A 72,089-nucleotide genomic window follows, 5' to 3' on the forward strand; every position below is an offset into this window, starting at 1 on the left:
TTAACATTGAATTTTGTGCTAAGTCCTGCTATTGGACGTGAATAGACAACTTTCCAACTCAGAGGCAAGAGTATTACTAACTGAGGCACAGCAGATGCAAAACTTATGAATAGAATTATCACAAGCAATACTATATTAGTTTTTGCTGATCTGAATTTACAAGTTATAGAATCTGAATTAATAAGTTACTATTGGATCCATTTAACCTCAGGTATAAAAGTATTGAGGAATCAGTAATGGTGTTGCATTAAGTCCACTAACTGCTCTACTGAGTCCTGTTGCAGTTGGCACTGAGCTGACTCTTCTCCCAAGGTAAGCAAAGCTTTTGACATGGGGATTGTAGTAAGCAGATGTGTGGTTTGATTCAATGTTGATTGAAATGTCATCACAGCACTGTGACTATAAAATCTGTAAAAGAAAAATGACAAGACGTTGACTATTACACAATTAAAGTTTGGAAAGGCAACTGTTAAAATCAGAGTGGTGCTGGAAAAGCACAGCAGGTCAGGCAGCATCGGAGGAGCAGGAAAATTGATGTTTCAGGCAAAAGCCCTTCATCAGGAATAGAGGCAGGAAGCCTCCAGGGTGGAGAGATAAATGGGGTGGGGGGGGGGGGAGCAAGGGAGAAGGTAGCAAAGAGTACAATAGGTGAATGAGGATGGGGGTGGAGGTGATAGGTCAGAGGGGAGGGTGGGGGAAGGTAGCAAAGAGTACAATGTGTGAATGGGGGTGGGGATGGAGGCGATAGGTCAGAGGGGAGGGTGGAGCAGATAGATGGGAAGGGAGGTTGGCAGGTAGGACAGGTCATGAAGATGGTGCTGAGCTGGAAGGTTGGAACTTGGGTAAGGTGGGGGGAGGGAAAATGAGGAAAGTGGTGAAGCTACATTGATGCCCTGGGGTTGAAGTGTTCTGAGGCGGAAGATGAGGCGTTCTTCCCCCAGGCGCCGGGTGGTGAGGGATCGACGGTGGACGAGGCCCAGGACCTGCATGTCCTCAGCAGAGTGGAAGGGGGAGTTGAAATGTTGGGCCACAGGGCGGTGGGGTTGATTGGTACGTGTGTCCTGGAGATGTTCCCTGAAGTGCTCTGCAAGGAGGCGTCCAGTCTCCCCAATGTAGACGAGACCGCACATTGGGAGCAGTGGATACGATAAATGGCATTGGTGGATGTGCAACTGTTGAGTCACTCACTAACTACTTGATATGGAAATGTTCAGGATGTGACTCTGCACAACAGATTCCCAGAGCTTTTTCATAAAGCCGCAGACAACTCAACAATACCTTGCTCTGAGATATTTCATGTGTATCATTTTAGAAGATTTATCCATATAGAGCAATGAGATTCAAAGTGCAGGGAGGCAATATTCACAATTAAAGAATTTCAGAATATTTACAAGTCTCCAGAGCTGTCCCGTTTGCCAAACAAAGTCACAAATGCTGCCTAGGAGATCAAAAAAGAAATCAGGAAGAAAAGGTTTGTATTTATATTGCATTGTTCATGCCCTTAGGATTCCTGATGAAATTTGCAGCCAATAAAACACACCTGATCTGTTGTCACTGTCATAATGTAAGAAAAGTGATGGCCAATTGTATTCATCAATCTCTTGCAAACAGCAGACAGCTAACCAGAACATCTGCTCCACATATGTCAATTGAAAGATAATTATTCACCAAAACAAAAAGCAGGAATTTCCCTCTCTTCTTTGAATAATGTCATTAGGTGTTTTATATCTACCTGAGAGCAAAGATGAGGTCCTAGCTTAACATTTCACTCAGAAAACTGCACTTCTAACAGTGCGGCATTCCACAGTATTGCACTAACACACCACTGTGGTTTAATTGCTATCATTCCTGGAGTGCACTTGAAGACTTTCTAACTTTGTGGCAAAAGTACCTCAGTTCAGCTAAGGTTGTCATCTAACAAAGGAGTACTTTTTAAAATATTATTGGATAATCACTCCAGTAATTTTGCTTCTGTTGTATCCAATGCCAATCTAGACAGGAAACTCTTGTATTTCAGAAGTATTTAACAATAAGCATCATTCTATCTTTCCATATAATTTTTATTATGGCTTTGGTGGAGCATGAGTGCCTAAAAAGTAGGACAGATATCTAACAATGACGAGTCAAAATACAGAAGAGAGATAGAGGGCTCGGTAATGTGGTGCAGTGAAAACAACTTCTCTCTCAATGTTCGCAAAACTAAAGAATTGATCATTGACTTCAGAAAGAAAGGAGGAGACTACTCGCCCATTTACATCAACAGAACTGAGGTTGAGAGGGCTGAGACCGTCAAGTTCCTCAGAATGATGATAACCAACAACCTGTCCCGGATTTCCCATGTGGATGCGATGGTCAAGAAGGCACAACAACGCCCCTTCTTCCTCAGGAAATTTGGCATGTCCATAAGAACCTTCACCAACTTTTACCAATGCACATTGAAAGCATACTGTCTGGGTGCGTAACAGCCTGGTATGACAACTGCCGTGGCCAGGACCATAAGCATTAGTCTCAAATAATGCTAATCTTGCTAACGCTGATCTTGCCCAGTGCATGCCCTGTCCAATGTAACCTGTATGCCTCTAAGTTTTTTTAACAACCTTTGACCTGTACATCCTTGTTTACTATGATCTGCCTGTACTGCTCACAACCAAAGCTTTTCTCCGTACTTAGGTACACTTGACAATAAATCAATCAAAATTGGTCTTGGATGATATAATTATATGTTCATTTCTTTATTGTCTTTTGTTATGTCTTCAGCCAGTGCACTGTCTTTATTTGAACTGATCTAAGATGGCAGCTTGCAGTGAGTGCCTCATAATAAAAGTCACATGATATAGCAAGCCAAGAAGGACATTTGTACATGATTGCATTTCAATCCAGACATCCCCTTTTCATGGCGAACAAAGAAATATCTTTGTGTGCACTATTATTTATAACAATGAGTAACCCAGGATATGCAGAATGCAAACAACAGTTCTTTTGCATGAACAACTGTTGTTATTCAACTTAGTCCCACTCTTGATGGTTTCTTTACTTACACAGCACCAGGATATTTACTGTGATTGGGATTTGTAATGGTATACATGCTAGATGTCAACTTTATCTCCAACATCTGCTGGTTGCAATAAGGTGCTCGCTGGTTCTGTTCCCAAATCTTCTCTGCTGAATGCTGATTTATACTACTGCCTTAGACACTTGTTTCTTTTAGCTTCTCTCTCACTCTGTTTGTTTGCCTGTTTAGCAGCATAGCCTGTGAAACACTATAAATCTTGACTGACACGTTTTATTATTGCAAGCTTTTGAATTAATTCTGTGGCGATGTGTAGTTTTAGTTTTGTATTTAACATTATTTGCCATAACATTAGACTTTCAGATTCATTTGTCCTCTTGGGGTGAGCTGCATTCCATCACAGAGCCCGATCTTTACCTTTGACTGTTTCGTTTTGGATCGGCATCTGGTATAAACTTTATAAAGGTCTATAAAGCTCACAGGAAACAGCACTGTCTGTCTGGTGTTCCATGTTCATTGCTTTCATTCTGCTGTCTTCATTGCAAACGTTATGAGCCATTGTTCTACTTTAGATTTTACATTGTCATCCTGCTGTAAGTGCAGGTTGAACCATTGGAATGTCCATTTGACATATTTCTGGTTCGATGCTTGATTTGTCAGAATTGTCTTCTGAAATTCCTCTGGCAATTGACTCCATAGGCTTTCTAGGCTGAATGTTTCCTTCCTAGCTAATCACTTGTATGCAAAATAAGCTATTTCTGCAGCCATAACATTGTATGTCTCATTTTGTCCTATTATCCTTGTGCACTTTGTACTGCACACAAAACAAAAGTTTTCACTGTACCTAGGTACTTGAGACAATAATGAAACAAATCGAATCAATTCAAAAAGGTGTTAAGCTTCTTATAGCTAAAACATGGTTTTCTCCACCCTGTGTGTGTTTTCTTTTGTTTAATCTAATGACTTCTGCAATTTTTACAAATTGTCTTTTGGCCTTGATCCAAATGCTGGCCTTTCTTCAGATACTTGTGCTTTTTTTCCACATTGTTGCACTTGAAAGTCTCAGCTGCTTTTCACACAAAATGGATAGATCTGAACTCCTTCTCCATATTATGGACAAACTCATCTGTCCTCCCATGCATGTGATGCAGCTGTTAATTTACAAACTCAGAGCTTTTCCTTCGCAGTTGTGTTGTCATAGTAGGATCACTTATGTGTAAAATATTTATCTTTGACAAGATCGTTCTTTCAGATATTCAAATTCACAGAATTCTGTGAGCTGCGTTTAAGCATAATGTTTTTTTCACATTATGCTTAAAACTGAACATGTACTATGTTATGTTCATTATGTACATATGCTATGTTCAAATAAGGTTCAAAACCTGCCTTCAAAGAACTTGCTTCTGTTCCTTTGAGAGATTCAGTTTGGAATACAGTTTATGACAATCTCTGTTCAATAGTGATAAAAATGTAACTACGCACAGCTGCTCTGGCTTGTTAATTATATCAACTGCATTTTGTTGTGTGATCTTTGAGTGGAAATCCTTATTGGCTTTCATTTCAAATGAGGAGATAAATGAGAGAGGAAAGTTTTTCACCTAGTAATACACCTTTCCACTGTTTCTTTGTTTATTTTACCTTTCAATTGGCTTTTAGCTACTTTCAGCTCCTGTGAACATCTCTGTGTTCTTATTTTATTAACCATGAATCTATGTATTTGAGGATTATACTGTAACTGTGCTATGATCTATGAGAACATAGATAAGATGGCTGCCAACAGTGAGTGCCTCATGGCAGAGGTTCCAAGTCAATGGCAAGCTAAGAAGGACATTTTTTTAATTAAAGCATTCTAATCCAAACAACAATGGAAATGAAATAGGGCAGATGTGAAATTTCACTGCCAATTTACTATTGCCGGCTTCATGTATCACTGGATATCAATTTTATCATACTTACAGTGTACAGTCTATTTGCCTTTCTTCTTTCTCTTTTCCCTTTTTTTTCTCCAGGGCAGGATCTCTTGACTTTCGTTAGACAGTGAAGACTCAATAATAAATGTGCATTTTTTTAAAAACTCCCTTTAAGTAACATTTAATGGAAATCAGGACTGAAAACAACAAATGCTGGAGGTCACAGTGGGTCAGACAGCATCCATGGAGACAGAGCAAGCTAACGTTTTGAAGCTAGATGGCCCTGCATCACAGCTGAAGTGAAGTGTGAAGGGGACAGCGTTTATACTATAGTTTGGGGGTGGGTTGTGATTAGTGGGTATAATGTGCTGATGGATAAAAGATGTTGATAGTTCAGATTAAGTGATTGGAATGTGAGAATGGCAGAACAATGGTGTATCTCCTGCCAGACTCTAAAGGGGCATGCAGACCAACTGGGATGGGGGAGTGGAGTGTGGACATGATAACAAGCTAAACAAAAGAGAAGAAATAGGAGTGGATTCACAATATGAAGGTGTTGAATTCAATATTAAGTCCAGAAGGCTGTAAAGTGCCCAGTCTGAAGATGAGATGTTGTTTCTCCAGTTCGCACTATGATTCACTGGAACACTGCAGTCTGCCGAGGACAGACATGTAGGCATGTGAGCAGGATGCTGTGTTAAAATTATCGGCTACAGGAATGCCAGGGATCTGTTCACACACAGACCGGAAGTGCTCCGCAAAGCAGTAACCCAGTCTGCGTTTGTTTTCTCCAATGTAGAGTAGGCCACATTGTGTGCAGCGGATACAATACACAAGATTGGAGGAGATACAGGTGAAATCCTGCTTCACCTGGAAAGACTGTTTAGGCCATTGGATGGTGAGCAGGGAAGAGGTGAAGGGCCTGGTGCTGCACCTTCTGTGGTTACAAGGGAAGGTGCCGTGGAGAGGGTGAGTGGTGTTGGTGGTTGTGGAATGACTTGGGGTGGCACAGTGGCTCAGTGGTCAGCACTGCTGTCTCACAGCACCAGGGACCCAGGTTTGACTCCCACCTCGGGCGACTGTCTGTGTGGAGTTTGCACATTCTCTCTGTGTCTGCGTGGATTTCCTCCGGGCGCTCTGGTTTCCTCCCACAATCCAAAGATGTGCAGGTTAGGTGAATTGGCCATGTTAAATTGCCAATTGTGTTAGGGTGCATTAGTCAGGGGTAAATATAGGGTGGGGGAATGGGTCTGAATAGGTTACTCTTCGGAGGGGTGCTGTGGACGTTTTGGGCAGAAGGCTCTGTTTCCATACTGTAGGGCATCTAATCTGAAGGGATGATCCCTGTGAGATGCAGACAGGGGGAGTGCGGGGAAGATGTGTTTTGGTGGTGGTGTTCTGCTGGAGTTGTCTGAAATGGCAGCGAATGATCCTTTGAATAGGGAAGCTGGTGGGATGAAAAGTGAGGACAAGGGGAACCCAATTACACTGTTATGAGTGATGGGAAGGGGCTAGGGTGGAAGTGATAGGTCAGGTGTAGTTGGGGGCCCTGTCAACCAAAGTGGGTGGGATACCACGGTCATGGAAGAAGCAAGCCGTGTCAGCAGCGCTGTTTAGGAAGGTGGTATCAGCTAAAGAGATGCTTCATAAGCAAAGGAACTGGGAGAATGGGATCATGTCGTTGTAGGACATGGAGTGTGACAAACTGTAGTGAAGGTAGCTATGGGAGTGGATAGCAGTCGATAGTTTGTTCCTTGAAATGGAGACAGAAAGTTCAAGGAAAAGAAGGGAAGTGCCAAAAATGGGCGATGCGTAAGTTATTGAGAGGTGGAAATTGGAGGCAAAATGAACGAAGCATGAAGTGGCACCAATGCAGTTGTCAATGTACTGAAGAAAGAGTTGTGGGATTGGAACAATGTTCTGCATTAAGATAAACCTATAGATGCTGTTACCTCTACAATGCTCAAATACGTAATTCCAACACAAACCTTTTGATAGATGTATGATTTGAACAAAGCGCATCTTGCGACACAAATCTTAACTCCTAAGATACATATGGAATTAATTAGAAAAACACATTTTCTCATATGGAGCAATACATTTTGATGTTAACTCATAGAATGTCTGAATTAAGTAGTAGATAAACACTGATACTTGGTCAAATTTAATCTATTAGCATTGGATCCGGAAGTGGAACTTGTTTTGATAACAATGATGTTTTATTTAAACTTCAATTATTAAAATAAACTTGCTTTAAAAGGTGTGGTTTCACAATATTAATAAAGTAATTCAATATGTGGAGCAACACACATTATAAATCTCCATAGCCAGTTGGAATATTGTCATTTCTCTCAAGAGATAGGACTTAGAGTTTGACTTAAATTGCTAATTGTCTATTGTCCCTGCAAAGGTTGCCTCTAAGGATCTTGCATGAAATGAATTTGGACAGCCTCAACAGTTAATAATGAGCATTTGTCTAGTGTACCGAAAAGCTGAAAATTTGACATTAGATTAGTACTCATTCAGAGGTCACACAAAATATTGAAGAAGGAATTGGAGCTTCTAAGACAATGCAGCTGGGAGCTTCTCTTTTTACTCAGGCTCCAAATATGTTGCTGAGGCAAAATACACAGAGCATTACCATGTATCTAACCTTGCTATATTTAATCAGCAACATTGTCAATGCTCATTACTCTCAAAACATAGCAAAGATAAACACCAGCTAGAAGTCTCAAGGTGTGCAGATGCTGAGTCAAGGGGATACATGAATAATCCCTTTGGGATTAGCTCCAACTCATAGTTGGATATTGTATCAAGATTTATTTCATAATTGAGAGTATTGGGAACACTGAATGGCTTGACCCAGCGCAGAAAAGTTGAAATTGGTTACGTTCTTAAATATTAATAATTAACCCTGACAAGCATCCACCATGTTTCAAAACAATACCTCATGTTAAAAGCAAATTCAAAACGATGCTGTGAACAAAATGGGCAACGATCACCAGTATTTACACTAATGTATCAGTGTTTTCATAGATTGCACTATTGGCAAAATATTATAATGCATGGGTGTGTTTTGCGCCATTGTGCATCTTCTCTAAAATGTCGGAGTCTGTTGTTCATTTAATACGTGATGTTCAGCTCAATTTCTATAAACTAATTGTGTTTGTACCTGTTTTCTTACACAGGCAGATCACAGCATTCTATATTTATTTATCACAGATATTGTCAGGCAAGTGATAGTTAATCAGAAGGAACAAAATCAAAGGCTTACACTTACTTAGTATGTCCAAAGACAACTTATAACTGGGGAAGTGTTTTTGTTGTCTAATCATGTAGGAAACATGATCGCCCATTTGCACACATCATGATCCCATGAACAGTCATGTGATAACCACAAAGATATTCTTTTTCAGTGATATTAGAATATTGGTCAAGAAACAAATATTGGTCCAGATCTTGAGAATTCCTCTGCTTTCTTTGAACCAGTTTGCAAGATCTTTACATCCATCTGAGAGAGTAAGTTGGATTAATAATAATTCCCCTGGCATGAAACTACAGCCACCGTCTTTCAATTCAAAGGCAAAAAGACCATCACAAAGCCATGACTCAATCTGAGTCTGCATTATTTTATAATTAATTTGTATTCTCATTTTAAAGAACATGCGAAAATGGTTTTAAATACAATTTCAGATTCTGTGCCTTCTGAGTGTTGGATTTAACTGATATGAGATTATAAACAAACAATAACAACTTCATTTAAATGCTACATATTCCAACTAACAAAGAAGTCATAGGATGCTTTATCCTGAGAGCGATGACACGAAGGATGAAGATTTTACATGTTTAATTACTATTACTTCAACACTGATAGTTAATGGAAAGAAAAGTTGAGAAATTTGGTTTTAAGGAGGATTTTGAATAAGAGAGATCAAAGGCAACAGGGATTAGAGAGAGCATAAAAGCAAAGGAGACCAGAATTCAAACAGCAGAGAACAAAAACAGAACATGCTGAAAATGTTGGCAATGCTGAGTGGCATGGTGTCACAGTGGTTGCACTGCTGCCTCACAGTGCTTGAGACCTGGGTTCGATTCCAGTCTTGGGTGACTGTCTGTGTGGAGTTTGCACGTTTTCTCTATGTCTGCCTGAGTTTCTGTCTGATGGTCCAGTTTCCTCTCACAGTCCAAACATGTGCAGGTTAGATGGATTGGCCCACAGTATCCAGGAATATGCAGGCTAGGTGAGATAGCCATGTTAAGTACAGGGTTATGGAGATGAGTTGGGTCGAGGTGGAATGTTCATTAGAGGGTCAGTGCAGCCTGGTGGCCAATTGGCCTCTTTCTGCACTGTACGGATTCTATATTATGTATTCAGATGCTTGATTGGTACAACATCCAGAAACATTCAAGCAACTCACCATCCACTCTTGGAGATATATCACCATTCCTTCAGTGCCACTAGGTTAAAATCCTGAAACTCACTCTCTCATTGTTGATGTACCTACACCAAATGGAATGCAATGGTTCAAGAAGGTGGTTAACTACATTCTCAAGGATAGCTAGTGATGGCCAAGAAATGCCAATGTTGCTCATGTCCTATGATTGTATAAAATAAACATATTCAGACAGAGACCAATCAAACCATTGAACACAACAGCTTTTCCCCTTTAAATAAAAACATTATTTTCAATTAATCATATCAAACAAGAAATATATGCATCAAGTCATTTTTTAGAGCTCAACTTGTCTGTTTTCCCCATTTTCTGAAATAGTCTTTGAGATATGCTTGTGATGTCATTGTAAAAATAAAAACATGATTATAAATGCCACCGCAAACCCACTATATCTTATTAGGGCATCAGATAGAAATGACACTGAATTATCCCCAGAAGTTAAAAAAGTAATTACCTTTTTTTTGTTCTAGAATAAAAACAACATACAATGGATGCTGAAAATCTACGGTGAAAGTCGAAAATGCTGAAATTACTCAACAAGACCGACAGTACCTATGTTGTGAGAGTTAGAGGCTTGAGGGGTGACCTTAGAGAAGTTTCTAAAATCATGAGGGACATGGATATGATAAATAACCAAGGTCTTTTTCCGAGGGTGAGGGAGTCCAAAATTAGACGATGCAGGTTTAAGGTGAGAGGGGAAAGATTTAAAAAGAACCTGAGGGGTAACTTTTTCACGAAGAGGGTGGTGCATGAACGGAAAGAGCTGCCAGAGGAAGTGGTGGAAGCTGGTACAATTACAACATTTAAAAGGCATCAAGATGAGTATGCAAATAAGAAGGTTTAGTGGGATATGTGCCAAATACTGGCAAATGGGACCAGGTAAGATTGGGATGTCTGGTCAGCACGGACAAGTTGGACCGAAGGGTCTGTTTCCATGCTGTATGACTCTATGAATCTATAAATTTGATGTAAAATATATTTCTCTCTACACAGATGTTGCTTGATTTACTGAGTGTTTCAAGCATTTTATTGTTTTAATACTCGCCTCTGTGTTCATTTTTAGTCATGATGTGGAGGTACTGGTGTTGGACTGGAGTGGACAATGTCAGAAGTTGTGCCACTCCAGGTCATAGTCCAACAGGTTCATTTGAAATCACAAGCTTTCAGAGTGCTTCCCTTTGTCGGGTGAAATCACCTGATGAAGGGGCAGCACGTCAAAAGCTTGTGATTTCAAATAAACCTTTTGGACAATAACCTGGCATCATGTGACTTCTGATATTTTCTTGTTGAAAAGCGTGGCACTGGAAAAGCACAGCAGGTCAGGTAGCATCCGAGGAGCAGGAGAATTAATGTTTCAGACATAAGCCTTTCATCAGGAATGTGTTTTCAGGCTTATGTCTGAAACGTTGATTCTCTTCCTCCTCAGATGCTGCCTGACCTGCTGTGCCTCTCCAGAGCCACACTTTTCCACTCTGATCTCCAGCATCTGCAATCCACACATTCTCCTTTATTTAGTGTCAACCTTATTTGTTCACCTGTTGAGCTTTGAATATTACCAAATACCTACAGATGAAAAATTGTGGATTAATTGTTTTAGACACTAAAATCTGAAAAATAACTATCAAGAGGTGGTATAAATGAAGTGTGCTTGTGTACTGATGTACAGTTTGCTTTGCAGCCATTGCTTAAGAAGATGAAAACATGTAAATCTTATTTATAAAATCAGCGTGTTATTTTTTGTGCAATGACCATGCATTCTTATAGACCACATTGTCCCTTTGATATGGCTTGGCATGTTTTGAAACTGAGAAAACTTGAAATCTTTTTGACATTAACCAAAAAACAAAATAAGTAACAAAGCATATTTAAATGTTGATTTATTCAAATCAAGATAAACTTTATAAACTTTATGGAAAGTCTTTTCTTTCATAAACATATAAAAAGTCTGAGGACGATATGCATATTATCTTAAGTTTTCAAGAAGACATGTCTGTCTGTGGTAGGTCCTGATATAGAGCCCCTTGTTAGCCCCTGAAAAACAGCAACAGTAAAATGATTAGAAAATGGAAACAACGTCTGGTCTGTGTTCAGATATACAAGGATGCAACCTTGGATGAACAGACCAAACCATTCCTTTTAAATATGAGACCATTTCTAATAGTTGCTGTACACTAACACACTAAAGGTTACAAGAAGGAAGGTGGGGGCCCTGGAGTGACAGAGGAGATGAATGGGAAATCCCTGTTTACTGTGGCAGTTTTCCTGACATCTGTGATGTTTACAAGCAGCTGTCTCTGCTAATGACATACCGATAACTGACACTCCTCAGCACACCGAGGGAACTGGAGTCCCTCAAAGTTCTGCTAACTATGCAAAGTTGGAATGTTTTGTTGGTGGGTGTACATATTGTGATGCCTTACAGGTTTTACATCAGACCTTCAGGGATTTTACATGGGAAGTATAATTAATTCCTCCCCATGTGCTGCAATTCTATGAGTAAATAATCCTGCACATTTTGGGGACACACCAAAGCGTGAAAATGATAGAACAGGTTTAAACCAGCAAAGAAAAGTCAGTTGTAAAAGTTAAATTTATTAAGGAAACACAGGGCTGTTTATTTTTTTTCCAGTTTCTATGATACATTGATCTCTTTGTTGTTTTTACTGCATGGGTATAGCTCACAGAACTTTCTGTAGTGTGCTCAAAAGAAAATATGAAAGTGTTTTTTGTTTTCTTATTTTAAGGTCTTGCTTGAGCACACAAGACTACAGCAAACACAAAGGGCCAAAACATGAGACAAGGATGACAGAGCAGTCATATCCTTGATGCCAACTGGCGACATTTCAGATCTTTGAGACTCATAGTGCCATAACAGCTAACTGTCGTCAAAGAGCAAGCAAGTGGCACTAGTTCATTACCAGGGCTACTAAGTACCAGACAGAATTATTTATATAAAAGCTCCATGAAGGAGTCACATAGAATGCAATTCAAAAATTAAACATTGTTTAATTTCTGTAGTGATCAACTTAAATTACTTTAAGACAGAAAAAGAGAACTAATCACTAATTAGTAGATAAAGGTATTTAGAGTTAGCTTGTTGCTTTACAGAGAATATGTTAATTATGGCATAACAACTCTGCTGCATGTATCTAAAAGAAAATTAGAGATCTTTTTTGGTCTTTCATTGTTTTAAAACTTAATTGGTTCTAAAATATAGTCCTACTAAGTCACACACAGTGGGACCACATCTTAGCCAAGTTACCTTTCTTATTGCAAAGTTTTGTAGTGGAAAGAATTCACAGGATATTCTTAGACAGCTGCAGTTTCTAATGCTTATGGCATTATCATTCGGAAGACAAAGAGTTGTCAGTTTAGGGATGCAAGCTTTTCTCTCAAGTGTAAACATCATGTGATATGTCAAGTGCATGCCCAGAGTTTATATTAAAGACTTCTGTTTCCAAAATATATTTGGAATGCTGAGTTCATTGAATGCTGAGAGTTAATGGTTTGTTTTTCATATATCACATTAAAAAATGATTGCTGGATAAAAGATAGAATGTATCCACCTTTTACTAAAATTAAAAAAGTGACTTATTTATGAGCCACAGCTACATTGGAACTGTTGCTTTATTGGAGATATGATCTGAATAACAACAGCCTGTTTGCTCACGTGACATTAGGACCTGGCTTTGCTAAGTTATCAGTGAGTTACACCAAAATGTAAGGTAGTCACATAACCTGTTGCATTTAGTTAGTCCTGAATTTCAGTTGTTACGAGTTTCAGGAACAATAGAGGCATGAATTGCTGAGAAGTCATTTTGTCATGCTCTTTTTTGGAGTCTGGAAATGAAGAAGGGTCAGGACTCAGAACTGTAACATTATAGCTCAGGATCTCTGGCCCCCACTCCCACCTAGTGAGGCTCACAACATTATCCCTCCAGGCCAGTGCTAACATTGCTGATGCCGGTTCTACAGAGCTGTTTAGCTGAGCAAACAGTCATTGACAAAAGCATGCACCAAAGTAGGGACAGAGATTCGGTGTGGTGTAACCAGTTTATCTGAACTGCTTAGAAGCCAAAAACTGGGAACCTGATGATATACCTACAAAACTAAATGTTGATAGAGAAGAGGGATGCAAAGGATATGTAGTGAAAGAAAAGAGCTGGAGTCGAGAGACAAGACACAGTTGGGCAGGCAAAAAAAATGAGAGTACTGTTCATTTAAAAAAAATGCAGAAATTGAGGTGAAAGATGACATTGAGGGAGTGTAAACCAATTGTGAAGACTTGAGAGGCTCTAGGAAAATAAACCTGGCCACCTGTCCCAGAAGCAGGACTCAAAAAGCACTTGAGTTCTAAAGAGGAGTCAGACTGGACTCAAAACATTAATTCTGCTTCTTTCTCCACAGACACTGCCAGATTTGCTGTGTTTTTCCAACAGGTTTCCTTTTTATTTCAGATTTCTGTGTTCATGGTGTTTCCCTGTTATTTATAGGGAAGCACCACTTTATATAGATGACAGTTCTCATCCTCTTTTTGGTTTTGGGTTTCCTGAGCTCTGGGAACCCCTGCTCACAGCCATTAAATTAAAAATGTTGACAAAATCAGAGGAATCTCATTTTGAATGTTATAATAATCTTGCCCATCTCTCCAGAGTTCAGTTCTCATCCGACACTAAAGCCATCTTGATTTAACCAGAAGTTGACATATTTGCAGCAGATTTGGATCAGGTTTCTCTTGTACTTATTAGTTCCCAACTTTCTTCCACTTTCTATGGATAGGGCTAATTTAATGTTGAGATCAATGTCTTTGAAATATTCTCCCATATAATTTTGTGAATCTTCCTTCATAAGCAATTTATTTGAGAGATTCATACCTATTTGGCAATACTTCATACATGCAGTCCAATTTATTCCCCTTCAATCTCCTTTAAGATCAGCCACAATCTTTCTCAATGAATGGAGCTGACCTGAAGGGCTTATTTTTGCCCATAATTGGCACGTATGCTCGAAAACAGAAGGGTAAGGCATCTTGAAAACCAGTGCTTTGGCAAATGGAAATTATTTCTGAGCTACATCCCTCCTAATTGGGCATGTAATGCATTAATTATTAATGGAACACCCTGCAGTTTTGATTTTTAATATTCTTTTTGCAACATTCTCTTTCTCGTAATTCTCTGATTTTTTTTGGCATTTTTTTTTTGTTGAGAATGTTAATCCAGGTTCTCCCAATTGCAACTATATGCTCGAAACTGCATCCATTTTGATGATGTCAGAAAATGTGCATGTATCTTTTCAAACTTACTTGACAATGCCACACTGAAAATGGTGCAAATTGGCACAAATTAGTGGAAACAAATAGGACCCAAGCAAATCACCAGACACTTGTGTAATTCCTCGCCAGGTCTCACAATTTAAATCTCAGTGCATTTAACTATTGTTCATAAAAATCAGGCCAAGCAACTTTAGGAAGATGCCATTGGTTTTATTGCAAAAATGCATTGAGAGATGTAAATAATACAAAACTCAGGCAAGAAGGATCGAAGCATGGACTATTTTCTAAATGGGGAGAAAATTCAAAAGTCTGAAGTGCAAAAAGGTTTGGGAGTTCGAGTCCAGGATCCTCTCAAGATAAAAGTTGCACGTTCAATCAGGAGTTAGATTAGATTACTTACAGTGTGGAAACAGGCCCTTCGGCCCAACAAGTCCACACCGCCCCGTCGAAGCGCAACCCACCCATACCCCTACATTTACCCCTTACCTAACACTACGGGCAATTTAGCATGGCCAATTCACCTGACCTGCACATCTTTGGACTGTGGGAGGAAACCGGAGCACCCGGAGGAAACCCACGCAGACACGGGGAGAACGTGCAAACTCCACACAGTCAGTCGCCTGAGGCGGGAATTGAACCCGGGTCTCTGGCGCTGTGAGGCAGCAGTGCTAACCACTGTGCTACCGTACCACAAACAGTTGGGAAGACAAATGCAATTTTGGCATTTATTTTGAGTGGACTTGAATATAAAGGCAAGGATGTACTTCTGAGGGTCTATAAGGCTCTGGTCAGGCCACATTTGGATTATTGCGTGCAATCTTCGGCCCCATATCTCAGGAAGGATGTACTGGCCCTGGAGCGGATTTAGAGGAGGTTTATGAGAATGGTCCCAGAAATGAAAAGCTTAACATATGAAGAACAGTTGAGGACTCCGGTTTATACTTGATGGATTTTAGAAGGATGAAGTGGAATCTACTTGAAATTTGCAGAATACTGAATGACCTGGACAGAGTGGATATTGGGAAGATGTTTCCATTGGTGGGTGAGACCAGGAGCCATGGGCACAATCTTAGAGTAAAGGTTAGACCTTTTAAAACAGAGATAAGGAGAAACTTTTTTCGGCCAGACAGTGGTGAATCTATGGAATTCACTGCCACAAAAGGCTATGGAGGCCAGGTCATTGAGAGTATTTAAGTCAAAGATAGATTTTTTTTGAATGTCAAGGGGTTCAAGCGTTATGGGGAGAAACGTATCAGCCATGATTGAATGGTAGAGCAGGCTCAATGAGGTGAAATGGTCTAATTTCTGCTCCTATGTCTTAATGTCTTATCATGAAATCCCTACAGTGTGGAAACATTTGACCCATCAAGTCCACGCCGACACTCCAAAGAGTAACCCTTCCAGATGCATGCCCCTATTCTATTACTTTACATCTACCCCTGACTAATGCACCTAATCTACACATCCCTAAACACTATGCGCAGTTTAGCACGACCAATTCACCTAACCCGCTCATCATTGGATTGTGGGAGGAAACCCACGCACACACGGAGAGAATGTACAAACTCCACACAGGCAGCTGGCCAAGGCTGGAATCGAACCCAGGTCCCTAGTGCTCTGAGACAGCAGTGCTAACCACTGAGCCACCATGCTGCCCAAATGCAAATCTCAGTAAGGATAAGATTTTTTTTGAAAACAGGCCAATGGACTGAGGAGTGGCAGATGAAGTTTAATTTAGATAAATGTGAGATGCTGCATTTTGGAAAAGCAAATCAGAGCAGAACTTATACAGTTAATGGTAAGGTCCTGGGGAGTGTTGTTGAACAAAGAGACCTTGGAGCGCAGGTTCATAGTTTCTTGAAAGTGAAGTTGCGGGTAGATAGAATAGTGAAGAATGTATGTCTTCCTTAATTGGACAGAGCATCGAGTACAGGAGTTGGGAGGTCATGTTGTGGCTGTACAGGGCACTAGATAGGCCATTATTGGAATTTGCATTTAATTCTAGTCTCCTTGATATCGGAAAGATGTTGTGAAACTTGAAAGGTTTCAGAAAAGATTTACAAGAATGTTGACAGGGTTTGGAGGAGATTTGAGCTACAGGGAGAGTCTGAATAGGCTGGGATTGTTTTCCCAGAAACATCGGAGGCTGAGGGGTGACCTTATAGAGTTTTATAAAATCATGAGGGGCATGGATAGGATAAATAGACAAAATTATTGATGAAGGGCTTATGTCTGAAATGTTGATTCTCCTGCTCCTTGGATGCTGACTGACTTGCTGTGCTTTTCTCGACTCTGATCTCCAGCATCTGCAGTCCTCACTTTCTCCTAAATAGACAAGATTTTTTCCCTGGAATGGGGAGTCCAGAACTAAAGGGCATAGGTTTAGGGTGAGAGGGGAAAAATTTAAAAGGGACATAAGGAGCAACTTTTTCACACAGAATGAGCTGCCAGAGAAAGTGGCAGATGGGTTTTTCTGACAATGGTGTCATGGCTGTCACCAAACTCTTAATTCCAGATTTTTACTGAATTCAAAATCCATCGTCTGCCATGGCAGGATTCGAACTTGGGTTCTCAGAACATTACTTGGGTCTCCGGGTTAACAGTCCAGTGGCTCAAATTACAACATTTAAAAGGCATTTGGATGAGTACATGAATAGGAAGGGTTTAAAGCGATATGGGCCAAGTGCTGACAAATGGGACTAGATTAGTTTAGGATATGTGGTTGGCATGGACATGTTGGACTGAAGGGTCTGTTTCCGTGTTATATAACTGGTACGCTAATGTTCTCAGAGAAGGAAACTGCCATCCTTACCTGGTCTGGCCTATATGTGATTCCAGACCCACAGCCATGTGGTTGACTCTCAACTGCTCTCTGGGATGGGCAATAAATGCTGACCTAATCAGTGAGGTTCTCAATGAATTTGACAAAAAGATGTGTGACCTTCCATCAGATCGTGCTATCATGTACTGAGAATGGGCAGCTCGTTTCTGTTGCATGTGCTGCGGAATCAATCACTGTCAGCTCATCAGTGGGTAGAAAGCTGCCACTAATCCTCTTTTCAGTGCAGGGTGTAAGGCCTGTTTGGCTGACAATGGTACAAAATGAATCACCAGAGAGTCTTAATGAGGAGAGGCACTTGTCTGAACAAGATGTAGTTTACTGCATGACAGCAATATATGTAAATTTTATTGTCATATTTGTAATTATTAATTCCAACTAGGCAATCAGGAGTCAATGATAACACATCTTCTTTATTGGAATCTCAAACTTACTCTTTTCCCCATGCAAGACTGTAGAACATCAGATGAGGTGAAGCTTAATGCAACTTGATCATTTACTCTTTTAGAACAATTATCTTATACAACAACTTCTGCAGCAAATTTCAACAATCCTGAAATACATACCTTCAGTCACTCCTCAGAGGTTTCTGTTACCCTGTTATTATTAGAGCATCTTTAAAGTTACATCTGAAAACCCCTGATAACTCCATACATTGATGTATTGATACACATGAGCTCTTAATCTTCTATGTCCTTTGCTTTGTGACTAGGAGAAAGTCAATATCCTTCACCAGCCCACCCTCCACACCCAGCACCTTCCCTTCTGCCACAAGAGGTGCAAACATGGAGGGGAGGTAATGGCCTAATGGTATTATCACTGGACTGTTAATCCGGAGACCCAGATAATGTTCTGGGGACCTGGTTCAAATCCTGCCACGGTGGATGGTGGAATTTGAATTCAATTAAAAGAAAATCTAAGATTCCCTACAGTATGGAAATAGGCTCAACAAGTCCCAAGTCCACCCAGACCCATTCCCTACATTTACCCCTGACTAATGCACGTAACACTGCACAATTTAGTGGGGCCAATTCTCCTGACCTGCACATCTTTGGATTGTGGGAGGAAACCCACACAGACACAGGAAGAATGTGCAAACTCTACACAGACAGGAATCAAACCAGGGTCCCTGGTGCTGTGAGGCAGCAGTGCTAACCACTGAGCTACCGTGCCACACTCTCAACTCTGATGTCCAGCATCTGCAGTCCTCACTTTCTCCTGGATGTCTGCAATTCTGACATCCAAAGATGTGCAGGTTAGGTGGATTGACCATGCTAAACTGCCCATAGTGTTGAGGATTGTGCAGGCTCGTGGCTTAGCTATAGTAACTGCAGGGTTACAGGGGGTAGGGGGTCTGGGTGGGATGCTCTTTGGAGGATTAGCGCGGACTTGAGACGCTGAATAGCCTGCGCCCACACCGTAAGGAATCTATGATTCTTTGAATTAAGTTAGGGACTTCAGACAGTTCTGTGGTACTCTCCTGAGTAATAAGCCAAGGAACATCGAACAGAAAAAAATGTAGTCTAATATCCACATCTCCAGGACCAATCTTCTTAATCACCAACTACAATCTCCTTTGTCATTCTGAATTCTGAAATAACTCTCTAACCCAAACCCAAATTGACCTGACTCTCCTCTCCTTGACCTGACTATCTCTGAATCCAACCCATTTACCTTTCCAATCACATACTCAGCTTAAACCAAGATCCTCTTTTACTCCCCAGACCTGACTATCCTCCAAACCACCCATTAACCCCTAACTCAATTTAAAACCGCACCCTCCAACAACACCTGAGGAACAAACCAAGAATGTCTGTCACCTATTTTGTTGAGTTGAAACAGGCGTATTTTGTGTATGTGTTCTTTTTGTCTACAAAGAACAGGGCTCTGTCTGTTATTACATTAAATATTATTTAGTCATTATTTCCTTTTTAGAGACCAGATTATAGTCCAACAGGTGACGAGACTTCACCTGACAAAGGAGCAGCACTCTGAAAGCTTGCAATTTCAAATAAACCTGTTGGATTATAACTTGGTGTCATGGAAAAATAAAGATACAGTCAGTTCTGCTATAACACGGTAGTTCCATTCTAGTGCAATCGCGTGTTATAATAAAATCACTTAATAGAAGCACCATTTAAACTAATGGGGTTGGAATCGTGTTATAACGAACCAATGTTTTAAAAGTTTGTACTTTAGAAATGGTGTCCGCAATTAGTCATCATGTTACAGCAAATTCACATTATCGAAACACACGTTACAGCAGACGACCTATATAAGAATTAGTCATGGCCATCTGCATATAGTGTCCCATTTAAAGGATGGAACATCTGACTGTACAGCACCCCCTCACTAGATTTAGCCTTGTTTCTGTGCTTGAGCTTTTGATTCAGAGAGAGGGCTGACAACAGAACTGCAGCTGACATCCCCATTTATTTCTAAAGGTCTCGAGTTGCAAATTGTAATGGGTCATCGTGCCCTGAACTCAGACTTTCAACTAATGAGGTGACAGTCTTATTTTTATGTCGTTGAGCTATTTGCTAATGTGCCAGGTCACAGAGGAAAACAAGCAGCCAATATGAGATAGCATCAATATGACTTGGTCACCTGATGAAAAACATCAAAATATTTAGGTTCAGTAGTCTCACAACCCTCCTTTCAAAGAGGTATTTATTATTCAGGCATATTTTTAGATAAAGTCTTCGTGGTTTTGTGGTAAAGGAAGACTGTCTGTCCTGTACATCAGATCCTGTTAAAAAAAGGCAATATTATTGCGTCCTACAAACTTACTCAGATAAAACAGTGTCAATATAATAAGTGCTAGTCATTGCTGATCCACTCTTGGTTATTACAACAGAACAAGAAACTTCCAACTGATGTAATTATCAGGAAACGGAGAATGTTATGGTGTTGTGATGTACTGGATCTGTCCTGTGTTGATTATTTGATGACAAGACAGGCAAGTAAGCGATACATAATCTGGCACAGTACAGCCATTCACCAAGTCATCATTTCTGAACTCTACCTTGACAAATCCACAAAATATTTTAACTGCACTCTGATCTTATGGCAAGGGCTTTCTGACAGAAGGGTGGGAAGCTAACAATTTCCCTGCCTGCATCAATGCAAAGTGTAAATAGCTCATTAATGTGCTGCTTTCCCTTTGGGTTTTATAATGGCAGCCAGTTTATCCCCACACTGGAGTGCCGTGTACAAATTGAACAGCCTTGGTTACAAACAAGACAGCTGTTCTAATCAGCTGTTAACCTTCAGGACACAAATTAAAGAGCGTGATATAGAAATGGTCTTTGTTGCATTTCTGGGAGGTTTTTTTTACCTATCAGTTGGGATTAGTTAAGCACTATGTTGTTGTTGTATAACCAATCTACTACACAGACGTCACATTTGCATTAACTTTTGATTGAACTTTGGTGTAAAATGCCAAGAGCAAAGCTTCATTCAGTAGAGTTTCCATTCCAGCTGTTTCACTTTGGAGTGAATCCAAAGACATTCCTTCCAAATTCACCATTTGAAGTCTAAAGCTTGTGTTGAAGTAACAAGGGCTCAATGTTGGTGGTGCCAGTGATGTGACTTGAGAGTTACTCCACGATCTTTGAAGTGTGCATGCTCATTGGGTAGTTAAAACCTGCTGATGCTGGAGATGCATCTCTTATCAAAGTGAAATTTGGGATGGGCAGTGGGCAGGGGAAAAGCTTTCATGGATCCTAATGGCCAATCTACAGCTCACCATCTCAGCCCAATCCACTCTGCTCCCCCCCATTCCCCCCAACCTCTCCCCCAACCATAGAGTACCCAATTCCTTCCTAAATAAAAGCCCTAGACTTTCAGCCTGGTGTCCATGATCCAAGTGTACTGGCCAGTACTGAGCTCTGGTCCTGTGAGGTCTACTCAGCAATTAGATCGGCTGGTAACTTTCAGGAGCTGGGCTTCCATCCCCTATGGGTTGTGGGGTTGAGGGGTGGTGGAGGGAGAGGGTTGGTGAGTAATCTGATCGAATGTAGTCTTAGCTACTCCATAATTCAGCAGTGGGCACTACTGCACTATAAGACGATGCCAAAAGGGAGTGTTTGCTACTGTAGAAAAGTAGACAGAAACAGAGTTTATTGTTTCAGGTTGAATGTGACTCTGCTTCAGAGTGGTTCTTTGGTTCTAAAGAACTCCTATTCAGCCTGAAACATTGGACTTGATGGATTAAGGGGGTACCGAGAGTCAGGAGATTTCTTCAGAACACGAGGCCATAAAATGTTGGAGCAGATGTAGGCCATTCAGCCCATCAAGTCTGCTCTGCCATTCAATAAGATCATGATTGATCTGATAATCCTCAACTCCACCTTGTGGTTTCTTCCCATAACCTTTGATTTCCTTAATGATTAAAAACTTGTCCATCTCAGCCTTGAGTATACTTAATGCTCCAGCCTCTCCAGCACTCTACAGCTTGGTGGATCCACTTTGGGAGAAAGTGACAGCAAAAGGCAGGATTTTCATTCTGTGGTGAGACTGGACAGGTGGTAACAGGAGATGGGCCATCAGTTCAATGGTCAAGGGGTGAGGAGGGTCTGCAACAATTAGGAGGATCAGGGAGCAGGATCATCAGAGTGAACGAGGTACTTTAAGTTACATTTTCCTTCCATATTTTCTAAAATACTTTATTTTAACTCATACAATGCCAAATTATAGTCCAACAGGTTTATTTGGAAGTACAAGCTTTTGGAGTGCTGCTCCTTCATCAGGTAACTAGTGGGGCTGGATCACAGAACACAGAATTTATAGTAAAAGATCAAAATGTCATACACTGATACGATGTTCTAAACAAACCTACATTGCTGTTCAATCTATAATCACTTAGAATGGGTTGCAGGTTTCGATTCAATAATATCTAAATCCCAGAACTTCTTTCAAGTCACATTCCCGAGATAACTTAAGGTTTTATAAAAAATAGTTACGTTTCAGCTCAGACAGTGCATTAAACGTGTGAGGCTAGAGTCTGTCTATATTTCAACCTTGAATCAGGTTGGCTCTATTTCCAAAGTAGGAATTTATAAAATGTCACGTGGACAGATTGACTACAGATTGTGTACTTTTTGAACAATGTAGAATGTATCTGCCAATGCAAATTCACCCCAAAGACTTATATGTCTGTGCGTGTGTGTGGGGGAGAGCAAGAGAGAGAGTTATTTTAACTGTTATCCAGTCATCAGTCTTCCCTCACCTGAGGTCTGGTGGCCCTCAGGTTAAATCACCACGAGTTGCTCCTCTCAAATAAGAGAGCAGCCCCTATGGTCTAGTAAGACTATGGCAACACAAGTCGTTAATGTTGAAATTTAGCAATGTAAAAGATTTCAACTTAGAGTAGAATGTTTCAATATTTGTGTTTTTCTGATAATGAATGTCCGACAGAATTCCATTAAAAGTTGTGATTTTTAGAAACACAGTAACAACTTTAAGCGAAGGCTGGCTACATCTCACATCTGTCACCGTGACCTCCTGTTATTTGTAGCTGACCTGACATGGTCTTCTGCAGATAAGTCAGGGCCATCAGAACTAGTGGCTCCATAACCCCGTGATGGGGCTGCAAGGTTGAAAGGCTGAAATCCAGTACTTGATTTGGCCAGTTGATAGCTTGTGTTAACATCAGGTCTCTTTACCTGATGGTCAATGTTGAGACAACTTCAGCTGTCTGCCTCAGCAGATCTCCCAGTAGGTCAGACTGATGTCACTGAGGTCCCCTCTTACTGGGTCTGCCCCATTGGGTGCCTGCCTACCATCTTTAAATGTTATTTCTTTTAATTTTTTACTGACACAGAAGTGGCCAGTTATGAAGCCTTGGTCCATTAGGTTGACAATGTCTGTCGACTTGGGACCCCCAAATGGGGCTGACATTGGTATACCAACACCTGCCAGAAAATCCAATCTATTTTTTCAGAAAGCTAACATTTCACCTGATGTAATAAGGATAAAGATGTGATAGATCTTTAGCATGGGGCAGTGTTGGCCTTGTGGTATTAGCGATGGGCTGTTAATCCTGAAACTCAGGTAATGTATGGGGATCTGAGTTCGAATCTCACCACGGCAGATTGGTGGAGTTTGAATTCAATAATAATTGGGAATTAAGAATCTACTGATGAGTGCCAGAAACCCGGGTTCAATTCCCGCCTCAGTCGACTGACTGCGTGGAGTTTGCACATTCTCCCAGTGTTTGCGTGGGTTTCCTCTGGGTGCTCCAGTTTCCTCCCACAGTCCAAAGATGTGCAGGTTAGGTGAATTGGCCATGCTAAATTGCCCATTGTGTTAGGTGAAGAGGTAAATGTAGGGGAATGGGTCTGGATGGGTTGTGCTTCGGCGGGTCAGAGTGGACTTGTTGGGCCGAAGGGCCTGTTTCCACACTGTAAGTAATCTAATCATGGTATTGGAGATTGCTGGTAAAAACCCTTGTGGTTCACTAATGTCCTTCAGGGAAGGAAGCTGTTACCCATACCTGGTCTGGCCTATCTGTGACTCCAGACACACAGCAATGTGGTCGACTCTCAGCTGCTCTTTGAAATGGGTTTTGGATTAGTGGTGCTAGAAGAGCACAGCAGTTCAGGCAGCATCCGAGGAGCAGCAAAATCGACGTTTCGGACAAAAGCCCTTCATCAGGAATAAAGGCAGAAAGCCTGAAGCGTGGATAGATAAGCTAGAGGAGGGTGGGGGTGGGGGTGGGGAGAAAGTAGCATGGAGTACAATAGGTGAGTGGGGGAGGGGATGAAGGTGATAGGTCAGGGAGGAGGGTGGAGTGGATAGGTGGAAAAGGAGATAGGCAGGTAGGACAAGTCATGGGGACAGTGCTGAGCTGGAAGTTTAGAACTAGGGTGAGGTGGGGGAAGGGGAAATGAGGAAACTGTTGAAGTCCATATTGATGCCCTGGGGTTGAAGTTTTCCGAGGCGGAAGATGAGGCGTTCTTCCTCCAGGCGTCTGGTGGTGAGGGAGCGGCGGTGAAGGAGGCCCAGGACCTCCATGTCCTCGGCAGAGTGGGAGGGGGAGTTGAAATGTTGGGCCACAGGGCGGTGTGGTTGATTGGTGCGGGTGTCCCGGAGATGTTCCCTAAAGTGCTCTGCTAGGAGGCGTCCAGTCTCCCCAATGTAGAGGAGACCGCATCTCTTTGAAATGGCCTAGCAAACCATTTCATTCAAAGGCAACTGGGGATGGGCAATAAATGCTGGCCAGCCAATGACACCCACATCCTACGAGTGAATTAAAAAAAGCAGAGAGGCATGGAAAGGGAACAGAACTGAAAAAAAAAACAGGAAGGTCTGTTACAGGGTGAAAGGCTCGATTGCTTTCTGTTAACTCATGAGATGGTACTTTTCTTTCCAAATAAATCGCTTAATATAAGAATGTCACAAATATGAATGCTAAAATTGAATAACACCCACACATGTCTGATTAAATCGGATTTCCAACATAAATGTTGTTGGCTTAGTGGGAATGTCTCTAGTATTAGAATGACCAATTAGAAGGACTACTTTTGTTAATAATTTAGCATGATTTTTAATGTAGTAATGGTTCAACAGAGAGTCCACTGATGTTGAACTTTGCACCGCCTTATATTTTTGTACTAAATTTCACCTGGTGCTGCGGCTATTTCAAGGCTGAGTTGATATTAAATACATAAATTATACTTTACTTTGTGAGACAAGGCATTACTTGAACACTTTCTTTTCGATCAGGTACTTGGCGCAAACCACAGTCATTTCCCTGGAGGAGGTGGGAGGATTTCAGAAGGTACTTTGAAATGAAAGGAGTTGGGGGAAGGTAGTGGTGGTTGGTGGGGGGGGGGGGGGGGGGGGAATGCAGCTGAGGAAGAGACAAATCTAAATCAAGCCATCGTTAATAATGGGAAGGAACGGAAGTTTGCAACACAGCAAGTAGGTGATGCCTTTCGAAAAGGGCAGGGTCCAAAACTAAGCAGGCATTAAAAACAGGAAATCACTGCAAATAATGCTTGAGAGAAACGATTCACGGGAAGCTTAAATCATCAGCTTACCTCCCTCCAGGTGACATCAATGATGTCAGGAAACATAAATAAAGATTTGCAACACTTTTTTGTCAGCTCTGATTTATCAGGTTTGATTTGTTCCTCTAGTTTAGTTATTAAACTACGTCAATCCAGATTACTTTGCAAAAAGTCAGCTTGGCCGTGTAGTTTGTATAAATTGTCGTTGATTTATTACTGAAAATGAACGTGTTAACGTTACAAATAAGCAGTTTAACAGTAAGGAAAAGCAAAATGGAAAAGCAACTTTATATATATATATATATATTATGTATATATTTGCAAACATTTCCCTCTGCCCTACATCTTGCTGCCAGCCCACACCGAATCATGACTCCAGTAGTTGTCCAAAATTTTCTGTAAGAAAACTCGACTTCATGATCTACTGTGTGTGAGTTGTACGATCAATCTTTTGAGGTAAATGTGTGGAGGAATACTCAGCTTGATGAAGTGAATCAGTCACATCACACCTTTACCAATCTGAGGAACGTGACTGACCCAGATGTTATTTTCATACGTGCTTATTTATTTTCACTATTAACGTATCGTAAATATGTGGAGCTGCATGCCATGATACTTGAGGCAGGAAGATTTAGAGCTTTCCTGGTCATAGTTTTACAGCCTATTCTACTTAATTATAGTGCTGAGTTTTAATCGTCAAGAAAAAATGATTTAGAATATGCTTGTTATAACATGATAACAATTATAAATACCAGTGAACCTTCCCAAAGCATTTAGACTCAGAACAAAAACCCATCAAGCTAGCAAAGTGAATTTGTAGAATTCTTAAGGCTAAAGTCACTTCAATCTAATCTGATGTTTACACACTAAAGCTACTTTTGCCTTGAAATCACATAGAGGATAAAGGAATTTCATCTGGACGTGGCAATGCGCCCATTACAAATATTACACGGTGTGATTTCAAGGCATTTTACTGCTAACCTCTGTGGTAGTTCTTCCTTTGTGGCCTGCCTAACAGGATTTATTGGTATTCTTACCCACTCCAAAGATGGTTCCTCGACTGAGCCATGAAATCTCCTTGCTGGCTAATGCGCAGCACAATAGCAGACCTGCCATTTTATCTTTGTTAATGCTGGTACTTTATTTTTAAAGTCTTTCAGCAATAGCTTTGCCACAGACTGGGATGTTTCAGTGAGCTGTTACAGCATCAGCAATCCGTGGAAATTGAAGCTGGCAGATGTGCAGCAAGCCTAGCATTTCTCCTAATTGTTGCTGTGTTCTCTATATCTTGCAACTCATGCCAGCTGCACTTCACTTCTTCGGAAGCAGAATTTTCAGAATCTTTAACAATTTGTTTTTTGGGACAAGGCAGTGGTCATTTGAAAATTTCAAAGCTGAGATAGAGAGATTTTTTGTTTGACAGGGGTAATAACACTAACAGAACCACAATGGGTCGATGACGTTAATAGTTAATTGTCAAATTCTGTTTTATAATACTCCAGTGAAACATGATACTAAAGGCATTATATAACTGCAAGCTGTTGTGGCTAAATGGAAGCTTTTGAAGGGCTGAACGTCCTTCTCTTATTTTTATGGAACAAATGTTCTTGCATTTTAGCCTCAGACTTTGCAGTTCCAGTCCAGAATGTAAAACATTCTCAGGGCAAATTTATTAATAAAGGATTTACAATCTACAGCCTTCACCTTGTTCATTCAATGTGCTAACCTTGATAAGGTTCTTTCAAGGCACTAATCTTGATAAGCACTGTAACTGGAATTTTCCATGTGTTGGTATTGGGAAAGACAAATCATAGATATTGGTCTTCAAGCACGACTCTGAGTGAAACTTTGTGGGTGTTTTGATCACTGTTTCTGAAACACTGGTGTAACTTATATTTATAGTGGATGTCCAAGCAGCAATCCCGGCCATTTAGCTTATGTTGAGTGTTTTGTCTCTTCTGATTTAGTGGAAAAACCCTGCTAAAGCAGCCATGCTGCCATCATCTGAATGGATTGAAGCTGAGTTATGGAGTACTGGATAGTTTGGCTGAGTGCCATTGGATGATCAAACTTCTGCTAACTAGTTGACCTTCCAGAGAATCCAACAGCACGCACCACTGGCTGGACAAACCGAGGTGTGTAGCTGCTCACCACTGCACTTACAGTAAATGGTTTTAGACTTGGCAGTGAATCTGCACATCTGGTTTAACTTAGGTGGCTTATACTTTATAAGACAGTGCAAGCTTCGCCCTTGGAGCCAACAGTCCATGGTTCTGTACCGACACACGCCTACACTTTCCTCTGTTTGCTCCACACCTGCCCAAATACATTGGTTTCCAAGTCGTAATTATTCTTGGTGGGGGGCGGGTGGGGGCTGGAAGCACATGATGTATATGTGCTGCTTTATTTTGATTGTAATTGAACTATCCCTTGAATGTGCATTCAAAGTAATTTGGTAATTCCTTCACGGAGTACTCAGCTCTGATTTGTTTTGTTTTAGATTTTGTTGAATCCTACAAGACACTGAAGCAGGCCCAAAGCCGAATATCCATTAGGTACAGAAACCTGAACTTCCTGTGGGCTTTGGGAGCTGAGCATTCTGACCATATACTTGTCTAAAGGCAGAAACAATTCTGCAATATGCCCAGAGGCGAACTTTTAATCTGCCTCCTCCAAGCTTGTCATCCAATCCATAGGGGGAAAGCAGTGGCCTAGTGGTATTATTTCTGGACTGTTAATCGAGAGACATGGGTAATTTTCTGGGATTGAATCCCACCATGGCCAAGAGTGGAATTTGAGTTCAATGAAAATCTGGAATTAAGAGTCTGATAATGATTATGAATCCATTGTCACTTTTTAGATTAGATTCCCTACAGTGTGGAAACATGTCCTTTGGCCCAATCAGTCCTCACTGACCCTCCAGAGAGTAATTCACCCAGACCCATTTCCCTCTGACTAATGCACTAACACTATGGGCAATTTAGCATGGCCAATTCACCTGACCTGCACATCTTTGGACTGTGGGAGGAAACTGACACAGACACAGGGGAGAATATGCAAACTCCACAGAGACAGTTGCCCAAGGCTGGAATTGAACCTGAGACCCTTGAGCTGTGAGGTAGCAGTGCTAACCACTGACCTATCATGCCACCCTTTGAAAAGACTCATCTCGTTCACTAGTGTCCTTGAGGGAATGAAACTGCCATCCTTACCTGGTCTGGCCTACAGTAGTATGGTTGACTCTTAGCTGCCCTCTGGGCAATTAGGGATGGGCAATAAACGTTAGCCTCACCAACAATATCTTCATCTGTTGAATGAATAAAAAGAATTCAAGGATATTAGGTTGCATGGTGGCTCAGTAGTTTGCACTGCTGCATTACAGCACTAGAGACCTAGGTTCAAATCCTGAATTGGATGACTGTCTGTGTGGAGTTTGCACATTCTCCCTATGTCTGTGTGGCTCCCTCTGGGTGCTCTGCCTTCCTCACACACTCTGAAGATGTGTAGGCTAGGTGGATTAGCCATGGGAAATGCAGGGTTGGTTGGGTGGGATGCTGTTCGGAGGGTCGGTGTGGATACAATGGGCTGAATGGCCTGTTTCTGCAATGTAAGGATTCTAAGCAGAAAAGCAGTTGGATGAAATTGTAACTGAATATTCCAGATGGCCAAGCAACAAAGCTCTGTGGAAAGGATGGCAAACCGCTCCAATGGATGACAAGGGAGGCCTTTCCTCCCTGCTGTTCCCTCTTTGGGACATGGAGACCCCACTCCCCCCACTTGAACTCACCACTGTTGGCCTCCAGACATGGGGGTAGGCGTGATCTGCCAATGGCTTAACGTAGCTCCTCACCATTTCACCAGCCCTGTGCCTCCTCCTGTTCTTGCTGCACTAGACATGGGAAAACTCTGCTGAAATTCTTCAATGCTATGTAAAAGTGAGATCTATTCACCCTCAGCGGTTGTGTTATTAAATACAAAGGAAAACAAAATAGTCATAGAGATTGCCTTTCATCATTCAGATTCTCATTCATGACATGTTTTTCTATGGCATGTTCCCAACTGAACCATTTGCCTGCCTTTTATACTCCCAGGCTAGAAGAACATTCTAATTTGCATAAATTATCTTAAAAGATTACTTTAAGCTATACCATTCTAGAATTTTCAGCAAGTTCTTAAATTTGCGTGCCACTGGCAATACAGATCTCTCAAAAGTCTGTAAGGCACAGATAGCCACTCTCTCACTCTATCATGGCCTTTATCCTTTTGGAGGATTATAGACATTTTGAGTGCTGTGTAGGTCGGACCTGGACAAACTACAGCCTGTGGGAGGTAGCGATCTAGCCTGCAGCTGCACCAGCTTCCAACAGAAGTACTTCAAAGTAAGTTTTTGTTGGCCCACGGTGGAGCCTTGGATGTGGTTGTTTCTCAGGGACCATGTGGAAATGCGTGGAAGAGCAGCACAAGTCAAGTGTGCCTTCAAGACTGTTGCAGTTCAGTTTTCTAAGTATGAAATACCGATAAAGAAAAGTTTCAATTTATTTTTCATCTTGGTTTTAAAAGTTAACTTTCAAGGCATTTTGTTTCCCTATTTTCTTATTTGTCACCTGAATGTGCTGAAGAGTTCCTTACCTTAGTCCTCTTTGCCATGATTAAATATAAATGTAGATTTTATTGTCACAGGTACTCAAGTACAGGAATATAGGACTACTGTATACCGTATGCTTTGTTGTCCATGTATGTAACCCATTCTGCCATTTTCTATGACTTATTGCAACATACTCTCAAGTTCCATTGCTCCACCACTTTTAGATGGGGCACAGAAAGGGAGTACACTTGGTTTATTTATCGTAATGCCTCATTTTGATGTTCTAAATTCATGTAGTTTTGTTTCCACATTTTCCTCATTTCAACTGATTCTTATTAAGGGCTGGTTCTATGAGAGCTTGCAGTCCTTTTAGTTTGTTTACTGAGCAGTCACTCTCCCTCAGCACACTGAATATTGCCAGGCTATTTGGTGCTGGAGCTAACCATGCCTTCGCCAAAACCAGTGCAGACTTTCAAAAAAGTGTATCCGCAATTCTTTTTGTCCCTGCCCCCTCATGATGTTTAGGAAAGAAATACTGCACTTGCTGCTGTCCTGATTTAGATTAGCTGCCTGACAGCGCAGATCTGAAACTGAACCTGGGATCTTCAGGTCTGCGTTTGCATAATAATACATAACAGAGTTCCTGCAACCACTAGAATGGTTATATATCTACAATATGATAAATGGTTTTGCATCTGCATGTATGTCCTGTCAATGTTTTGCATTGTAAATTTTTATAGTCACATATATAATTGTAACAAGGATGAGATGGTGCAATTAAGTGATGAGATGAGAGAATTGATCTCTATAGAACAGAGAAATGTGTGGGTAGATTTGATGGAGGTTTTCAAAATCATGATGGGTATTGATTTGGCAAATAAGAGGGAACTGTTTCTAGTAGTTGGAACCAAAAAGTAAAAGATTAATAATGATTGGCAAGATAACCTGAGTGTTATAGATTTGTAGCCTCAACCAAACCTGATTTATAATTCTGCCTGTGGAAATGACATTGAAATACAGTCACAGAAATGCTACAATATCTGCAGTGAGTTCCAAGATGTGTATGACTGAAGGTCTCCACAAGAAATCTTGGCTATCTCTCAATCAGTTATTTCATTTCAGTGAAAAGATCCTGGGAAAGTGCTTTTTAAAATACTGGTGTACACCCTCAAAGGTGAATGGAGAAATAGGAATCTGGTGACAGCTGAGAATCAGTCGTTAGTATATTTGCCTCTGAGTGAGATGGTTCTGGCTCCAACTCCCACTGCAGGACTTATGCACAAAAGTTAAGGATGACAAGGCATTGCCGTGCTGTCGAGATGTTGACTTTCAGATGAGATATAGATTCAAGTGCAACATTAGGTCAGAATATCAAATGGTATCTTGGCTGTTATGAGGAGGCCAGATCTCTAATTCAATACTTTGCTTCATTTAACCTTCCCTGGCTACCATCCACTAAACTTTTAACAACCCATAATGAAATAGTAAGAGACAGGTATTCATCAGTATAACATTGTAAGAATGTTGGAGATTTACAGAATGCAGGAGTATAACAGAAAGAAACAACCTAACAGAACATTTTCCAACATTCAATTAGCACCTTCAAGGAAAAATACAATGTGAAGAAACTTGAGAAAATTATGCTTCTTTATATGAATCTAACTCCTTAAATATCTGCAAGGTGGCAGGAGGAAATCCTAGTTTTATATGCAAACAAACATTTTCCCTGCTGAAATACAACAGATCTTGTTACATCTTTGTGAACTGATCAGCTCCTTGTTATGTATTTCCAGAAAAATGACACTAGATTTGATGTCACTGTAAAGTGGACTTGCCAACTGTATAGTTCACATTGACGTTCACAGAATTACTACAAAACAGGAGGCCATTCAGCCCATTGTCTGTGCCAGCTCTCCAAATGAAGATCTCAGGAAATTCTACTCTCCTGCCTTCTCCCATATCTCTATGCATCGTTCCTTTCCAAATAACCATCTTATTCCCTTCTGAATGCTTCGATTCAAGCTGTCTGTATCAGACACTACATTCCACAACCTAATGACTTGCTAACGGGGTTCTGTATACCAGTTTAGCTGCTTTTACGAATCACTTTAAACCTTTGCCTTACTGACCTTGATCCTTTCATGAAATGGGAACGCTTTCTCCTTGCTTACTTCAGACCTCTTATAATTTTGAATACTGCAATCTTCTCAATCTTCTCCTATCCAAAGAGAACAGTTCCATCTTCTCCAAACTATAAACGTCTCATCCCTAGAAACATTCTCATAAACCATTGCACTCTGTGTATTGTTCACACATCCTTCCTAAAGTGTGGCACTCAGAACTGGTTGCACTACTCTCGCTGATATTGACCTAGTGTCTTATATAAACTCAATGTAATCTACTTGTCCTTGAACTGCAAGTAATTTTTAGGAAACCATATGCTTTACTATCCATGTCCTCAACCTGTATGACTTATGTACATAAAATCATAGAGTCATCATGTCATGTAGCACGGAAACAGACCCTTTGGTCCAACCAGTCCATGTCGAACATAATCTCAAACTAAACAAGTCCTACCTGCCTGCACCTGGCCGATATCCCTCCAAACCTTTCTTCTACATGTATTATCTGAGTGCATTTTAAACATTTTAACTATGTCTGCATCCATCACTTCCTCAGGAAGTTCATCCCACCTGCGAATCAACTTCCCTGTTAATAATTTGCTCCTCATGTCTTTTTCAAGCCTTTCTCCTCTCCCTTTAAAAATATGCCTCCCAGTCTTGTAATCCTCCACCCTAGGGAAAAGACACCTCTCATTAACTCTACCTATACCCCTCATGATTTATAAACTTCAATAAGGTCACCTCCCAACATTTTACACTCCAGAGAAAAACATTCCCAGCCAAGTACACCAGTTACCATTGGTCTTACATGAAAAATGGGACATTTAGATTCATTATTGTAATGCTTCATTATGATGGCATAACTATAATAATAAAGACACTATGCTTATTTGTACCAGCATTTATCTTTGTTTCAATTGTTTGATTTTTGAACATTTATGATGTTCCTACCCCCATGTTATTTCTAAATGCAGATGTGGCCAGCTGGCTAGAGATTTTGCCCACCCCTGAGAATGGATTGACATGGGTCAGAGAGAGATACTGTTGATTGCCAGCTCAGATTTTCTTGGAATAAAATTCATTTCCCCCTTGTTCTTACTTTATTTTCATTCTCTGCTGGTTATGTTTCATTGAAGGTCCCTGAAGAGCTTTCTCTATTTTCATTGCATTGTCCAGTTTCCTTGTGATCTCTTCCCAGCTGCTAATCTGTGAATTTTCAAGTTTTGATTCTGATTACCTCCCAAATTATTCTTTGACAGCGATTATTTTACAGTACCAGTCAGGAGAATCGTTATAAAGTATGATGAGTTATTTCTTGTCTGCAACCTACTCTTTCTTCACCAGGAGGCTTTTATATTCATGTGTTTACATACATTTTTGTGACATGGGACAATGAAATTGTGGGGTTAATTTTCTCATTTTCTTATAAAATCTCAGAACCATTATTTACGAAATACCCAAAAAATTCAATTGAATGATGATTTCTGTCACACTTTGGTGACTGCAAAACTACAATGTTGAATATTTATAGTTTCCTATTTTCACAAGAGTCTCTACCTTATCTTGGTGGCTCAGTGGTCAGCACTGCTACTTCACAGCACCAGGGACCTGGGTTTAATTCTACCCTTAGGCAACTGTCTGTATAGAGTTGTGGGTCTGTGTGGGTTTCCTCAGGGCATTCTGGTTCCTTCCCACAGTCCAAAGATGTCCAGATTAGGCAGATTACCCATGCTAAATTGCCTACAGTGTCCAGGGATGTACAGGCTGGGTGGATTAGCCATGGGAAAAGCAGGGTTACAGGGATTGGGTGGGATGCCCTTCAGAGAGTTGGTGTGGACTTAAATGTGAAACAACCTACTTCCACACTGTAGGGATTTTATGAATATGTACATCAGAGACCTTATCTTAATAGCCAAAGTTTCAATTGGCCATACACTTTAATGTTGTTTACATGATGCAAAGTACACAAAAATGATGTTTGATGGAAGATGTCAAACTGGAACTAATATTCACATGTAACGCTGTTCCAAAGAATCTTCAATAAAGTTGAAGATGAGACTGTAGCTATACTAAGTCTGGAGTAGAGTCTATAGAGTGAAAAATGGCCTCCTATAACAATAGTCATCCTCCATTTTAAACAAGTGACACTGAGGCTCCAAATTTTGCAGTTTGAATTCATTGCTTCATACTTCCACATTAAATAATTTTCACTTCCTCTAACCATAATACATATCTGAGGTCTCAGAGTGTCTCAATAACAATATATTCATCACTGTATCGGAGAACGTGACATTCAAAATGCTGTAGAAGAGGTTTTGAGATCTGTAGTAGTTTCGCTCTCTAAGGAAATATATTTGTGAAAATTGGGATCATAAAATTCACAAAGCAGAAAACAGCCATTGAGTGCATTTGTGTTGGATCTTTGCTAGAATAATTCAAAGCAATTCTGCTGTCTTACTCTTTCTCTATAGCTGGTATTATCCTTTGTTTCAAATACTTGTTTGATATTCAATCAAAAGATGTAACGGTCTCACCTTAACCATTTTAAGTGACAAAGCTTTAGCTGTTGTGGTTTGTATATTGATATGTTTTGTAATATTGAGGCTGTGCCATTTCTTCGAAGTCAATCCATCTATCTCAAAGCATTTAAGAAGATCTAGTGGATCTACAATCCACTAGTAACAGCTTCAAGCTGTAGTTGCTATATTCCTTGTGTTATTGGATTTAAAATCTGTTGTATGTCTATTGACTAGGACATTTTCCGTAATTTAAGGGGCTGGCAATGGCCTAGTGGCATTATCTGTTAATCCAGGGACCCAGATAATGTTCTGGGGACCCAGGAATCCTGCCATGGCAGATGGTCGAATTTGAATTCATTTTTAAAAAGATTGATTTGGAGATGCCGGTGTTGGACTGGGGTGTACAAAGTTAAAAATCACACAACACCAGGTTATAGTCCAACAGGTTTAATTGGAAGCACACTAGCTTTCGGAGTGACGTTCCTTCATCAGGTGGTTGTGGAGGTGATTGTCTGTAGACAATCAAAGTATTTTTCAACGTATAATTTCAGTTTCATCACACTGTAAATTTTTGCTATAAATTCTGTGCCTTAGATTTGTGCCCTCCACAATCACCTGATGAAGGAGCGGCGCTCAGAAAGCTAGTGCTTCTAATTATACCTTTGGACTATAACCTGGTGTTGTGTGATTTTTAACTTTAAAATGTTTGGAATTGAGAGTCTCGCGATGACCACAAATCCATTGATTATTGGAAAAAATGCATCTGGTTCACTAATGTCTTTTAGGGAAGGAGACTGCCATCTTTACCTGGTCTGGTCTACATGTGACTCTTGAACCACAGCAATGTGGTTGACTCTTAACTACCCTCTGGGCAATTAGGGATGTGCAATAAATACTGGCATAGCCTCAAAATAACAAGCACATTTGTACTACATATTCATTATTCAGGTCCAGTTGGATATACAAACTACACACAATGTTTTCAATGTTTAGACACACAATTGTCTTTCATGAATGCCTGATAGTTGTTTTTAACTTGTGCATGTGACCCAATTTTACAACTATGCTCTCAATTTCCCCTGCTATGCTTTTTTTCACACTAGTTAGTTAATCCCTTGAATGAATGGAAAGATAAGCATCAAGGATGAATAAAGTTCTCTGCGTGATAATGTTAGCTTGACGGATTTGACTCAACGGCCTTTGAGGATCAGGAGAAAACCTATAAAATGTTGCCTCGCTGAGGAGATTAAATAAATGAGAAAGAGTCAGTGACAAGGCCAATTATACAAGTTTTTTTTTGTTTGGAAGGATAGCCTTGGTGATCTAAGGGAACTTCCTGAGTTTGTGATGCTGACAGGGAGCCTTGCCTGCTGGCCACACATACTACAGAACTGTGGCTGGAAAATAGTGGGTATCATGCCAGTGTTTTCTTGGTATGTGTGGTTGGTAGACAAGCTTCTGTGCCAGCTACGTGAACTCAAAAAACTGTCCTTAATGTGCCAATAGACAAGAGATTAGTGAAAGAATTGTGTCTGTTTTGAGTTTTCATCTTTATTACTTTTGGTTGTGGGGTGTAGGTTTTGAAGTAGGTGGAGACAAGTATATATTTCTCCTGAGGAAACTGGATGCAATTTGGAAGTTCACTGATTTACAGTAAAGAAATTAAATAAGGTGGTTATAATGCAAAAATTTGTTTTAATAGACACTTCGGAGTTATAATAAAACATTGTTACATTGTTATTTGCCTTACTGTTTGTTAGCACTCCTATTGTCACAAACATAAAAGGAAACACTGGAATCCACCTCCATCTTCCTCAGTTGTGAATTTAATTGTGTATCTTTCATTAACATTATTGTGGAAATGGCTTATATTTGGATGAATGACCACATGCGTGCCACTCTTATACAGCTGTCAACTTTTTGGGAACAGTTTTCCTGATGCTTCCATATTGCTGGAAGTACTGGAGTTAAGTTTTGCAAACCCATTCTTAAAGCATTAAGTTTGTTCATAACTGTCATTGCTAAAAGAGATGTGGTTAGGAGACAGGCGAAGGCTTTTACAGTGGCACTGAGAGGAAAGTGAACATTTGTTGGAATTCCTGTGCATGTTTTGAGTATTGCTTCTATCACAGAAATGGTTTCCTGTGCTGGATTGTTTACATACATGGATGTAATATCAAAAGAGATTATTGCTTCATCCTCTCCAATACTTAGGCTTGTGATGTGTTCAGCAAAGCAGGAGGAAGCTGTGGCCATGCTTTCACTTCCTGACAATATGGTCTAGGAATCACTGTAAGATATTTGGCAGCAACAGATGAGGCTGTGCCAGCACATGAAACGATAGATCAAGCTGGAATAGCTTTTTTAAAAAAAAAGCCTACACTGATGCAAAACAATCTGAACCTAATATACACTGCAAAAAAAGCACTGTTTAAAGCAAACAAAATGATCATGAAAATTATAGCACATGGGCGTATCCTTTTTGTTTATTTCTATTTGTAACCTTCAAAAAAGAGAAAACAAAGTTGTCAGAAATTGGAGACTCAGTTGTACTTCTGCCAGTTCCAACTTCCATCGGTTGACGGTGTGATAACAACAATACAAAACTTATATACAATAGCTATAGAGTGTAAACAAGCCCTTCAGCCCAACAAGTCCACACTGATCCAGATCCTTTACTACTCTACATTTATCCCACACTAATGCATCTAACTTGCACATCCCTGAACACTGTAGGCAATTTAGCATGGCTAGTTCACCTAACCTGCACATCTTTGGACTATGGGAGAAAACCAGAAGAAACCCTCACAGACACAGCAAGAATGTGCAAACTCCACACAGACAGTCAACCGAGGGTGGAATTGATGCCAGGTGCCTGGCGCTGTGAGGCAACAGTGCTAACCACTAAGCCACCATACCACCCAGGACTGTGCCAGGATGAAATGTAAAACAGTGTCTCAATAAGTTTTCAAATCTTCATTCCATTGCAGTTAACAAAACAAAATTATATCATGCTCCCCATCTGAAGAAAATGGCAAAAAGCACTTTTTCAAGAAGGAGGAAATGTACATCTTGGAGCCTGAGCGTGCAGAGAAATGAGAGGATTGGAAATGTTAACATAGTGTACTGAAGGGATAGGATAAGTAGAATTTTGAAAGCTGGCTTACTTTACGTTGCACCAAACTGGTGAATAATTCCAGAAGCAGGAATATAATGGCTGAACACAGCAATTTTAAATCATGGGGTGGACAAAGCAAGGATTGAGGAGAAGTCCAGTTTTGGGGACGAAGATTTGAGCAAAGGTACATGTACACTCAACAGACATAATCCAATGGGGGAAATTATTTGAAAACAAAATTTTAAGTTGAAATATTAGTGTACTGTTTGATTAAACTTGCCTGATCACAGATCTTTTTACAGTGCTTGATTGTTTCTTCATATTTTTCTCCTTTTGAAACATGGAAACAAACAAGTTGAACTCTAAAACAAGCCTTGATGTATATTGGTTTGTTATTGAGAATTAGTTCATTAAAAATAAAGCATTTGCTTAAGAGGCACAAACGTATGTTTGATTATACTTTTCTGATCACAGATCCTCATACAATGCTTGATCACTTTAGCCTGTAAATAGAGCAAAGGAACCAAGAGATTGGCTGCTGACTCTCAGAAAGAAAATTCTGGAGACAGGTAAGACATGTTGCTCTTAGGTGTGACTACATGTGCATTGAAAGCCCTGCAAAGTTCTAAAATTTTCAAGTCAAATGCGTAAACTGTTTGTGTTTAGGACTATCTCTGTATTACTCTGAGCTAAATGAGACATAGAGAGACTTCACCCAAACATAACAAATAAGGCACAGAGAGACAGAAAATCTAGACAGGAGTCAAGTAAAGTTTTGAATGTGTCATTTTGAACAAGCCAAACTTTTTGGAAGGCTGGTATAAGGACTACACATCAAATGATGTTCAATTTGTAATGAATGTGTGATTTATGAAAATATTCCAGAGATGATAGTATCTTCCAAACAGAGCCTAATATTTTATATTAGCGTTTTGTCTGTAAAGACTCTTGAAAAATAATCTATATTAGTTGATACTTACTTGAGAGTTCTCTGACATTGTTGCACATGTTCTAACAATACATGGTCGGGCAGCTCTTGGTGACTTGATGACTTCAACCTCCAGGATCATTGATCCTGGGAAGTGCCTGATTGACACTCCTATAGCACATGACTCTTACCAACACTCCAGCTAATGGACAAGACAGATTAAATCACTTCCATTAAATACCATGCACCACAATTATTGTTGCACCTGTTGAGACTCTTGGTAGTCTGTATGGAACATGTTTCTAGTTAGTCAGATCAGTATGTGAGATTTTCATTTGAGGGCAAATAAAAGAGTTCATTTTACTAAATTGCAGCATTTAACATCCAATATTCCAGGTAACTTTTTAGGTCAGGCTAAAGTCTACAGACACAACAGTGTAACTTTAACCCTAATTACTAGGCAGAAACTCATGAGATTGGGCGAATCATTCATCTTACGCCACATCCAATATTATTCTATTACCATAAACGGAAAGAAAAACCAGGTGTGGTGTAAATCTGACATTGCAGCTGATTCTCTTCCGAATGTTCTCTGTTTAAAATTCCCCCAAAGTGTGCAAGAGCTTCATTTCAAAACAATGTATTGTAAAATGTGTTAAAGCTATGTAAGGCAATATCCTTTTTGTCCAGAATGAGATAATGATATAAGTTGCTCATTCATTCAGAATAGCTAACAGAAACTAAATTGTTAATGAATTTCTTAAAGACAATTTAAGGGCATTTTTCAGAATCGATTTATTAGATACAGCCCAATGGGAAAGAAAACTTCTAAGCGGGACACCCACCATCTGTGGTTAACTAAAAATGTTAAAGCTAATATGAAACTGAAAGAAAAGCATACAATTGCTCATGGGTAACAAGTCAGAAGATAGGACAGAATGTAACAAACAGCAATGAATATCTAAAAGATTAAGGCAGACAGAAAATTAAGAATATAAAGGAAAGCCAGCTAGAAACATAAAAATAGGTAGTAGGAGTTTCAATAAATATTTTAAAAATAAAGGAGTTGATGCACAAGTTCATCCTAAGAAAGTGAGCAAACAGAATTAATAACAGCAAATAGAAAATGGAAGATGTATTGAACAGATATTTCACACTGGTCTCCTTCCTATCAGAAAGATGTTGTGAAACTTGAAAGGGTTCAGAAAAGATGTACAAGGATGTTGCCAGGTTTGGAGGATTTGAGCTATAGGGAGAGGCTGAACAGGCTAAGGCTGTTTTCTCTGGAGCATCGGAGGCTGAGGGGTGACCTTATGAGGTTTATAAAATTATGAGAGACATGGATAGAATAAATAGACAAAGTCGTTTCCCTGGGGTTGGGGAGTCCAGAACTAGAGGGCATAGGTTTAGGGTGAGAGGGGAAAGTTACAAAAGAGACCTAAGGGGCAACTTTTTCACACAGAGGGTGGTACGTGTATGGAATGAACTGCCAAAAGATGTGGTGGAGCATGGTACAATTGCAACATTTAAAAGGCATTTGGATGGGTATATGAATAGGAAGAGTTTGGAGGGATATGGGCCGGGTGCTGGCAGGTGGGATTAGATTGGGTTGGGATATCTGGTCTGCATGGACAGATTGGACTGAAGGGTCTGTTTTCATGCTGTACATCCCTATGACTCTATGACTGTAAAGATACAAGAAAGATCCCAGAAAAGAACATAGCATCAGAAAATGAAGGAAAAGTGGGACTTAAGAAGATTATAGCTACTAATGAATTAGTACTAAGTAAATTGATGGAACTGTACGATGGTGAGTCCACAGGCCTGGGTAGCTTTCATCTTAAGGTCTGAAAAGACATGGCTTGTAAGTTAGTAGATCAGTTGATTTTAATTTTCCAAAACTCTTTGGATTGAAAGAAGCTTCCATTGGATTGGAAAATGGCAAATGTAACATCATTCAAAAAGGGGGAGAGACAGACGTCAGTAAACTTCAGGCCAGTTAGCTTTACATCTGTCATCAGGAAAATGTTAAAAGATATTGTACCTGTCAGGCAGGGAGGAAAGGGTCGTGCGAGGGAGCCGTGGTTTAATAAGGAATTGGAATCCCTTGTTAAATGGAAGAGGGCGGCCTATCTCAAGATGAGACGTGAAGGTTCAATTGGGGCGATTGAGAGTTATAGGGTAGCCAGGAAGGACCTGAAGAGAGAGCTAAGAGCAGCAAGGAGGGGACATGAAAGGTCCTTAGTCGGTAGGATTAGGGAAAACCCTAAGGCTTTCTATAGGTATGTTAGGAATAAAAGAATGACTAGGGTAGGAATAGGTCCAGTCAAGGATAGTAGTGGGAAGTTGCGTGTGGAGGCGGAAGAGATTGGGGAGACACTGAATGAATACTTTTCTTCAGTATTTACTCAGGAACAGGGCATTGTCGTCGATGTGAATACTGAGTCACAAATAAGTAGAATGGATGGCTTTGAGGTATGTAGAGAAGAGGTGTTGGAAATCCTGGAAAAGGTGAAAATAGATAAGTCCCCTGGGCCTGATGGCATTTATCCTAGGATTCTCTGGGAAGCAAGGGAGGAGATTGCAGAGCCATTGGCCTTGATTTTTATGTCCTCTTTGTCTACTGGAGTAGTGCCAGAAGACTGGAGGATAGCAAATGTGGTTCCCTTGTTCAAAAAGGGGAGTAGGGATAACCCTAGTAACTATAGGCCGGTGAGTCTCACTTCTGTTGTGGGCAAAGTCTTAGAGAGAATTGTAAGGGATAGGATTTATGCACATCTGGATAGGAATAATGTGATCAAGGATAGTCAGCATGGTTTTGTGAAGGGCAGGTCGTGCCTCACAAACCTTATTGAATTCTTTGAAAAGGTGACGAAGGAGGTTGATGAGGGGAAAGCGGTAGATGTGGTATATATGGATTTTAGTAAGGCGTTTGATAAGGTTCCCCATGGTAGGCTACTGCAGAAAATACGGAGATATGGCATTGAGGGTGAGTTGGAGGTTTGGATTAGGAATTGGCTGGATGGAAGAAGACAGAGGGTAGTAGTTGATGTTGAAACTTTATTGCTGGAACAGCACAGCAGGTCAGGCAGCATCCAGGGAACAGGAGATTCGACGTTTCGGGCACAGGCCCTTCTTCAGGAATGAGCAGAGAGTGTTCAGCAGGAGAAGATAAAAGGTAGGGAGGAGGGACTTGGAGGAGGGGAGTTGGAAATGTGATAGGTGAAAAGAGGTCAAGGTGAGGGTGATAGGTCGGAGTAGGATGGAGGCGGAGAGGTCAAGAAGAAGACTGCAGGTCAGGAAGGCGGTGCCGGGCTGGAGGGATCCGGCTGAGACAAGGTGGGGGGAGGGGGGATGAAGAAACTGGTGAAGTCCAAGTTCATCCCCTGCGGTTGGAGGGTTCCCAGTCGGAAGATAAGACGCTCCTCCTCCGACCGTCGGGTTGTTGTGGTTTGGCGGTGGATGAGTCCAATGACCTGCATATCCTCGGTGGAGTGGGAGGGGGAGTTGAAATGCTGTGCCACAGGTTGGTTGGGTTGGTTCGTCCGGGTGGCCCAGAGGTGCTCTCTGAATCGCTCCGCAAGTAGGCGGCCTGTCTCCCCAATATAGAGGAGGCCACACCGGCTGCAGCGGATGCAGTAGATGATGTGGGTGGAGGTGCAGGTGAATCTGTGGCGGATATGGAAGTTTCCCTTGGGGCCTTGGAGAGAAGTGAGGGGGGAGGTGTGGGCGCAAGTGTTGCACCTCCTGCGGTTGCAAGGGAAGGTGCCGGGAGTGGAGGTTGGGTCGGTGGGGGGTGTGGATCTGACAAGGGAGTCGCGGAGGGAGTGGTCTCTACGGAAAGCTGATAGGGGAGGGGAGGGAAATATATCCTTGGTGCTGGGGTCTGTTTGGAGGTGGCGGAAGTGACGGCGGATGATGCGCTGTACATGGAGATTGGTGGGGTGGTAGGTGAGGACCAGTGGGGTTCTGTCCTGGTGGCGGTTGGAGGGGCGGGGCTCAAGGGCGGAGGAGCGGGAAGTGGAGGAGATGCGGTGGAGGGCACCGTCGACCACGTCGGGGGGGAAATTGCGGTCCTTAAAGAAGGAGGCCATCTGTGTTGTACGTATTTTGAACTGGTCCTCCTGGGAGCAGATGCGGCGGAGACGAAGGAATTGGGAGAATGGGATGGCGTTTTTACAGGGGGCAGGATGGGAGGAGGTGTAGTCCAGGTAGCTGTGGGAGTCGGTTGGTTTGTAGTAGATGTCCGTGTTGATTCGGTCGCCTGAGATAGAAACAGAAAGGTCTAGGAAGGGGAGGGAGGAGTCCGAGACTGTCCAGGTGAATTTGAGGTCGGGGTGGAAGGTGTTAGTGTAGTGGATGAACTGTTCAACCTCCTCGTGGGAGCACGAGGTAGCGCCGATACAGTCATCAATGTAGCGAAGAAAAAGATGGGGGGTGGGGCCAGTGTAGTTGCGGAAGATGGATTGTTCCACATACCCTACGAAGAGGCAGGCATAGCTGGGGCCCATGCGGGTGCCCATCGCTACATTGATGACTGTTGTTGACAGTGAGGAAGGATGTGGCAGGTTACAGCAGGATATAGAGAAGCTGCAGAGCTGGGCAGAAAGGTGGCAAATGGAATTCAATGTAGCTAAGTGTGAGGTGATTCACTTTGGGAAGAATAACAAAAAGATGGGGTACTGGGCTAATGGTCGGATACTTGGTAGTGTGGATGAGCAGAGGGATCTTGGTGTCCATGTACACAGATCTCTGAAAGTTGCCACCCAGGTAAATAGTGCAGTGAGGAAGGCATATGGCGTACTGGCTTTTATTGGTAGAGGAATTGAGTTCCGGAGTCCTGAGGTCATGATGCAGTTGTATAAGACTCTGGTGCGGCCGCATCTGGAATCTTGTGTGCAGTTTTGGTCGCCATACTATAGGAAGGCTGTGGAGGCACTGGAACGGGTGCAGAGGAGGTTTACCAGGATGTTGCCTGGTATGGAAAGAAGATCGTATGAGGAAAGACTGAGACACTTGGGGCTGTTTTCATTAGAGAAAAGAAGGTTTAGGGGTGACTTGATTGAGGTGTACAAGATGATTAGGGGGTTAGATAGGGTTGACAGTGTGAACCTTTTCCCGCGTATGGAGTCGGGTATTACAAGGGGGCATAGCTTTAAATTAAGGGGGGGTAGATATAGGACTGAAGTTAGGGGTAGGTTCTTCACTCAGCGAGTCGTAAGTTCATGGAATGCCCTGCCAGTAGCAGTGGTGGACTCTCCCTCTTTATGGGCATTTAAGCGGGAATTGGATAGGTATATGGAGGATAGTGGGTTAGTATAGGTTAGGTGGGCTTGGATCGGCGCAACATCGAGGGCCAAAGGGCCTGTACTGCGCTGTATTCTTCTATGTTCTATGTTCTATATTATTAAAGACAAATTTTTCCTGATGTGAACCTGTCCATGCCGACCAGATATCCCAACCCAATCTAATCCCACCTGCCAGCACCCGGCCCATATCCCTCCAAACTCTTCCTATTCATATACCCATCCAAATGCCTTTTAAATGTTGCAATTGTAGGACGGGAAAAATTTCTGGCTGTAAGAGCTGCTCCTTTTTTTGAGGTATTTTAGGTGTTGGAGGTGATTTCCTCAAATTCTAGGAGCAGCAATTACTGTTTTATATGCTGTTGCATTGTTTTGGAACTTTGGGAAAAAAAAGGTCAAAACAACAGCAGTTTAAAAGGGAGAAGGGCAAACAAAGGAAGCACATGGTGAGGACAGTGCAAGAGAGAGAGAGAGAGAGAGAGAACCTGCACAGTTACTGCCTTTGCTGTTTGAATTCGTGTATCGCTGGACATCGGAGTGCATCTGGGAAAATTAACAAATAGTGAAATTCACAACTAATCTTGGAGGAACTGTTGGGCGGAGTTCACAGCACAGAATCAGATAAGTTAATTGTTGTTTTAAGTCTGTCAAAGAGAAAGGCTGCAGTAGTGAGTATAGTGGATTCTTTCTTGATTATATGTTTTTGGAGATAAGTCTCTTGACTAAACTTAAAATATAAGCCACAGCTATTAATTTAACCTGGGGCAGTATTTGTAGAGGAATAAGATGGTGTTATTTTCTGGGTCTGTAGATTGTGAAGGAGCAAAAATGACCTTTGCAGTGATGTGTACTTCTTGTCAGATGTGGGAGTTTAAAGAGAATTTAAGGGTTACTGCGGATTATATCTGCCATTAATGCTGTTGGATGCAAATCTTATCAGATCGAGTGAATCGGTTGGAGAGACAGATAGAAGCGATGAGGAATTTGCAACAGCTACAGAATGTGATGGATGGCAGTTATAGAAAGGCGGAAAGTCTCAGATACAGTCACATAGATGGGTTAACTCCAGGAAGGATAAGAGAGGTAGGCAGCTAGAGCAGGAGTCTTTTGTGGATATACCCATTTCAAAGAGGTATGCTGTTTTGGAAAATGTAGGGGGTGATGGATTCTCAGAGGAATGTAGCACGAACTGCCAAGTTTCTGGTATTAAGACTGGCTCTAATGCAATGAGGGGTACGTCGGCTTCCAAGAGATCAATTGTGTTAGGGGATTCTGTAGTCCGAGGTACAGACAGATGTTTCTATGGCCAGCAGAGAAAAAGCAGAATGGTGTGTTGTTTCCCTGGTGCCAGGATCAAGGAGGTCTCAGAGAGGGTGCAGAATGTTCTCACGTGGGAGAGGGGCCAGGAGGAGGTCATTGTCCACATCTGAGACAGGTACAGCTGAAAACAGAAGTGAGTCAAACAGTCAGGGACAAGGTAGAACTAATAAATTAAACTGCATTTATTTCAATGCAAGGGGCCTAACAGGGAAGGCAGATGAATTCAGGGCATGGTTAGGAACATGGGACTGGGATATCATAGCAATTATGGAAACATGGCTCAGGGATGGGCAGGACTGGCAGCTGATGCAAATGCTACAGGAAGGATAAAAAGGGAGGCAAAAGAGAAGGGGGAGTGGCATTTTTGATAAGGAATAACATTATAGCTGTGCTGAGGGAGGATATTCCCAGAATTACATCCAGGGAAGTTATTTGGGTGGAACTGAGAAATAAGAAAGGGATGATCACCTTATTGGGATTGTATAATAGACCCCCCCAATAGTCAGAGTGAAATTGAGAAACAAACTTGTCAGGAGATCTCAGCTATCTGTAAGAATAATAGGGTGGTTATGGTAGGGGATTTTAACTTTCCAAACATCAACTGGGACTGCCATAGTGTTAAAGGTTTAAATGGAGAAGAATTTGTTAAGTGTGTACAAGACAATTTTCTGATTCAGTATGTGGATGTACCTACTAGAGAAGGTGAAAAACTTGACCTACTCTTGCAAAATAAGACAGGGCAGGTGACTGAGGTGTCAGTGGGGGAGCACTTTGGGGCCAGTGACCATAATTCTATTTGTTTTAAAATCGTGATGGAACAGGAGAGACCAGATCTAAAAGTTGAAGTTCGAAATTGGAGAAAGGCCAATTCTGACGGTATTAGGTAAGAACTTTCAAAAGCTGATTGGAGGCAAATGTTCGCAGGTAAAGGGATGGCTGGAAAATGGGAAGCCCTCAGAAATGAGATAACAAGAATCCAGAGAAGGTATATTCCTGTCAGGGTGAAAGGGAAGGCCGGTAACCAGAGGGAATGCTGGATGGCTAAAGAAATTGAGGGTTTGGTTAATAAAAAGAAGGAAGCATATGTCAGGTACAGACAGGATAGATTGAGTGAATCCTTAAGAAGAGTATAAAGAAAGTAGGAGTATACTTAAGAGGGAAATCAGGAGGGCAAAACGGGGACATGAGATAGCTTTGGCAAATAGAATTAAGGAGAATCCAAAGGGTTTTTACAAATATATTAAGGACAAAAGGGTAACTAGGGAGAGAATAAGGCCCCGCAAAGATCAACAAGGTGGCCTTTATGTGGAGCCACAGAAAATGAGGGAGATACTAAATGAATATTTTGCATCAGTATTTACTGTGGAAAAGGATATGGAAGATACAGACTGTAGGGAAATAGATGGTGACATCTTGCAAAATGTCCAGATTTCAGAGGAGGAAGTGCTGGATGTCTTGAAACGGTTAAAGGTGGATAAGTCCCCAGGACCTGATCAGATGTACCCGAGAACTCTGTGGGAAGCTAGAGAAGTGATTGCTGGGCCTCTGGCTGAGATATTTGTATCATCGATAGTCACAGGTGAGGTGCCGAAAGACTGGAGGTTGGCAAACGTGGTGCCACTGTTTAAGAAGGGTGGTAAGGACAAGCCAGGGAACTATTGACCAGTGAGCCTGACCTCAGTGGTGGGCAAGTTGTTGGAGGGAATCCTGAGGGACAGGATGTACATGTACTTGGAAAGGCAAGGACTGATTCAGGATAGTCAACATGGCTTTGTGCGTGGGAAATCATGTCTCACAAACTTGATTGAGTTTTTTGATGAAGTAACAAAGAAGATTGATGAGGGCAGAGCAGTAGATGTGATCTATATGGACTTCAGTAAGGCGTTCGACAAGGTTCCCCATGGGAGACTGATTAGCAAGGTGAAATCTCATGGAATACAGGGAGAACTAGCCATTTGGATACAGAACTGGCTCAAAGGTAGAAGACAGAGGGTGGTGGTGGAGGGTTGTTTTTCAGACTGGAGGCCTGTGACCACTGGAGTGCCACAAGGATTGGTGCTGGGTCCTCTACTTTTTGTCATTTACATAACTGATTTGGATGTGAGCATAAGAGGTACAGTTAGTAAGTTTGCAGATGACACCAAAATTGGAGGTGTAGTGGACAGCGAAGAGGGTTACCTCAGATTACAACAGCATCTGGACCAGATGGGCCAATGGGCTGAGAAGTGGCAGATGGAGTTTAATTCAGATAAATGCGAGGTGCTGCAATTTGGGAAAGCAAATCTAAGCAGGACTTATACTCTTAATGGTACGGTCCCAGGGAGTGTTGCTGAACAAAGAGACCTTGGAGTGCAGGTTCATAGCTCCTTGAAAGTGGAGTCGCAGGTAAATAGGATAGTGAAGAAGGCGTTTGGTATGCTTTCCTTTATTGGTCAGAGTATTGAGTACAGGAGTTGGGAGGTCATGTTGCGGCTGTACAGGACATTGGTTAGGTCACTGTTGGAATACTGCATGCAATTCTGGTCTCCTTCCTATCGGAAAGATGTTGTGAAACTTGAAAGGGTTCAGAAAAGATCTACAAGGATGTTGCCAGGGTTGGAGCTACAGGGAGAGGCTGAACAGGCTGGGGCTGTTTTCCCTGGAGTGTCGGAGGCTGAGGGGTGACCTTTTAGAGGTTTACAAAATTATGAGGGGCATGGATAGGATAAATAGGCAAAGTCTTTTCCCTGGGGTTGGGGAGTCCAGAACTAGAGAGCATAGGTTTAGGGTGAGAGGGGAAAGATATAAAAGACCTAAGGGGCAACTTTTTCATGCAGAGGGTGGTACGTGTATGGAATGAGCTGCCAGAGGATGTGGTGGAGGCTGGTACAATTGCAACATTTAAGAGGCATTTGGATGGGTATATGAATAGGAAGAATTTGGAGGGATATGGGCCAGGTGCTGGCAGGTGGGACTAGATTGGGTTGAGATATCTGGTCAGCATGGATGGGTTGTACCAAAGGGTCTGTTCCCATGCTGTACATCTCTATGACTCTATGACAAATGTTAAAATCAGACCCTTTGGTAAATTCAGGATAATCAGGCACAGTCAACATGGTTTTGAGAACGATAAATTATGTTTAACCAACGTGTTGTATTCTTTGAAAAGATAATGTGTTTTGGATTAAATGGAATTATACTTAGATTTCCAGAAAATATTTGAGAAGTTTCCACAACAAAGATGATTGTGTACAATAAAAGGTTTGTAGCTTTACAAATTGGCATGGAATAAAGATTGGCTAGCCAGCAAGAAACTGTGATTGGCATAAATGTGTCATTTTCTGATGAGCAAAATGTAATGAATGGTGTGCCACAAGGATCATTGTTAGATTCTTGCCATTTTACAATTTCTATAAATAACTTTGAAGGCACTGAAGGTATGGTTCTGAAATTTGCTGACAAGACAAAAATAAATCGGAAAATAAGTGCGTAAAGGATATCAGGAAACTACATAATGATATAAATAGCTTAAGTGAATTGGTAAAGATCTTGCAAAAGGAGTATAATGTAGGAAAATGTGAAATTGTCTACTTTGGCAAGAAGAGTATAAAACTACGAATGATCTAAATGATTAGTGATTGCAGAGCTCTAAGTTGCAGAGAGATCTGGGTGTCCTAGTGCATGAATTGTAAAAGGTTAGGAACAAGTACAGCAAGTAATCAGAAAAAACTAACAATGCTATTTTTTATCACAAGCAAAAGATTAATTACAAAATTTTGGAGGTTATGCTTCAATTACACACGGCACTGGAGTACTGTGTACTGTTTTGGTCTTTATTTAAGGAAGATTATTAATGCATTAGAACAGTTCAGAGAGAGTTCATTAGGGAGATACTTAGAATGGGCAGGTTGTCTTAAGAAGAAAACTGGACAGGTTCGTCTTCTAAACAATGAACTTCAAAAGCATAAGCAGTGATTTGTTTTAAATATATAAATTCCAAAGGGATCTTGACAGTAAACACATTAAAAGAACTCTTGTAGGTTCATCAGGAACTAGTGGTCACTGTTTAAAAATCAGGAGACACTTATATAAAACATTGACAAGGAGATGTTTTTTCTCACAGAGAATTGTGAGTCTTTGAACTCTTTCTGAAAATATGGTGGAAGCTTTAAGACAGAGATAGATAGATTTTTGACAAACAAAGGGCTGAAAGTTCATGAGGTGCAGAATGAAATGTGGAGTGGTTCAATATACCACGGTCTTATTCAGGGAGCAGGTTTAACAGCAAATTGTCCTACTTTGATTTGTTTGCTTGTTTTTTTGGATGTAGTTCTTCTTTTATAAACTGTCATTTCCATTTGCTAACAGAATTTTAATTTCCTTTTGAACATTTTTCTGGTCTTTGTATAGCTCATAAGAAATATTTATGTTTTGTAAAGGAAAAATCAAAAGTATCCAGATATTCTTTGACAAACCCAATTGCAATTGTAGATTGACAAAAAAGCATGCACTATGCAAACTGGCCATAACTCATGTGTACAACTAGCTTAAGGGAATTGTGGCAGTTGTTCAGTGAAGTTATAATTAATGTAATCTGGAATCTTCAAAATGCCCCATGTCGAGTGACACGAAAGGGAATACCAGGATGAACAGTGTACCCGCAGAACCAGACTACCTGCATTTATCATTATACCACCAACAGTATTTGCTGTTCCAAGCATATCTACCAGCTGATGACTAAGGTCAAATGTCACTGCAAGCTTCAGATCAGCATGGAGCCAGTTGCAGAACACTGTCATCTGTTATAAAGATACCTCCAGGCAATCTGTCTTTATACAGGTAGCATTGACAATGTCAATGAAGGTTATAGGGGTAGGATTTGACATGGAAAGAGATGAGAAACAAGTGGTCCTGCATTTGTCACAAGATATATCTTCCACCAAATGTTCAGGTCCATTGACTTCAACAGAACCAAGCACATGGTGTGTTCTTCAGCAGGTAGCAAATTGTCTCTATGTCTATGTTGCATTTACACTCATGTTCAATTTCAACTCCGCATCACTTCTTGTAACTTTTATGTATTTGTTTTCCATGATTCAAAGTATTAGTGATCAGTCCACATTTGTACAAAAGAACTGACTGATGCCTATATCTGCAAGGCCATCACTTTTTCTTTCTATTTATTCTGTTCCCTTCAAGTAACATCAGCAAAACACAAAAACCTCAATGTTTTTGTACTGCTTCATCCTTCCAAATGTACAAGTCAATTATACGTGCATGCTCCAGCATGATAAGTGGAAGGACAACACTTTACATACATATTTGAATCATTCTCTTTGTGTATGGCATGATTACATAGGTTTCTTAAGATCTGCTGTCAGAATTGGCCCATGTTGCTATCTCCTTTTCATCTTCCAACACTGCTGACTCTGAGGATAAAGACACTGGAATGCCAAGGAGAACAACAAGGAAGAGGATTGACCTTGTGTCATGACACCAATGGGCTGACATGCTGTGCCTTATCTTCTTTAACCCAAAGACTCACTTTACTATCTTTACACTGATTTTGCCACTGTATGGCTTCTGAACATCATTTCCTTTGCACCACATGCCCTCCAGCACAGGCTTCCAAAAATGATATCCTTATATGCAGCCATTTGCTTTTAAATGGACAGATACTTCTAAATCTCTGCTACATTCAAAGTTTTGGAATGTTACAGATAATCCAACATCCTTTACCCCATCCCTTGAGAAATTATTAGCATGGTGCCCACTCTATCCAGGGAGATCAGCATGGTTATAAGAAATCAGATGACTTGACAGTAGCTCTCATTTTCATTTGTGTAAGGCGAAGTTGGCTGCACAATGGTCCCTCTGCTCAAGAACCAGAACTTGGAAATGCCACTTTTAAATCCTATGACACAGATAACATACAATGGTCTCATCGGGATTGAGAAGATCCCTAATTCAGATGTCCAGAAAAGGCAGATCAATGAATGACCTGAGAGAAGTGAACAATCACACCTCACATCTGGATGGATATGTGAATAGGAAGGGTTTAGAGGGATATGGGTCAATGGGATTAGATCAATTTAGGATATCTGGTCGGCATGAATGAGTTGGACTGAAGGGTCTGTTTCTGTGCTGCACATGTTTATGATTCAATGACTACCCAGCATAGACAAGATGAAAGTGACATTCAGTTCCGTCTTCAGAGAGAAAACAGGACACATCCTGGAAATATTAGCTCAAAGACACTTTTGGTTGTTCAATTAAGTCAGTTTGAATAAAAATTACAACAGGTGACTGTCACTGTTATTTGCAAACTTGCAGAAAGTGCCCATGAATAATAAATTGACAGTTTGAGAGAAGAGATGTACGAAAGCTGTAGGAAGCTGCATCCAATATTGTATAGATCGCATTGTAAATGTCATCTTGTTAAAGATATTGCAAAAAGCTGACTTATCTGTTTAGTGCTGGAGTTTGCAAGTGAACAAGCTGTGTCTTGTCAACATGTCTACTTGTCAATGTTTCTTTAATCTGGCAAGAGTCCATATTGCTGTATTCTCATCTTGTCCATTTTCTCTAGAGTTTATAATTTAACAGCTGTGCTGTAATGAGAAAAAAGGGGAAAACATTTGAAATTGGATAAATATGAGTTCAAGTGCTGTGTGTGCCAACCTTCTCCCACTTATATAATAAAATTTCAGAGTTGCAAATAAGGCTGAGCAGGCCATGAAGAGTTAGACCCAACACTGCATATCAAAGTATTACAAACAACTGGTCAAATTTCTTCACATGCAATTGGCTAATCCAATATACTATCTACCAGATATCCACATTGTGACTCCAATAAAACCTTTGGATAACCTTTTAATACATTTGATACAACAAATGTAATCTACATTCAATCTCAGAAGTTGGGCTTTTTATATAACAGAGCAATGTAGAGATGACACTCATTATTATATTTGCAAGCACTTTTAAATATGTCTACAATCCCAAAATGTCTGGACTCATGCTTACATGTCAGCTTCTTGTAGCTTCTGTGGTGTCCATTCTTTTGCTCGGCATCCATACCTAGTCAAGATCAATAGTAAACAGACTCTCATAAGTAAACATGAAGCAATTCAATAAATGACCACCATATGTGCCACTGACAAGACTGCCTGCATTTCTCCGAGTCGATAAAGTGTGGAGCTGGAAAAAGCACAACAGATCAAGCTGCATCAAAGCAGCAAGGGAGTTGATGTTTCAGGTCAGAACCTTTCATTGGTCTACATTTCCCCGAGAAAGTGGCAATAAGCACTGTCATCAATTGCCTTTCTAATCAAGTGGTTGGATGGATAATTTTGGAGGTAATAGGGAGAAAGTGCGCAATTGGAGTAAAATCACATGTGGGGTAGACTAGGTCAGAGGAGTGTGACACTGGGGGAGCAGTTGTGCTTTGACAGAACTCTGGAGGCTACCTCTGCAGTTGTGCCTGGTTTTCTATCAGGTGTCAAGAGCTATGGCTGGAAGGGATTATCCACTTGTAGTAACATAATAGACAGCCTGTGAGCTGATGACCTGGTTGGATTAAAGGCACAAAATGCTAGAAAGGGACAAATGAATTATGACTGCTGCTAGGAAACCAAGTATTGGCTTGCAATGATGCTCTACCTGTAGTCTCAGCCAAAGTGGACAATAAGGAGCTGGTGTGTTCATTTAAAATGATGATAGAGAGCATGGAGTGCAGGCAATATTGAACCAGTCTTTAAGTTTTCTTGTGGTGTGGTGGTAGAGTACCTACCTGTGAGCCAGGAGACCCAGGTCCATGTACTACCCTACTCCAGAGGCAAGTAATATCACCCCTTGACAAGGTGATTAATAAATATCTGTTGATCCAGTCAAAAGCAACTTGCAATCTTGGGGTTACCTGCAATTTAATTCAACAAAAATAACTTAGAATTATATAACCTCTTTAATGTATTGCAATAATTGTTGTAGTTAATGCTCAGAGATATGCAGAGATGACACATTCTAGGTTCTGTGTGCACTGAAACTCTCCTATGTTTAGAATGGATTTTCCAGACTTACAGCAGCTGATTTAGTTCAGTCTTTCTCCCTTAGTGACCACGATAAGGCTTAACTAATCATATACAGTGAATAGTGAACGCTCAGCAAATATGCACAATCAAATTGCAATACCATATATAATATTTATATTAATAATAATGTACTAATGAATAATTTAACAAACTAACACTAATAAATTTCACAGTAGCAAATAGAAAGAGAAGTCCACGATGAACTAGTTAAGACAGCTAAAGTTTAAGGATCTGAAGCAGGAGTTGATTTCTTCATAGAATCTCTACAGCATGGAAACAGGCCATCAAGCCCACACCAACTCTCCGAAGAGTATCCCAACCAGACTTATCCCACCGCACCTTATAACTTTGCATTTCCTATGGCTAATCTGCCTAGCCTGCATATCCCTGGACACTATGGGCAGTTTAGAATGGCTAACCCACACATCTTTGTTCTGTAGGAGGAAACCAGAGCAGACCCACACAGATAGGGGGAGAATACTCAAACTTCACACACGGTGGCCTTAGAGTAGAATCAAACCTAGGTCCCTGGCATCGTGAGATAGCAGTGTTAACCACTTAGCCATGTGAATTTGCATGTATTAGAGGGACAGAAAAGAGGCCATAGAATCATAAAGATTTTACAGCATGAAAAGAGGCCCTTCAGCCCACTCTGTTTGCACCTGTAATCAAACATCCATCTATTCTAAATCCATTTTCCAGCAATTGGTCTGCAGCCTTGTATGCTATGCTATTTCATGTATACATCCAGATACTTTTTAAATGACCTGAAGGTTCCTACCTCCACCAACCTTCTCCGTAGTCAGTTCCAGACATGCACAGTCCTCAAGTTGAAATCAACTTGCCTCAAATCTCCTCTAAACTTCTGCTACTTAACTCAAAATTGTGCCTCTTGGTTACTGACCCCTCTATAAAGGGGAAACATTTCTACCCTGTCTATGCCCATCAGAACTTCACCTCAATAAACTCATTTTTCTGATGCAGCTCTGGGTCAGGAGCTCACCTTGAGATCAAGCATGATCCCAGTGTTGCAAACAGACTATTTACACTTCAGAAGCTGCCCGGAGGAGAGGGAATGTTTTATTTTTTTCCATTCACAGGATGAGGGCATCACTGGGTAGGTCAGCATTTATAGCCCATCCCTAATTGGCCAGAGGATTCCTGGGTTGGGAATCACATGTAGACCAGATCATGTAAGGATAACAATTTCCTTCCCTAATGGACATTAGTGAACTAGATGTTTTTTTTTTCCCCAAGAATGAATTCATGGTCTTAATACGGATTTTTTTAAAAAATTGAATTCAAATTCTACCATCTGCCATGGCAGGATTTGAACCCAAGTCCCCAGAACATTTCCCCTACATTAACAGTTCGGCAATAATATAACTAACTTATTGCCTCCCCTTGACTCTCTTTGGGGATATCTCATAATACATCCTGGAACAGAGAAACTAAGGACCAGTTTGACCATGACCATCGTCGGTAGTGCTGTTCTTTCAGTAGATCAAAGCTGAGGTTGTAATAGATGACAAAGCTTGGTGATTTCGTCCTTTATTGGTAAAACGCTGGTGCAGTGGTAACATCACTGAACTTGTCATCTGGAACCCCAGGTTCACGTTCTGGGGGCATGAGTTCAAAATCCCACCATGGCAGGTGGTGTAATTTAAACTCATTAAAGAAATGGCAACCACTGTCAATTGTCATTCAAAAAAATTGATCACTAAGGTCCTTTAGGGAAGGAAAATTCTTCCCTGGTCTTGTTTATATGTGATTCTTGGTCCATAGCAATGTAGTTGGCTCTTAATTGCCCTCTGGAAAAATTAGGGATGAACAACAAATACCCATCTAGTCAGCGATGCCAACATCCTATAAACAAATAAAGAAATGATGCCACCTGTGACATTGTTCTGTGTGAAGTTTGGGGAGGAGAAATGTCACCTGAAGATCAACAATGAGTGCTGCACAGTGCCTTCCTAACCCTTTGCTCCCAAAGCCTTCTCCTCCCTTCTGTTTTCCAAACTGGTCTTCCTTATCTCCCAAAGATGGACCTAAAAATTCACATGTATCTGCTCTCTAACTGCATTGAAGACAACCTAATGCAGTCTGGATCTAATGGAACATTGAAGCAAAAGTCAGAAGTAATTGTCAAGGTTTGCAAATGGAAAATGTCATTTTCATTTAAATTGCATATTTTATGACCACCATTCATTGCATTTTACCACCAATGAAGCATTTTTTTCAACTGTAGTCACTGTTGCAACATAGGAAATATATTAGCCAATTTCAGCACAGCAAGATTCTGAAAGCAGCAATGTGATAATTATTAGATAATCTGTTTTAGTGATGTCGATTGAAAGATAAACATTGGTAGTACACCAGAAGTAATGTCTTCTTTAACATAATGCTATGGCATCTTCTACATCTATGTGAGTCTATTAGGCCTCAGTTTAACATTTTTTGAAAGATTGCACTTCCAGCAGTGCAATAACCTCTCAGTATTGTGCATGGAGTATCAACCTCAGCCTTTTTTGTACTCAAGTCATGGAGTAGAATTTAAATGTACAAACTTTTGACTTGGAGGCTAGATACTAACAACTGAGTCAAAACTGACACTTTAGTAGTCCTAATGATGCCCAGACTTAATGACCAGCAGTGTAAAAAAGAAAAATCAGCAACAATCCCCTGTGTAATGAAGAAGCTCTACAAATAACACTGCCAAAGGGTACTTGCTATTTATTCACAGCATGAGTTACTCAGTGAGTTAACCACATGGCAAGTCATGCACCGGTGCAGCCAATTTCACAACAAGTTCTACAACAAGTGCATGGACCCTCACATAAGCATTAAATCAAGATTCCTGAATAGGACCATGCACAAATATCTTGTATGCTGACAAACATGATGAAAAGACCTCACTCTCTATTTGAATGGAATTTTCTGAGCTTGCTTCAGCTTCTCTCCAGGCAAGGTATAGACCCTGTAAAACAAAACCCATAGCAACAGAGTTTGAGATCTAGTTTCCTACCATTGCTTTAAGCAGTGGTAATAAACTCTGACAGCTACTATCATATTGTCCATGTCATCCGTTGCTCCAACTATCTGATTTGAGTTTTTACTGTATCATTCCATGTATAACAATATATAACCTCTTGCACAGAACTGCAAAAATTGCTTGAACAATAATATTAAGAACAAAGAGCAAAGCCTTTTGATTCATTGCTCTCTAAGTTATGCTCTGCTTTTATTTTTAACATGTTATATTCAAACAATGGTTAATCCAGTCGACAGATAAATGTGACTATTTTTTCTGCTTCTTGTCAAATATTTAATGAAGTGCGTAAATTAGAACTGGATGAAAAATGTACTTTCTGCCACAAGTATTTTACAGATTTAATACTCTATACCTCTTGCCTGGGTAGAAGCTGAAGCAAGCTCAGAAAATTCCATTCAAATAGAGAGTGAGGTCTTTTCATCATCAATACCACTTCAATACCAGATAATAGGCCATTAGAGCTCCTGTATGATTGTTGCATTACAAAGCTGTTGGAGAATGTTGCAAGCTTGCAGCTGTAACATAATGGAGATCAAAATCCATTCATACTTATCATTATTAAAAGAGGTGTGAAATTATTCAAATATTAGGAAAGATGCTTTACCTTCTGGAGTGTTATTCATTCATCATGAGTACATCGTGTATGATATATTGCAAAACTGCCTGAGAGAAACATTTTCAAAGCTAGTTGATGGCATCAAATTTTTCTATATCTAACAAAGGCAACTGTTTGAAATTGTCTTGCATAAGAACTGAAATATAAATGCAGTTTGTCGTATTCTATCTGTAGGCAAAGTGATAGGACAACTCGCAGAATAACATTGCTGAACTAATTTTCTTCCATCTGTGGAAATGGAGGTCACTTTAATCTGACCCAATGGAGGGTAATCAGATGGATTTTAGTTGGACATCCATTTCACATCTTGCCTAATTTTACTGTCAATTGACCTCAATGGAAGTCAGATATATTAGGGTAAAATTGCATTCAATAATAATTTTGCTGACCAGCATCTCCCCTCTTTAAATAACAAGCCTTGTTCTGGAGTCCTTTAACTTATTAAGAAGGAAGCAGGAAGGATCAGGCTATAATATTCTCTACTCCATGTCTCTTTATTCTGCCACTGATGCTGCCTCACTCCCCTTTTCTATACTCTTCCCTTCTCCTTCCCAACATGCCTCTTCTGAAGCCATGTGACCTTGTTGTGTTTCTTTTGTTTTTCCAGATGTCTGAATGAACAACCTGCCATGAAATGAACAATCAATATACAAAAATATTGACGGCACCAATGATTTTGACACGAGGACAATAAATAGTGAATTAAGACTCAGTCAACAATTTTGTATTGAATCTTCTTCAGAGTCTATTTACGAGTATTGTCTTCTGAAACTCTTGGAATTGCACAAAAGTTTTGAATGATACTAACTAGAATATTTCAATGTTGGTGTATTTTTGGTGCTTTTTTCACACTTGTCCCTTTAGTAATAAGAATACAGAATTATTTCACCCACAAGAAGTAGTAATAATCTTTGTCATTGTTACTACTGATGGGGGTTAAGATAAAATCATATGTTCTTCATTGCTATTAGAGTATAAGGGAGCAGCACATTAACTGCGCCCAAGACTATATACCTTCAATGGAATACTAACAATATCGCACCGGCCAAAGTTTAGTAACACACAAACATGAGTGAATAGCAGGAGTCAGGGAATCAAGCCCTTGACTCTACTCCACCATTTAACAAAATTATGGATGTTTGGATTTTAATTTTAAATCCACAATCCCACTACTTGTCAACTTGACCCTTTGCTTACCAAGAATGTATCCACTTCTGCCTTAATAATATTTGAAACTTTAGCTTCCATGACATTTTTAGCAAGAAAAGTCCAAAGATTCTTGACCCCAAAAATTCACCTCAGTTGTCTTAAATAGGCAATCCCTTACGTTTAAACTGTGACCCCTAGTTCTAAATTTTCACATAATCTTACATCCACTCCACAATGACCCTTTTAAACCCCTGTGTTTGTATCAAATCACCCCTTACACTTCTAAACTCTAGCAGATAGAGGCCTAAACTGTCCAGCCCTTCCTCTGGTAAATCTTCTCTGAACTGTTTCCAATGCAGTTCCATCCTTACTTAAATAAAGTAACTAATACTGTATGCAGTACTCCAGATAGCTCACTAGTGCCCTATGACACAGGACACTGAAACCTAATCTCTCCACTTTGTATTCAATACCCCTTGCAATAAATGGTAGCGTTGTATTTGCTTTCCCAGTCATTTTTACATGCATTACTCAGCTTTTGTGATTCATATACTTGCACACCCAGCTCCCTCAGCATCCCAGAGCTCTGCACTATGTTAACATTTAGATAATATGCTTTTCTATTCTTCCTCCCAAAATTAACAATTTTGCATTCTCTCACATTTTATTTCATTTGCCAAATCTTTGTTCACACACTTAAATAATTAATACTTTTTTGCAGCTTTCTGATGTCCCCTTTGAAACGTAGTTTCCGATCTACCTTTGTGTCATTTATAAATTTGGCACCTACCATTCTTTTATCCAAGGTATTCACAGAAGTTGTAAAAGGTTGAGATCCCAGTAGCAATCCCAGCAGCATATCATTGCTAACCAGAAATGAGCCATTTATCCCTAATACGTTTCCTGCTAATTAGCCAATCTTCTGTCTATGCCAGTGTGTTACTCTATACCATGAGCTTTTAGATTCCACAACAAACTTTTATGTGGTACCTTATGAAATGCCTTTTGAAAATCTAAGTACAGTACATCCACCAGCTCCTGACTATCCACAGCACGTGTTACTTCCTCAAAGAGCTCAAATAGATTGTTTGACATGATTTCCCTTAACACCAAACCAACATTATTTTCTTTCAATCAAGGCTTCTAATAAGCTTTGATCCATGGAAATTTGGTACACTTTCTTCAGGGCTAACAAGTTATTTAATTCAGCTACAGAAGGAAAAAATGCCACATTACTTAAAATGCACTGGAGGAGTAGAAGCAAACTTTTCTCTCAAAGGCAAAAGAACCTTTCTGTTACAAGCTGAAATCCTTTGATATATTAATTAAAATATTTCAGTCGTGTATTTTATTTTATATTAATATTTAAAAGATATTTTAAATAACATTGTTTCCATATTGCATATGATAAATAGTTTTTAGTCTTTAGTGTTTAACTTAAATTATAATTTAAATTTAAATTTAAGTTAAAAACTAAAGACTAAAATTTAAATTATAATTTCTTCAATTATTAAATTACCTGACCAAATATTGTTCTCAAGTGAAATCTATAGTTCTTAGCCCTCTGATAACTATTATTGTGATTTGCTGCCTTACAATTTTATCTCTTTTTTTCTCCTGAGACTTTGACTCTTTACTGGGCTACAATTCTGTGGGTGCTAACCACCACTTGGAACCTACACCATGCACCTATTATTCATCTGTGAGGCTATGGTGGTAAATATTGGCAGGCTATTACTGTATATCATCAGTATCATTGCCAACCTTGATCCTGCCTTTAACTGATCTTCACTCACAGACACTTCAAACAGCCAGCATTGAATAGGTGCTGGGAGGCTGCCAATCATTCCTTTCCCAGAGCCAATTGCAGCAACCTTACTGCTGCCTTAGCTCAGTTGGGCTAACCTATTATTGAGCATGTTACATCGGCCCTTCCTTGCCTGTGCTATATACTTAGCCATTGAAAGGAAATCAAGAAAGACTTTCATTTTAAGAATGCTTTTCAAAACTGTGGGTTGGTTTCAAGTACTTTAAGAGCAATGACATACTTTTGAAGTGTAGTTACTGTTGTAATACAGCAGCCAATTTTTGAACAGCAAGTTCCCGCAAACAACTTATCACGAAATCACCATCATTGCAGTGCAGAATCAGGCCATTGGGCCATTTGCATTCATGCCAAATCTTCAACATAGCATTGTGACTTAGTGCCATTATCCTGCCTTTTCTCCATACCTTTGTGCATTGTTTCCATTCAAATAATCATTCAATGCCCTGTTGAATGCCTCAATTGACTCTACCTCCAACACATTTCCAGACCCAAACCACTTGTTATGTGAAACAGTGTTATTTTGCACATTACAGACCTCCTCTTAGCCTTCTCTCCAAGAAAAACCGACCCAACTTCTCCAATCAACCTCATAACTGAAGTTTCTCATCCCTGGAACTACTCTTTGTCACACTCTCCAATTCATTCACAACCTCCTTGTGGTGTGGCACCCTGAAATGTACACAATACTCCAGCTGAGGGCTAACAAGTGTCTTGTATAAGTTCTGTACAGTATCCTTACTCTTATACTTGATGCCTTATTTAATAAAACCTAGGACACTGGATTCTTTATTTACTGCTCTCTCTACCTGTCCTGCCACCTTCAGTGAATCGGGTACTAAACATTTAGTTGCTTCTGCTTCTGTACTCCCTTAAGTACTCTTGCTCCTATTTTCTACTGTCCCTCCATGTTTTTCCTGACAAGGTGCATTACTTCACATTTCTCCATATTGAAACTCATTTGCACCCAGCTGTTTTCACTACCAACCTTTCTATGTCGTTTTGAAGTTCTGCATTGTTCTGCCCACAGTTTGTAATGTTCCCAAGCTTTCTGTCATCTGCAAACTTTGAAATATCCCCCTGTGCACCATGTTCTCGACCACTAATGTATATCAAGAAAAGCAAGGGTCATAATACCTACCCTTGGGGAGCTTTACAGTTGAAATAATGATTAGACAATCTGTTTTACTGTTGCTGGTTTGGAGAAAAAAATTGATCAAGACACCATGGAGAACACCGACACTCTTGCTCAACTAGCACTATGGGAACTTTTACATCCACTTAACTGTGTAGATTGGTTCTTGATTTAATGACTAATCTAAAAGACAGAATTGCTGATAGTGCACAGTGCTAGAGTGCCAGCTTAGCTTATGTGCTCAAATTTATGGAGTGGTACTACAGACAGAAATGTTCTACGTTAGAGACACAATTGTCAGCAATTGTGCCAACACTGGCATCTAACTATCATGTAATTCTGTGCAATGTCAACATAGTGGATAAGTGTTGGAAACGTGTAGGATTACAGCACATAATAAGTCTTGGAAGCATAATATTGGACAACATCTGCATGTTGTCCATCGGTTGTAATATTAGGGTGCAGTCCCTGTGCAGTAGTTTAGCTCATTGTTGTAGGATTACATGGTATTTCACAGGAAGAACAAGGCATTGTTCTGTGCAGTATTCTCACACTAATCAAGACCACTGACATCAGATGATATTGTCATCCACAACATTGCTGGTCATGGGAAATTGCTGGTGTATAAAGAAAAAACTAACTTTGATTTGTGCAGCATCTTTTACAGCATACCGTACGATGAGGTTAGGAACAGGAGAAGAAAGGTCGCTCTGCTTGGAGGTTTTTATAGGCCTCTACAGAGTTTCAGGGAGGTGGAAGAGAGGATTGGCAAAATTATTCTGGGTAGGAGTGAAAGGAACAGGATGGTCATTATGGGGAACTTTAACTTCCCCAACATTGACTGGAAATGCTATAACTCTAGTACATCGGATGGATCAGTTTTTGTCCAATGTGTACAGGAGGATTTCCTGACACAGTAGGTCCAAGGGCCAAAAGAGGGGAGGCCACACTGGATCTGGTGCTTGGTCATGAACTAGGCCAGGTGTTTGATTTAGTTGTAGGTGAGCACTTTGGAGAGAGTGGCCATAATTCAGTTACGATTAGTTTAGCGATGGAAAGGGATAGGTACATGCCACAGGTCAAGAGTTATCGATGGGGCAAGGGCAATTATAATGTGATTAGGCAAGAATTTAGGATGCATAGAATGGGGTAGCAAAATGCTGGGAATGCAGACAATGGAAATGTGTAGGTTTAAGGAACAGATATTGCGTGTCTTTGATAGGTATGTCCCTGTGAGGCAGGGAGGAAGTGATAAGGTAAGGGAACCGTGGTTTAGGACAGAAATTGCATCTATTGTTAAGCAGAAGAAGGAGGCTTATGTGTTGATGAGGCAAGATGGTTCAGAGGAGGTGATGAAGAGTTACAGATCAGCTAGGAAGGATTTAAAGAGAGAATTAAGAAGAGCAAAGAGAGGACATGAGCAGTCTTTAGCAAATAGAATAAAGGAGAACCCAAAAGCTTTCTATAGGTATGTGAGGAATAAAAGGACGACTAGGGTAGGAATAGGGCCAGTCAAAGACAGAAGTGGGAATTTGAGATCGGAGAGGTGCTAAATGAACATTTCTCATCGGTTTTCACTCAGGAAAAGGAGAATATTGTTGAGGAGAAGAATGAGGTACGAGATATTAAACTAGAAAGGATTGAGATCAGTTACAAACAGGTGTTATCAATTCTAGAAAGAGTGAAAGTAGACAAGTCCCCTGGGCCGGATGGGATTTATCCGAGGATTCTCTGGGAAGCTAGGGAGGAGATAGCAGAGCCTTTGGCTTTGATATTTGAGTCATCATTGTCTACACGTTTAGTAACAGAGGACTGCAAATGTTGTACCCTTGTTCCAGAAGGGTAGTAGAGATGACCCAGGTAATTATAGACCAGTGAGTCTTACTTCTATTGTAGGAAAGGTTTTGGAAAGGATTATAAGAGATAAGATTTATAATCATCTAGCAAGCAACAATTTGATTTCAGATAGTCAACATGATTTAATCAAGGGCAGGTCGTGTCTCGCAAACCTCATTAAGTTTTTTGAGAAGGTGACCAAGCATGTGAATGAGGGTAGGGCAATTGACGTGGTATACATGGATTTCAGTAAAGCCTTTGATAAGGTTCCACATGGTAGGCTGTTGGAGAAAATGCAGAGGCATGGAATTGAGGGTGATTTAGCAGCTTGAATTAGAAACTGGCTTTCTGGAAGAAGGCAGCAAATGTTGTTGATAGAAAATATTCAGCCTGGATTCCGGTTACTAGTGGTGTGCCACAAGGATCTGTTTGGGACCATGCTGTTTGTTATTTTTATAAATGACTTAGATGCAGGCATATGTGGATAGATTAGTAAATTTGCAGGTGACACTAAAGTTGGTGGAGTAGTGGACAGTTTGGAGAATGTTACAGGTTGCAGGGGGACTTGGATAAATTGCAAAATTGGGCTGACAGGTGGCAAATGGGAGTTCAATGCAGCTAAATGTGAGGTGATGCACTTTGGGAAGAATAACAGGAAGGCAGACTACTGGGTCAATGGAAAGATTCTTGGTAGTGTGGATGTGCAGAAGGATCTTGGAGTCTATGTACATTTATCCCTGAAAGTTGCTACCCAGGTTGATAGTGCTGTTAAGAAAGCATACGGTGTGTTAGGTTTCATTGGTAGAGGGATTGAGTTCCGGAGCCGCAATATCATGCTGCAACTATACAAAGTGCTAGTGCGGCCACACTTGGAATATTGTGTACAGTTCTGGTCGCCATATTTCGGAAAGGATGTGGAAGCATTGGAAAAGGTGCAGAGGATACTTACCAGAATGTTGCCTGGTCTGGGGGTAAGGTCTTATGAGGAAAGGCTGAGAGACTTGGATCTGTTCTCATTGGAAAGAAGAAGGCTAAGAGGGGATTTGATAGAGACGTACAAGATGATTGGAGGAGTAGATAGGGTAGACAGTGAAAGTCTTTTTCCTAGGATGATGATGTCAACTTGTACGAGGGGGCATAAATACAAATTGAGGGGTGATAGATTTAAGACACATGTCAGAGGCAGGTAGTGGTAAGGGCGTGGAATGCCCTTCCTGCCAATGTAGTCAACTCAGCCACATTTAAACAATCCTTGGATAACACATGGATGATGATGGGATAGTGTAGGGGACGAGCTGAGAATAGTTCACAGGTCAGTGCAACATCGAGGGCCGAAGAGCCTGTTCTGCACTGTATTGTTGTATGTTCTATGTTCTTTACAAGGATATCCCAAAATGCTTTGCAATCAAGGAAATACTTTAAAAGTGTACCCATTGTTTTAAAGTGTGCCATATTTGTCCACTACATGACAAACATTACTGTGATATTATGGAGAAAGTTTCCAGTGGTGCCAACCTTTCAGGTGTATTGCTGCACTATTGACAGTCAAGATTTCAGCTGCCCAGGTCCTATGACCTGAATTTCCATCTTTTAACCTCTCTACATTTCTACCTGTCTCTTATCCTTTAAATGTTTCTTAAACTATTTTTGTTAACTTGTTATAATATTTCATTATGTGTCATTGTGTCAATTTAGCAATGCTTTGGGGGTATTTAACTATATTAAAAAGTCCTACATAAATGTAAATTTTTATTGTTGCTGATGTCTTGAAGTATAAAATCACTTCTAGCTTACATAATTTACAATATAAACTATACTGGTTAGACAGTGAAACGCTATGAGACTACACTACCTGCTTAAAATATCAATCAGCTATTTGACAAGATATATTGCCAAATGATAATGCTTCTTTTAGTTGTTCAGATGACTGTTGCACTGACCAGATTAACTATTTGGTATGCTGGAAATTATGTGATTTCTTAAAATATGAACACTCAAAAGATTTTCATTATTTATAAATTGCACAATTGTGGAGAACAAGGAGGCTGTCTCTTTTGTTTTTGAAAAAAAAATGACTAAATTGGTTGTCATTTTCTGACAGCGTAGCTTGTAGGATCAGTTCCTTAAGAGTAAAGTCTACTCGTGAAAGTTTGTTGCAGCAGAAGCTCTGTTTCGTCCAGTATATTTTTTTTCTCCAAAATCTGAATTCATCATAATTAAATTGCTGAAAACGATCCTCATTTGGTGACACAATTACATCATTCCAGTCAGCCTGATACAAACAGGACAGTGTAGTAAGTTGACAGTATCCCTTTAATTCAGCTGCACATTCATATCAAAGTTTCATACTCTAACAGTTATCAATGAAGTGTGTTCTTTCCACTATAGGCATGTATCTTCCTATTATTACTGTTGCAGATGACGACTAGTTTGCAAAATTAAATATTGTAATCATGATTCACAGCTGCTGATGATACTTTGAAGTCAGTCACTTCTGTGTGCTTCAGTCATCTTCATTCCTGGAACACAGCCTAATTAGTTGAATTACATTCTTCAGCTATTATTTTGACCACAAAACAACGCTAAAGTTCATCCCTTTGCCATGAACCAGTGTGAGATTTTGCCAAAGTTTGAAAGTAATCACTGGGCAGAGAGAGCACCACATATTAGAACAAACCATGCAGTAAATACTCTTCTTGATAAACATGTAGCAAGTGATGTCACCCTGAGTTCTTCTATCCAAAACCACAGTTCCAAACACAACAATGACAGTCTCTGATAATGAAAAGGAGCAGTACAATATGGAGCTTATCTAATACATAATGTCATTGTTCATGCATGTGTCACCTGTGGAATGTTCATTCATGTTTGAATAATGTGTGCTCTAGTGTTCAATTAATATCCCAAGATTTCATCGAATTTTTTGTGGCACTTTTACTCATTGTTTTGTCTCCTAGAAAACAGAAGTATTTTGCACAGAGCATGGGAACTAAGTTTGATCGCTCCTTAATGTAAGGGTGGGGATCGTGAGGCAAGGTGAACCAATGCCCATTCAAGTAGATAACATGCCAACTTCTGGCTGCCTGCAGTTTTGAATGGTTTCTGGTCTTAGTCAGACTCTGTGTTCTCTGCATGGATGCTGCCAGACCTGATGAGTTCATAGAATCCCTACAGTGTAGAAGCAGGCCATTCTGCCCATTAAGTCCACAATGATCATCCAAACAACATCCCAGCCAGACACACCCCAGTATCTATCCCTGTAACCCTGCATTTCCAATGGCTAACCCACCCTAGCCTGTACGTTCCTGCACACTATGGGCAATTTAGCATGCCCATTCCACCTAACCTGCACATCTTTGGACTGTGGGACGAAACCAGACCACCCAGAGGAAACCCACCCAGACACGGGGAAAATGTGCAAACTCCATACAGACAGTTGCCCAAAGGTGAAATTGAACATGGATCCCTGGTTTTGTGAGGCAGCAATGCTAACCACTGAGCCACCGTTCATCCCACAGGAGTTTCTCCAACAAATCAGATTCCCAACATCCATAGATCTTTGCGTGGATTTTTGTGTTAACTGTGCTATTGAGTAGTTACCATGATTTCAAGCCACCTTTGTCCTGCTTGACACTAGTCTGCACTGCTCAAAGAGGAGCTGATCTGTGCCTGCAACAGATGGTGGGAGCCATGCAAAAAGTGAAACTGACCTGTGAAACATTGAACAATGTTAAATTGTGGGCGAGATCAAGCTTCAAAGGTTTGCAATGCTGCAGGTGGAGGAGATATCCTATATTTGTGGGGTGGGTGAGTGGGTGGAAGTCAGAAGACCATTCAGTCATAAGTTTGCCTTTCTGCAAAATCAGAACAATTTGGAACAATTTTAAAATGGAAATGGGACCATATTTCAGGATTCCTTTCCTTAACTCTGGGGCCCAAGTTCTTTTGTTTGCACGAGATAAAGATGCAGGGAGCGATCCTGCACTCTAGCTCCACTGTAGGGATGAGCATCTCCAAGCTCAGTGCAATTCTTATAGAGCTGCAACAGCTTTTAGCATGAATGGGAGTCATAAATCATAGTTGGATTTGGAAACCTTTCAATAGGTACGTTCAGAACATCTTCCACATCACATGCCTGTTCCATGCAAACTAATGTCTTACTTCCCTGTATACTCTTAGTGCAGAACCAGTTAACCACCGATATGGAACTGCTCAGAAAAAGGACACTATTCAAACTTCTTCTGCTCAACAGCTTACCACGTTGATGGTTGATGGCTTGACTGCCCCCTTTAATGGTCAGGATGGCTGCGGGCTACACATCATGAGAAATCATGACATTTGCCCTGTCAAATTTTGAAGGAATCCTCCGAGATATTCCAAGCAGCTGACATGTAATTCCAGACAGCCAGTAAAATGTGTTTACAGCAGATTGGTTTTCAGAGGGCATTGGAGGCCCAGTCTCTGGATTAATTTAAGAAAGAGTTTGATAGAGCTCGCAAGGATAGTAGAATCAAGGGTTATGGAGAAAAGGCAGGAACAGGATACTGATTAAGGATGATCAGCCATGATCATACTGAATGGTGGTGCAAGCCCGAAGGGCAGAATGGCCTACTCCTGCACCTATTGTCTATTGTCTACTTTACTCCTTGCATTTATGCATGTCTTGTGCATCTAAACCATTTGCTGTGTCATTGGTGGATACTCGTAGTCATACAATTGCCATGCTTTAGTTGGCTGGAATGGCTCAACTGCAGCTAGAACATCAAACAGATACAGAATCCTGGCATTATAGCTGCTGCTTGCATACCCAGCAATGACCTACACTACCATCTGCTTGTAGTCATGCACCAAATGGACTTTGAGGGAATGGAATCGCTTTCCATTTCTCAAAAGAATACAGTTACAGCTAATGCCTGCTGCATGATGTGTGAGTAGTCAGTAATATCCTGCACCATGGAGAAAGGTGCAATCCTAATGAAGCCCCACACTCACTAGTCTTTGGCAAGAGGAAATGAAGGTTCGTTGACTCTGAATGACCTTTAAGAGGGCAGCAGTGACCTCTCTGATGTAAAAGTGAAAAACGATCGGTGAGATGTCTCAAAAATTTCTGGGTTCTCCTGGAAGAAAACAGATGCACAAAGCTTGTCTCCGTGGTCACCTTCAGTGATAAGCACTGCGATCCTTCCCCTGCTCTAAGCTTGCACTTGTGACTGCAGCAGACCTCAGTGAGGACATCTTTCTTGGGGTTATTATTCCTCACTGAGGTCCAGGTAGGAGAATTGGTCTCTGACCATCCTGGCTGCATCTACTAAAGTCCTTCATGCGCTACTCCTCCTCCTCTTTGCAACAATATGACCTGTTTAGTGTCCTATCTGTTCATTCTCCATATCGTGTTGTATTCCAAGGAGGATTACCCCTTGCACAGTACATATGGAACAAATAAGTTTATGGGGAGGTCAGTGTAAATCCCTCAGCACCTGCCTCCTGTAGATATCACCAATCACTTGTAGAAGTGTTGAAACAACCAGATTAAATCAACCTGCAACTGATCTGGAAGTAGTTGCTAGCTGTTTAAGCAATGTCGGTGGGGATTGTTGCCAACCAATGAAAACATCTTCAGTTGTGTGGGGATGAGAGGTACTGAGCTGGCTCACTGAGCTTCAAATTGACAGAACTGTTATCATATCAGCTTGACATGCTGACTGAGACGCACTGTCAAATTGCTGCAACCTCTGGCATACTGAACTTCATGAAGGCATAATCAAAGGATGAATAATGAGCCATAGATGGAAATGTCCTGTCTTTACTTCCAAACTCAATTTCAAGGATTGGACCATGGATTGCTGCACACTAATGGGCAAAGTACAGCAAGGTTTGTCATGACCTTCTGCATGATGGCTGACCAGGAATTCTCCTGCGCTTACCCATGTGCCATCAGACATACTAACACACACGCCTAGAGTCAACTTGTTTGCATGCATCACAAACATATTCTCCATAGCTAAAATGTCCGAGCCCAGCACTTGATCCAAGGCTTCTAGCCTGGAGGTTGATGTGCTGTTATTGTATCTCCAGAAGAAGATATTATTTGACAGCATCTTGGGATTTTAAGCAGGTTTGAAGAGAACAAAAAAGGTTGGAGACAGAAATGCTTACAGAGGAAACTTCAGATGGTATGGCTTATGTAGCAGAAGCTTTAGTCAGTGTTAGGTAAGTTGAGAATTCACACACACAAGATCTCAGTCACAGCAATGAGAGTGTGTAAAAGAAGTATTGTAGTGAAAGAAGTTAGAGAAATGGGAAAGAGCCAGTTCTGACAGGGATTTACAGAAGAGGTTTTCTATTTGAGACTTTGGGAGAAGAAAAATTAACAACATTCAGTGACGTCAGAGGCGCTGGGTCACCTGGAGCTGATGTGGGAAAAGATCTGTGAATTAGGATTCCTAATGAGCTGATGTTGTGGAAGGTTTAAGGAAAGAATGCTGGCCAGAGGAGTACTAGAATGGTCAAATCTCGAGATGGTTTTAGAAGTTAATAAGGACATTTATCAAAAAGAAATGACAGAAAATCTTACAGGTGAAATTGGTCCTAGCCAAGCAGCATGAAGAAAACAGCAACTTGTCAGAGTCTGTTTTACAATGGGCCCAATTTCAACTGAAAATTGAAAACAAACTTCAGTCACATTCCCCCTGGCTGGAGCAATGACCAGAACTCTGGGAGAAGTCAATTATCATATCAATCATGTTGAAACAGCTAGGCATACCCAATGATTTTAGTGAGGTAAAGTCACTAAGGAGTGTCCAAGCAGATTAAGTCCCTAAAATTGCCAGAAGAAACAATCTGCAAACATATCCATTAAAATTAGTGTACAATGCATCAGATAAACTGAGCATGATTTAGGTATACATAAAATAAATACACCCTCTTTATTTTCAGTTGAATGTCTTTCAGTTTGTTGTAACAAACATGACTTTTGATATAATGGCACTATGTCACTCACAGCAGTCTAAAAGACACTTCCTAAAACTTCAGTGGCTCTTTAACTTTAATCTTTAAGCAATTTTAAATAAAAACTGCAACAGCTGCTCTGCTTGTTCTACTGTAATAAAGCAATTAAGACAATCACCACACAAAGATATCAGCTTCCACCACTATCATTAGTAGAAGGTATTTATACAGTTCAGCCCTTTAAATCGCACAGAGTTATCTCCATTAACATTTTTCCCAGTTCTGGAAATGATGATGGAGAATCACTAACTCTGAGGAGAAATATTTGGCTAAATAAAGGCCCTGGAATGGAGTACTTCAGGACCGATCCCCTGCTGTCTCTGTTCATAGATCACACAGAGTAAGTTATGAATACCAGAAGAGGTGCGGGAAAGTCAATCTCTCACCACATGGATTCCTGCCAGCCTAATGTGCTATGTCTATAAGTTTAACTGTCATTGACTAATAGTTCAAGTGCAGATGTGAATATTAAGTGAAACAACTCCCTGAGTGTTATGAAGCTGTATTCCAGTTCAACAAACAATGTTAAACACAATATAATTTTTGACTCTTTTCCCCCGATATGATTGAGTTGACATCCTCTATGTCAGAAGAAACTGTCTGTTGAACATGCCCAATACATGATTTGAACAGAACACCTCCTCCTCTCACTCTGTACCAGCTGTGAGTCATTCCTTTAATGTGCAAATTTCCAATCCATACAACTGCACAATGAAAGCTGGCACTTCTCCAGCATAAAGTTGACCCACAGCTTCCAAAATGTGACATCAATGGCATTCAGTGTTTCCACACTCCTGGCAATGTCAGACGCAGCAGATTAAGTGTATCCTTGCTCAGGGTTTTATAACGTTAAATTTAATAGAAATAAAATACTTTGATGACTCTAGTGATCATTGTCTGGTGCAATCAATTAAAATTTTGTTTCTCATATGACGTCCAATTTTTATCAGTAGTCCTCCTATGTACACTTAACTTCCCAAGTATTAAGTTTTGTAATGTTTTTACAACCACTTGGATTTCACACTCTGATTTTTATTTTGTAGGCTGCGTACAGCAATTTGGTTGGATGTGTGAAGTGCATGACATTTACTCTTATCTCAAGCAATCTTATTGACGAATGCAGGACGACATTTTGGCTCAGCAAACTAGGAATATCATTTAAAATGCCCAGCAAAGAGTTTGACATATTTACCACAGTTTTTTATGCCATTATGAGCATATAAGTAGAACCCCATTTTAAATCTGTATAAGTGACTTTGATTGGGTTGAAATTGGGCTGTTCTTCGAATAGTAGTATATTATAGCAGGACCTTGATTCATAAATTTTGAGACAGCTTTTAACAATATAAAATGTTCTTTTCATTCAAAAATATAATCTTAAATGTTGATCTAGAACTATTATCGGTAAAAGGATACATAGTCATTCATAGGTTGTGGATAGCATTGTTAGGACCAATGTTTATTGCCCATCCATAGTTGCCCTGGAGAAGGTGATGCTGCCTTCTTGAACTGTGGCAGTGTTTTGGTGTGGGTCCACCACAATTCGGTTGGGAGATACCTCCAGGGATTTTGACCCAGTGACACCGAAGGAACATCAAGATAACTCTAAATCAGGATGATGAGTGACTTGAAGAGGAACTTGCAGGATTTGGTATTCCTGTGTGTCTGTTGCATTTGTCTTTCTGAATGGTAATGGTGATGGATTTGCAAGATCCTGTCTAAGGAATCTTAGTGAATTTCTACAGCAGATCGTGTAGGTGGTACATACTGCTGCTGCTGAGAACCAATGGTGGGGGGACTTATTGTTTGTTGATGTGGTGCCAATCAAGCAGACTGCCTTGTCCTGGATGGTAGACAGGCAGGAGGCTGGAAGAACACAGCAAGCCAGGCAACATCAGGAGGTGGGGAAATCAACGTTTTGGATGTAACCCCTCTTCCTTGGATTCCAGCACTTTTTTTGTCTCGAACCAAGCTTGTCCTGGTTGGTGTCAAACATCTTG

General features: G+C 40.6%; 1 long non-coding RNA gene across 1 annotated transcript; it reads left to right on the forward strand.

Annotated features, from left to right (window-relative positions):
• The first annotated feature begins 25,158 nt into the window (after positions 1–25,158).
• Positions 25,159–57,844, forward strand: LOC122541046 (uncharacterized). Its single transcript, XR_006309496.2, has 4 exons — positions 25,159–25,268; positions 27,468–27,635; positions 38,320–38,414; positions 57,744–57,844. It is a non-coding gene; the product is annotated as an uncharacterized LOC122541046 (long non-coding RNA).
• Positions 57,845–72,089: the final 14,245 nt, after the last annotated feature.

The sequence above is a fragment of the Chiloscyllium plagiosum genome, unplaced genomic scaffold (assembly GCF_037043375.1).
Source record: "Chiloscyllium plagiosum isolate Xiang-an unplaced genomic scaffold, Cpla_swu_hap1 HiC_scaffold_39, whole genome shotgun sequence".
NCBI classification, from domain to species: domain Eukaryota; kingdom Metazoa; phylum Chordata; class Chondrichthyes; order Orectolobiformes; family Hemiscylliidae; genus Chiloscyllium; species Chiloscyllium plagiosum.